This window comes from Leuresthes tenuis, unplaced genomic scaffold, assembly GCF_036924035.1.
Source record: "Leuresthes tenuis unplaced genomic scaffold, fLeuTen1.0.hap1 SCAF_6, whole genome shotgun sequence".
NCBI classification, from domain to species: Eukaryota; Metazoa; Chordata; class Actinopteri; order Atheriniformes; family Atherinopsidae; genus Leuresthes; species Leuresthes tenuis.
The window spans coordinates 9,746,022-9,818,110 of NW_027325360.1; positions in this window are offsets into that span (position 1 = coordinate 9,746,022).

Genomic DNA, 72,089 nt, shown 5'->3' on the forward strand with positions numbered 1-72,089 from the left:
ATTGTTTTGATGTGCATCCGTATACTTGGAGGCAAATTTCCTGTTCTTGTTATGAACTCCTCTGCGCTGTCTGAACAGATAAATCAAGCTGAGAAAACATTTGATGTGTTCTAATACTGGAAGCTAAATTATTTAAGCTTGTTGTCTGAAACATCAAATGATAAAACACACAAAAAAAATCTGCTGTTTTTGTATTCATTTGGCAGTAGTGCTCAGTGTTGTTGCAGTTATTTTCTGTCTCCAGTTTTTTGGCTGCATATATGTGGGTGTGTTCCAACCTGCTCAGCATGCACTATTTTGTGTGAGCGTGTGTGTGTATGATACAGGTCACAGAGTGTCAACAATGGAGAGAGATGAGTTCCACATGAACAGTTCAACACCTCACTGCCCATGTCGCTCTTTTCTCACTCACTCACTAGCTCTATCCATCCACCCATCCTCCCATCCATCCATCGTTTATTCTCTCTCCCACGACACCTTCTTCCTTAATTTTTTTTCTCTGTTCTGAATTTTTCTTTGCCAGTTTAACCTTTATCTCATTTCATTATCTTTCTCTGCCTCTCTGATCTGTTCTCTCTAAATGACTTAAACTTATCCATCACTTTTTCCCTTTGTCCACATTTCTCTTTACATTTTATCTCTGGCAGCCCCCACGTTCTTTAGCTCAGGCTCAATCTGCAGCGTCATCTTGGCTTGGTTTCACCTTCATCATCCCTCTCCCATCTTTGCTGTGCCTTTCTTTGCATGCACTGTCTTTCATCTTTTCCCTGCATGCCTTTTTTTTCCCTTAAGTAAATCATGGTCTTTGTAAATTTGATTATTGAGTACAATAATGGTTAGAATTGGTGGAATATTGAAAAGGAGTTCTAAAATTGGTCACTGACAAAGGGGCAAATGTCATCTCTCTCAAAGTGAAAGTTCTTATTTTTGCCAGTGACAGACTTTGAGCACCAATGCTGTATTTGTCTTTTGATATTGTTGCAGGTTGAAGAATAAATACTATGTCACATTATGTGCATCACATTTCCACAGTGATTCTGAAGCTGCCTTCTGTTATTCAAGTTTTTAGAACAGGTTCAGGTCCCTCTTTTCATCACGTCAGTCAAATGCCTTTTGAGAGTTGTTTGACTGCTCAGAGCCACCATTTATAAAAACATCATGTCCAAAAAGACAACTGACAAACTGAGCAACCTATTTTTCCAAGAATGCTTTCTCTAACAAACAAAGAAAAGAATACAGGGTTGACTGGTTCTCAGAAACTGGTGGTCTTTTTTTGTGAAGCTTCTACATTATCAGCAGGGTATCAAAGTCAACCACTGACATCGTGAAATACACCAGGAAGTGATGGAGAAAATCCCACAGCTCTTTTATCAGATGGTGAAACTCTCCTTGCTCTTGAGGCCAGACTGGACAGACTCTACTTACTTTTTGTCTACTGTGAAGAAGTTAGAGGCTCAACAAACACTCTTGCTTCTTTAAGGCTTAATTTTGACTCATATTGCAAAAATCTGCATGGAAAAGAATAATAAAATGCTTCACGATCATTGAGCAAACTCTCTGTGCCTAATGATTTTTGTTGGATTACTGATCTGAAAAATACCCTAAACCCCTTTAGACTGCTATCATAAATATTTGACCACATTATGAAAATAATTCTTGCAATGATAAACAGTCATGAAATAGTTTTGCTTAAAGAGAAGCCTCGCTATGAAACTCATGATTAGTGAGTTGCAGCTAGGAGACCGTATTCTGTATAATTTCTATATAATAGGCAAATTTGAGGCGTACTTTTGAAGACGGAAAAGCCAGTTGGGTACCTCTATCAGTGGGGTTGATGTGATCTAAACTGTAGTGTTGTGAGAAGGTGGTGCTTGGTTTCACATAGCTGTAATAAGAGTAGAGTAGTTGTAGTTCTCTTTTACCAGGAACAAATCTTCAGAACACACAAGCCAAACCAACTGCTTAGAGCAGGATTTTTTTTCTTCAATTTGATATGTTGGAATCACACTGGGGCTGCACGGTGGTGTGGTGGTTAGCCTCATCTGGTGGTTTCCAGGTTCAACTCCCGGCTGGGGCCTTTCTGTGTGGAGTTTGCATGTTCTCCACGTATATGTGTGGGTTCTCTCTGGGTACTCCGGCTTCCTCCAATCATCCAAAAACATGCATGTTAGGTTAATTTGCGACTCTAAAATTGTCCTTAAGAGTGAGTGTGAGCGTGTGTGTGGTTGTGTGTCTTGTTTGTCTCTGTGTGGCCCTGTGATGGACTGGCGACCTGTCCAGGGTGTACCCCGCCTCTCGCCTGATGACCGCTTTGATAGGCTCCAGCCCCCCACAGCTGTTTTTGCACAGCTATAAAATATTGAGCACATGAGGTTTCAACAAACAACCACTGGAGAACAATGAAGTTGTGTCCAGTTTTGCTACAAATAGTTGAAAATGCTGCTGTCCGTACACCTTGTTTGGAGGAAGTATTTTGGAATGAAGGCAACCACAAGTGAGAAATGCTGTTCATTCTGATGATCTGGCTCTTGAAGTACTTAACCTTTAGCAATATTTTCATATTGACTGGAAACTATGGAGAATTTGAAAATCAACAAAATGGGTCTCTTCATTTGGAATTCAACTTTTTGAAATTTCTTGATTCTAAGATGCAATGTGGTGCAAATGCGAATGCCTCTTCATCGATACAGTGATAGAACATTATCACATTAAGTGTTTACAGGCCATACAGAATTAAATATATATTCATTAACTGATAACTTACAACATCAGCAAAACAATAAGGCAACCTTCCATGAATTAGCAATGCAAGCTTAACTATGTGCTATGATACAAGTGAAACAGAACAAGCCTCTCTGTGATACTTTGATGAGAATGCCAAAATTAATACCTCAAACTGTAAACAAGCTAAATTCAAAAGTTTGCTAAAGGAGTCAAGAAAACACTAGGATTGGCTGAGAAGATCTCACTTGTTGAAGCAAATACAGTATCTAGTTTTAATAATGTGTTGGTAGGCTGTTTTTGCAGTATGCTCCACACATATTTATATGTCACGTTGACACATGGGTTAATATCCGAGGAGGAGCACAGCCAGTAAACATAGAATTAAATGCTGTAGCTGTTCTTTGTGTGTATTGAAAAACAGCTGCTTTTCAAACGCCACATCTTCATGTCTGTCACTGAGCTTATTCTGCTGGTACACTCAGGCAGCCGTCACTCAAAATGGCCCCTGTTCCAGCTACATCTGAAGTGACCACTGCAGCCCCTTGCATTTTTGGAAAGATTTTTTTCTGCCCGCTGAATAACTGATATTTTTTTCCATTTATGCTCAGTTCCGCACCTCTGCCACCACATCCTCCTATCCCCCACATCGTTTGCGTATTTGTTCGTTTTGCTCTGCTGCTCCCCTCTCTATCCGCTAATCTCTGGTTTAAATAGGAGGCATGGGCACAGCCCGAGACACACACGTATATACACACACAGGACGATGACGTACAAAGAAGCACAACGAACAAACACACAAACCGTGGAGCAGAGCTTAACCTTACCCCGTAATAAATAACGTATACATGCAAGCACACTGAAACACATGCGCACACACGCACTCACAGTGAAATACTACAAACAGCTTCCTGTACCTCTCAGGTAGGTCCCGCAGTTCTGCATTTTTCCCACTTGGGGGAAGTAGAGAGCTTTAGCTCAGCGACATTTTGATCCATAATTTGCACCAACGCACGTACACAAAGACACACACGTGCATGAATACACTCAAGCCGGAGTGATACTGGGAGGTAACAGTGTTATACATTCAAGTCCTGGCACAGTGGCGCTCCTTACTGTGTGACCAATCACTAGCCTTTTACACGCTCAGGCTACTGTAAATGCATGCGAAGGGCCCTGGCATTGTTTGGGTGTAAAATTTAGTCTTTTGAGTCAAAACACGACATGAAGCGAAAGGATGTGGATTTATTTATTTATTTTTGCTTAGTCCAATAGTCTCTTTTTCAGTTCCAAGTACAGAGAATGTGGTTTACTAAAATTAAAACAGGTCAGTTTTATTTAAAAAAAGATTACCTTGCAGAAGCGGTTAAATTTTCAACAGCGCACAGCAGAGGGTGACGGAGATTGGTGAGTGTTGGTTTTTATACCCTGTGACTCTGAAGGTATATTTTAGGCGCATTGTGGCACACACACGCACACGCACACACACACACACGCGCGCGCGCACACACACACACTGCCTAACAGCCCTTTAAATCTTGATCAAGACAGAGAGCTCCATTCCTTCCCTACTGCTTGATCCTACAGCAAACACAGCAGAAACTTGAGTGCCTGATTTACTTTAATCTCACCAGTAATGTGTTCTTGCATCTGTTCCAGTCTGCTGAAGTAAATCAAGCTCCCTGAACTACTTTGAATATTTGAAGTTAAAGTCAGATCTTAAATACAAAAAGATTAAATTTTTTTGAGAGAATAACTTGAAGATGGTCTTCATTGACTCATAAATCTGTTTTTAAAGCTGAGCCAGTTTGTTGTCTATGCAATCAAATTCAGAAATATACCATGTACTTCACTCTCCCTTTAAATATACCAGTGTTTGCAGTCTGCTCCATTTCAGTCCCAGGACAGAAAAATCTGCAATTCCAGATTAACCATACATTAGTGAATTTGATTTTATTCTTCATCACAGCTGTAATCTTTTAACATCCAATTAGAAAACACATCACAGCCTTTCCTGTTTTAATAACGGCCTTGCTTGAACAATAAAACAAGCATTGCCACGCTGCATACAGAATCAGTGTAAATTCCAGCTGACCAGCAGGGAGCTGCTACATCGCAGAAATGAGAAATTGTAATGAGGCAACAGTAACAGTCACCTACAGCATGTGATTCTGCCGTGATTTGTTTATGAAATGCTCATCCATGGGTAAGAAATATAACTTATTCGACAAGCAACCCGAGCACAAGAATCGTCTAAAAAAAGCTTCAAAGTTGAACTTTTGCTCTGTGTCTATATAATACAATATTTGTGCAAGTAAGATATACTACAGAGACAGTGATTGATTTTATTGTATCCTTTTTCACTTAATACTTTTCCATACAATGTTAATGTCCACCAGTTTAATGTTTTTTTTTAGCTGTTGTAAAATTATTATTAATATCTCCATTTTGGTTTTATTTAGCAATTGCCAAACGAATATGAATGATATTACAAGGTTCCTTGAGTAGTTTTTGAGCTTTCTGGAGATTATTTTGAGGGGTCCCTGATGGGATGTGGTATATATTTGTGCCATTTCAGTTAAGTATTCCTCTCAACTAGAGATTGCTGTGATGTGCTAAGATTTAGAGCAATAATCCAAAATTTGAAATGCTTAAAATTCTACTTTGTGAAATTCCATATGAAAACACCTGCATTTAAACATCCGAAATACTGTATTTAAGTTAGTAAAGTTTTAAACATTTATTCAGCTGCAAACCACTGCTTGCGACCTAAAGATACGGCCTGTCTTGCTCTGTGAGCCTTGTGTTTCCTGCTCATTATTTCGTAGCTCTCACTTTGCGCCTGTGTATGCAGCTCTGTTTAAGGCTGAGTACACACAAACTTTTTGAAGAAAAAAGAAAAACTCACTAAGATATAGTGGCAACAACTGCTTAATTTTCAAAACTGTTCCACCATCTATAGGTCCACTTGAGTCTTGTCCAAAACTGGGGACGTTAACTTCTGGTTCTATGTTGTACCATGTAGGAGGGACCTGTTTTTCAATATGAGCGTGCATTTATGTGCAAACATGTAAAAACTTCTGTTTAGGTTAGCACCTGCATTATCTTGCTGGCCTCTCCTCATGCCATACCAAAAAAGGGGAGATCGGTGCATATTCTGTCATAATAGCACTTAATATGATGTGACAAGCCAAAGTATCCCACAACCCTGTCCGCATAACAACACTGCAACCAACTTTTTACACATTTTCTACCTTTTTACAGGACTCATTACACGGCAACGTATTCATAACAAATAGCTAAAAGCAAATACCAAATAAGTTAAAATTCATATATATTAGAGTTTTAAAGATCTTCCACCTCAGTGTTTTGGTTTTACGTAATCCAACTTACAAATTCAAATGGCATTTAAAAAAATTGATTATCCAGTTAATCCAAGCAAAGCGCAATGTATATAAACATTTAAGCCAAACCAAAATTCTACAAAATCAAGCTTCTCATAACTGGACTATCCCACTTAGCCCTGCTATGCACTTATACAGGGACAAGGAAAGAGGTCCAATTCAGCGGCCAAGTAGCTCGACTCAATGGTGCATGTAAGTCAGCTGACTGTTTTGTTTCTCTCTCACTTCCTACGAACAAAAAAAAAAAAAAAAACGTCATTCACAACGAACAGACACACAATATTGTAAATAGATTAATATGTTGGATAATAAAATGATACAGACAGTGTCATGTAAAAGTAATTTTTGCTTTTGCAATAACACAATGATAACAACTGCAGCAACACAGAGAATTGTGTAAAAAGTCTGTTTGCACCTTCGGCTTCCACAACAATGTCAAATTTGTTGATACTTTTATCACACCTTTAAATAGACTGTGAAGATAAGCTCTTAATCCTCACATAGCTCAAAGATGTATCTGTGGGAAGGAAAAGCCGGGCCGAGGGGAAGGTGAACATTTCTACACATTTTGTTTTTACTTTTTTTTCCCATGATTGTAACCTATTTGTAATAAAAATTGCAAGTACTATGTTTCTGCCAGTCCAGTGCTGAGGTTAACCGGTCCAACACTGTATTTCATGTCTCTCGGCGGGGTGTGTGTATGTGCGCACTCTGGGTGCCTAGCGCTAAAGTGCTAATGGACAAAGGTGTGATTAACGCAACACCACATGGTCTGATGGTGATAGCCACACTGTTAACTGTGCTGCTCTGTGAGTGTGACAGAGAGGGAGAGAGAGAGAGAGAGAAAGAAAAAACAAGTAAGAGATTGTGTCACAGTGTGCGAGTCTGTTACTCAAGCTGTCACCTGGCCTCCAGACATTTCCCAGCAAAGACAGACTCCACTGAGAAAAGTCCTTGACCTAGAACGCTTCATTTATACCCAAACTTGTAAAGATAAAAATCCAAAAATCTACTTCTCAGCTCCAGTAATCAAAACCACTGCAGTATTCTTTATAATGCATTAAAAAAAATCATGGCATCATTTTTCATTTCCGCTTTTGTTGACACAAAGGTTGGCAGTTTCACCTCAGAGTTCATGTCGGATGTTTTTAACGGATAGAAAGCATTTTAAATTCATGTTTAAATGTTTGAGCGATTTAAATGGAGAAATATTTTTGCGTATACTATCTCGTGACTGATGAAGACATCACACGATATGATTGAAACATCTGGAAAAGCTGAGGGTGGGATTTCTTTGTCAGTAATGAATGTAAATGTTTATTTAGTAGTCAGAGTGTTCTGTGATGTTCTCTACTTTAAGAGTGTTTTTTGCTCTTTACCTTTTGAACTTGACCACACTTGTGTTGTTGTGCCTAAACAGAGTTCCTGATGTGGATGGTGTTACGGTCCTAGGCCTCTGGAGAAGTATTTCAACCTCCCTCCTTCCTGCAAAGGAAGTGTGTCATCACTTAATAACGATTGGCTCCCTTGACTTGTCTGCCCGCCTTCTGCACGAGCCCATTGGACTGACCTCCAGGCTCTGCTCCAGTCCTGATGGCTGACGGCACACCTCCTGAAGAGGCTCTTTTGGTGGCCACTGCAGCTTGGTGTGCAGTTTTCCCTCTGCTTTGGTTCAGCTTTGATAGAGCTGCGATCTTGTTTTTGATTGTGGTTAATCTTAAGCGATGCTGTTCTTTCGTTAAAGAACTTAGAGCTCTTTCAGAGGCTGGGCTAGAGATTGATTAGTTTTCACAACTTGTCTAAAACTTTTGTTCCTTACAGTTTAGGTTTAGAGGTTCTCTTTATGCATTTTTCTGTTTGTTTAGCCGGTGTATTTTATAAAGGCTTTTTGGTTGTTTCTTTCTTTTCTAAGTAGTTGAGTTTTTAAAATATTAAGATTCTTTTTATGTTTTGATTATTTATTGATTTGAGTTGCACCCTCCACCATTAGTTCCTCTGGTTTATCTGATCTTTTTGATCCTTTTGTTACTTCAATAAACTTTTAAAACCCAACTTACCATCTGGACATCTTTTATGTTACTTCCCTCCACCCCTAGCATAAACAGGGACATAACAGATGGCTTTTATAATTACTGAAATGTCGTTTGTTCGTTTGACTGGAACAGGGCTATTTGACTAAAGTAAGAGTAAATCAAGCTGACCTAAAGAACAAATATCAATTTGTTATTCACCCCCGAAGTATTTGAACAAACCAAAACATCCAATAAATTTGCACTAATTGCAGTCACACATCCACAGTGAAAATAATGACACAGAGTAACATTAAAGTCATAGACACACAAAAGTATGTGTTACTCACACGTAGGGTGTATTAGCTAACCAAATAAAAGCCCTTCAATCCAATCAGGATAAATTTGACCTGGTGTGTTTCCACTCCATCATCCTCTGTGTGTTTAAAGCTCACCCCTCTCAAAATTCTTCCAGTTCTTCCTGATCTCATTATTTTGTAGCAATCAAAGTGAGCAGCCCAAATATCCAGCATCCAAGTAAGATTAAGTTCTCTGAAGAAGGCCTAGAGCAAGCTGTAAGATACACAGCTAGATGCCATGGCTTGCTTGTTTGAAGCCAAAGGTTTGTAGCAGGCCAATTTGTAACATTACAGTGTTAGGGGCAGTGTTTGTTTTAGAGTATTGAATATCTACTCTGCTGCGTCATGAAGACCTGATTATAGGCTGATTAATAATCTTGGGCAGAAAATCTCCACCAGTCGGTACAATAATTCTCCATTTTTCAATGTTTTAAGAAACTATTCCCTGACGGATGCAACATATTCCAATGCAAATCTTTAAATTTGCTTTGTTTTGACTGTTAAGTAGTTTTGTGTCAGAGAAAAAGTTAGCAAAAACAGAAACTATGTGATATGTCTGTGAATCTTCCTCCAATGCCAACGTACCATTTAACAGTTTTTATCTTCTCTGACAGGTTTCACGGCTTGTTGGTTTTTGAGTATTGCGAATGAACAAACAGCAACAGAAACCAGACAAATAGGAGTTCGCCTGCATCTCCGCTCGACTTTGGTGGAGAAGAAACATAAACCTCTATGTGCCTCTATGTGTTCTCTTTCTTTTTTTCTTTTAACTCAATTCTTTGCCCCTCTTGTCTTGTGCAAACGTTTGGGAAATCTAAAAACTTTTAAAATTTAATTTAATAAGAATAAACAAGCCTTACTATTAATTTGAGAGGCTTGATTTATGACACCTGCCCGCTACAGCAGAAGTAAATACTTCATGCATTTGAAAAACAAAATGCGTAATTTGCCCATGAGTAGTCAAACTTCTACATACAGTGACTGCATGACTTTTGATTAACTGGATAGATAACACTGATGATTACATTGAAACAGATTTCATTCTAAAAGTTACCTCCTCAACCCATGCCACATCAATCTAAAACACACTGAAGGCTCCAAACTCATTAAGCTTTTGGAAAGTTCTTCCACTGAGGCAGAAAGACATCCAGCGAAGGCATAAAACAGCCGGGTAAACACAACTTTGAATCTCTCTCGCTGCATAACCAACTGTCATTTGCCCTCCATCATCATAACTGCTTACTAATTCACCATCTTCCCCCCCCCCCTTCCACTCCCTGCAGCAATGTGCAACTCGCGAGTGATTAGTTCATTTACAACTAATTTCTGTCACGGATGGGGTCATTAGGAGTATTGTGAGTGATGTCATGGTATCATGGTGCCACTGGATGCCAGGATGTTGTGAATTGCTGCTCGGCTTTGGACATTAAGCTGCTTTTGATGACGAGGACTGCTGAAGAGGCAATGATTAGTTTGTCTCTCGTTTACTGGTCGAAGCACTGATCCGCTCATTAAACCAATGGCTGATGTGAATAAAAAGACTTATATCCTCACAACTGAAAGAGTTTTTTTCCAGTTGGTCCGTCAAAATTACTCCTTTTTTGGTCAATACTATTAATACTTTCATTAATCACAGTAAAAGGAAAACTGTAATTTGTCAGAGAATAAGTTTAAAAAGAAAATACATTATTGTTGTGTATATTCACCAATCATGGAGCTAATGTCCCACATCCTGGCAACCGGGATCCAATCAGAGGGCACCATCAGTCAGTCACGGAGATGCAACACTGTGGTGACAGGTAGGAAAGGGATGTGCTTAGACGTGCGCAAACACATGAACCCCTAATCCACAAGTGTAATCTAAGCTTCACTGATTCAGGATGAGAGATCACAGTTCATAAACAGTTTATCTTAAAGTAGCACAACTTTCATTTCTCATCCGAAATTCAATCACACATTGCATCCCAAATGTGTAATCAAGTCACACTCACACAAGTCTGAGTCAATATTAAGTTTTAAGTCTTAAGAGTTTTCTTTTTGCCAGTCTTCTGGCAGGTAAAAAAACTACTGATGTTACTGTTGTCACTCTGAATGGCATTTATGTTTTACATCTAGGTGAATAATCAGACATCTGAGTAATGAGTTTATTTGATTTATTTTGGGTCTTGTGAAACATTTACTTTCAAGATCAACTGAGAAAAGTTAGAAGAAGCTAACTAAATTTGAGATATAATTGCTGACGTCACGAGAAAATGGTTGGAAGTGGGGATCGTTGATGTGCACCCGTAATCTAATCACTACTTCTGCACAATGATAATTTAATGTGATGTTTTGATCAAAAGTCACATGAGAGAGAGTGTGATTTAGTAGCTTGAGAGGGAACTTTTTGCAATGCAACGCAATGACATGAACTGTACTGTGGTTGACTTAAGACATCAATTCTGGTTGAACAAAAATCCAATACAGCAGATAACAAAGCAAAAGAATCATGGTCTATTGCCAAGGCATGTTGAAATAATAACAGTGAATAAAATAATAGGATTTGTTGGATATTGTCATTGTACACAGGTCCCTTAATGAACAAATCAAAATTAGACTATTTAAATAATGTATTAAATCAAAAAAGTTTGTGTAAAGCCAGTCTATCGAAGTCATTGTCGAATCAGTAGTCAGCACATTTACAAGACTTCAGTAAATATCTAACTTTTTGTAGTTTGACTAAAATCACGTTAACCTCTCTTTTCAACTGAAACTGCACTAAATAGAATTTTTCAAAGTTGGATCAATGCACCTGGATTATGCCACTGGAATTTTCTGATATTACAAAGAGCTATAGAGGATGCCATTAACAGCAATAAACTTTAGATACTGAAACGAATAATGACCTTTTGGCGTTTTGTGGGAAGTCTTCTTTTCCAGCAAAGCTAGAAGGAATCCCTCTTGGAAAACTGCACCTCCTCTACAGCTATAGAGTTTTGCTGTTGCCCCAGCTACTTTCACAGATAAGATGGAAATGGCATGTGGTATGATTTTTTTTAACGTCACCTTTTCTAAACGACACCACCTTTGTTTTAGCAGGTTTTAACTGCATACTACTAAGTTTCAGTTTGGACTTTTTAAAATCTTTGATGAAATTAAAAAAGACAACGGCTTTAAGTATGCTGCATTGAATCAAGGTTCATTATGTGTAGAATTCACGCTGCACATGATACTTTAAATAAAGAGAGGAAGAGGAGCTAAGCTGCTATCAAAATGCATGAAGCTTTGAAAACTCCCAACATAACAGCATTTATGGCAATCCTCCATGTCTGCAATGGGGAAAGAAGTGTGTATTTGTTGGGTATGGGAGCGCCTGATATAGAACACTTTTGTTATAGTGTGTATTTGTGTCCAAATCCAAGTGGTCTGTCTTGATGTCATACTTCTGTTTTAATATTTATTCTATTGCACTACTTCCACAGTTATAGTATATATCATTGTACAGTATTTCATTTCCATTGAGCATTTTACATATATTCTTTTTAAACTGTCACACGGTCTCTCCTTCTTCTTCTTTATTGTTTTTACCTGCAAAATAAAGGTTTGAGGTAGAAATGCTAGATGATCTATAGTGGGCTCCCAGGGCATAGTTAGGTTTGTTTATGTGACATGCCTTTTTGTATGTGTGTGTGTGTGTGTGTGTGTGTGTGAATTTGTGTTGTAGAATTAAGACTGAATTGAAAGTTTCTTTTCTAGAAGATAAAACATGTGATTGTTCATGGGATAATTAACATAGATATACTAGAACGTATTCCCAAAGGCTATAATAATCTCCCTCCATGAGTATCAGCACATTTTCTGGCAGAGTAAACAAAACAAAACAAAACAAAACAAAAAGGCTTAACTTATATGCAACATCTGAATGCACATTAAATACCTTTAAGGTAACATGCTAATAGACATACATAATGCTGCAACATGGGTGGTTCATCCATTAAAGTAGATGAGGCAAAGCTTAAAACAATGCACATGCACATCAAACAGCCTGTTTGGTATATTTATGGTTGCTTTGTGTCACTCACACAAATTAACATGAAGCTGTGTAAACGGCCAACTAAAATTAAAATGAAACGAACCATATCCAATCTGATGCCTCATGGCTGCATAGATTTCAGTTAGTCTGTTTTTCTGATTCATTAACTGAATTTTTAGGCACTGCTTCCCCCTTTCTGAATCAGCTGTGCACACCCCTGCTTGCTCATGTAAGAAATCTTACAGCACTCAATTGCTATTGTGTTTTCAGTTTCCTGATGCTCCAAAGTTGTGCAAGGTTATTGTTACACACACTCAACAGAGAGCTTGTGAAAATAAGGGGAAGATTTAGACAATGTCCTTCTCTTTAAAAAATGTTTTATTTTTTTTAATGCAATTTGAGTATCATCACTTTTTCTTAGTTATAGGAAAAAAAGTACAGTTTTAGCATGGAGATTAAACCATCAATCAGTGAGTTTTCAGCTTCACTTAGATTATATAAATTAAGTATAACAACATACAAGTGTTTTATTATAAGTGACAGTCCTGCATATCTATCTATCTATCTATCTATCTATCTATCTATCTATCTATCTATCTATCTATCTATCTATCTATCTATCTATCTATCTATCTATCTATCTATCTATCTATCTATCTATCTATCTATCTATCTATCTATCTATCTATCTATCTATCTATCTATCTATCTATCTATCTATCTATCTATCTATCTATCTATCTATCTATCTATCTATCTATCTATCTATCTCTGCAGCTACTGTAAAACTGTCACATCTCTTTAAACTTAGTAAAGGGAAGGAGGTGGTGTGTATGTGTGTTTGTGCATGTGTGTGCCTGCTGGGGCTCCCACACACCTGTCAGACAAACAAACAGTCAGACAATCCGACAAACAGAACAGACTGAAAGTCTATTGTAGCCCCATGAGGAGGGAGTGGGGGTATGTGTCATCTTTGTTTTGTGTAGTCTATCTTTTTTTTTTTTTTTTAAAGTTTTGTCTGGTCCTTAATGTTCCCAGAGGCACATTCCCAAAGTGCATTCCCAGAGGCACCATGAGAGCACATCTGCAAATTGTTTGGAGGATAAAAAAAACATTTTCATCTCAGTATAAAAGTGACAGAGTAAAACATAACTCCACAGCTGATAAACAGGGTTGTGGGAACTCCTAAATTTAACTTCACAAGCATTTTACAAACTTTACAAAAGACAGTTTTGCCCCAAGTACTCATTAAGTTATATCTCAGTGTCTGCAGATTTGTATACTTACTGCTTAGACATCTCAGTAAAATGCAACAGTGAAAGCCAAGCCTATGTAATTAAGATGAGGAAATAGTGGAAGCAGAATTCATAGACTTTATAAAGCTGGATCTGAACTGTAAACTCCAAATCTGAAACAGCAGTTTTTGTTAATAAGACAAAAAGAAAACAAACAATAGCAGGATTTTTGTTGGATGAGCTTATTTAACGATCAGCATGGATTTGGTAGTAGAAAAAGTATGATTATCTATCTGTATCATATCTCATTGAACTATTTGTGAAATTCAAACCTCATTTATATCAGGGATCATGTTCAGCTGCCAGTGAAAGTGGCCCACTGGAATATATTCATGATGTCACTAGAAATTAAAGCAGCAGGATGAATAAACAGGCTGTCCCAGACTTTTAGGCGATGTTCTGGGACCACCTAATTTATATATTATGCACTAAGAATGAACTAGTTGATGTAAGATTAAAAGTAGCTGTATAGTTGGACAGTGAATAGCAAGGAGAGAGAGGGACAGCTGCTTTTCCCAGTAGGTCACTTTAGTGCTGATTTTACAAATAATCCATGAGAAATAGAAATGAGTGGCAAAAATAGCATATTATTAATATTTTAGACACCCTGCATTAAAAAAAGAAAAACACTAATCATGTTTTCAAGGGAGCTTTTATCTTATTAGGTTAGTTAGCACCGTTGCTTCGGGGTGAAAGGTTCGTCTGCTGAGTTCATAATTAGTATATACACTTGGCTCACGAGCATGGATTTCTTTAACAGTGGGAATGAAGTGTGACATTTGGGAAAATGAATAAAGACCTTAGAATTACTTCAATATTGTGTGCTCATGGCAGCATATTCTGTGGGCAATAGTTTTGAGTCATTTTACGCAAACAGCCAAAGACCTTATCAAGAGATTATATATCCTCTACCAGTCTGTTAGCTGATCTCAATCCCACTGCGGTGCCTTTGAGTTGTTGCAGAAACCAGAACCCACAGGTGAAGAACTGGATGAACTGCAATGACTTGATATATGTCTGTCAGACACTTAAATCTGTGAGCGACTGAAAAAGAGTTTGGAACAACGTGATCATTATGTTGGCCTTCTCATGTTCAGCTCCTAAATTGTCGACACTGCGTCCCCCACACAGCTCTTTACTGAAGCTAACCTACTCAAGTTCAACTGAAATGTGGAAGTTTATTGTACATAGAATAAACAATTTAGCTTTAATGTTAAAGTGCTGGTTCAGAGTCAGGGAAAAAGATTATCAAAACACTTTCAGTCTGGACTCTTTGTGATGAAACGTTTGAGCTTAACTGGACATTATCTATAGGATTAATGGTTTTGCATGTGTCTGTGTGCTTGAAAGTTGTATGCGTAATGCTGCAAGACTGTGAATATGTGACTATGAATGTGTGAACAGGTTCATATAGCTAAATGTAGTGTCTGTTGAGTACATATCTGGTGACATGTGCGTTCATAGCATGCATGGTGTCGTGTGTGGGAAGCTGGTTAATTAGGAGAATGCTCAACGCCTGAGGACTGCATCTAAAGACTACCTGTCAGCTCAACACTTCAGGATTTAAAAGGAGGGAATGATTTTTACCCCTTCTTTCATCATTTTCAATTACTTCCTCTATTCTCACTGTTTAGCCGTCCTTTTCTCACTTCCTGTCAAACTCACAGCAACTTCTTATTCTCCCTCTCCGTGTAACTCTTGCTTTGTATTGCCGCTTTTCAAATGCAGTCACTTCTCAGCCTTTCATAATTCCGTTTCCCACACAGGCACATGTTGAGAGTGAGACACGTGGTTCTATTTCGATGTGCTCACTTAATGACAGTTTCCTCAAACACTTGAGGTATCTCGAGTTTACTTGAATGCAGATTTCTCTAAAACTGTGTTTCCAAGCGGTATGGTGCTCCCTGCTGTGCTTGGTAATTACACTCTGGTGACTTGGCAGCTGCACAGCCACAGAACACTTCATTTAAACTATGGCTCATATGCAGCACTTTCATGGCTGTAGTTAGAGAACAAATGCGAAGAAATGGCACCAAGGGAACAAAGATACAGAGAAATTTGCTACATAAACAGACCATGATGCAGTCTCTTTACATAAGATTCAGCCACTTCGTGGATGTTTACTGACTGAGGGACACCGAGGTGCAGATTATTTATGTTGTGTATAAATCACAGTAGACTCTATTACTAAAGCTGGATTTATTGTTAACACACAGGATGAAGTGTATTATCATTCTGCCGTGGAGAGCTATGACACTTCCACCTCTCTGTGTGCTGCAAAGTGATGCTGGGCTGCACAAAGACTTGTCTGATTGGAGGAAAATCAAAATTATATTATTGAATAGGAGGCTATTTTGTCTAATCACCGTGTTTACCTATATTTATCTAGCAAGTGAGGTGATAATGGTACCAAGGCTTGCAGTGAAGTTCTTTTTTTGATGATGGTAACTTTGCTGAAAAAAAAGATTAACCCCATAACATATAAAGCTAAAATGAAGCATAAATGACCTAAATGTGGGAGTTGCATTTTTTTTAATTCTCTTTCCTTAATGTTATGACAACTACTTTTTAATTGTGTCCAAAAACGTTTTTAATTAATTTCAGTGTTTTATAAAAAGGATCTGTAGTATTTTGGAATGAGACCCTTGAGGAGGCATTTTAATTCTCAAAACGTTTTCCCAGGTGACTGTCAAGAAGAAGCATCGGCTACTAAAGTCTGACTCTTTTATTTCAAACTGTCTGCCTGAAATGATGGCTCAAGTGTGCCTGTGTTTGTTTAGGCAGAAAGTTATGTGTGTGTGTGTGTGTGTGTGTAGTTTTATTTCAACAGTTATTACTTTGTGAAAAGCAGGAAGGAAAACTGAGAGTTGCTGATGCTAGTTGGGAAGGGGCAGTTGAATAAAAGTGAGGAGACCTTTTATATAAAATCTGCTAGCAAAAGTACAACAGATGCACCATCTCATTCTGTCCTCCCTGCATTTAGATTGCCTAATTTACACATGAAATGAAGAAGCATCTTATCCTTGTATAGGTACTGATAAATGGCTTTACATTGAAACATGTGGAGGTATTACTTGCTAATGATTGTATTTGTCTTGTAAGATAAGTGTTTAATACTTTAATACTGTGCAGAAAGTAGCATTCTGTTTTATTGTTAAGTACTCTGATTGTATATTTCCTTTAGGGACTACATGTTTGACTTGAAAACTGAACCATCTTATCGAAGTCACATTAGTCTTACATTTACATATCCAAGATCCATCTTAATGAGCTAAAAGAAAAGGAGATTGTTCATCTTAAAAGCTCTGCTGGGTGAACCAGAGAAGTCAGTAACTGAACCGGTGACCTTTTTAAGTGTTGCTTTGAGCAGGTTGTTCTCTTTAAGCCCAGCAACTTAGGACTTGGAGCAGTCTGTGCAGAGCTCCAAAACAAAATCAATATAGGGTTCAGGCTGTGGGTCAGTAGAGAAGAGTTACTTTGAAGAGCATCTGTGGGGCAGTGAAAAATGTAAAGGGACTACAGCATGAAACTGGTTCTAAATGAAGTTGTACCAAATACTACTTTAATATAATTCCTTATTGAATGACATTACTTTGAAAGTTGTGCTGGATGGAATAAAAACAAGTCTGTGACAGAAACAAGACATAGCTTTCTATAACGTGACTGTCACATTTTCCTGCGAGACTGGGCTGAAAAGAGTAGAACCCTTAAGAGTCTTTATTCAATATATTCACTCACACTGAACTAACCAGGTCTTCTAAAAATTGTATTTAGACTGTATATTGCCCAATTTTTCTCCCCATCATATTTTCTTGGAGAGATGCAGTCACAAGCTGGATTATGTGTAGAAACAAGTTGTTATTATTTCTTTTTAAAAGCTACAATGCATCAGGCTTGCTTACAAAGTGTCTTGAATTGATGATGGAGGTGCAAAGTGAACATCTGTTGCACCAGAGATTAGGATTTTATATCCAGTGTCATTTGTAAAGCCACCTGGTTGAAGATAGGGACAGTTCTTGTTTAAGTTGAATGTAAATAACAGCTCTCTCTCACTCTGACGGTGTTATGTTTAGCCATTTTGTCAGGACCCCTGGGATCAAAAATGGCCTTTACTGCCAGATGAAGTGTGTGAACGGTGGCGAGAAAAAAGGAAGTAAAAAAAATTGCCTCTCAAAGGTGATTTTAAACTCAAGTTTGATGTTAATTTTCCTTCAAGCTGCATTTCAAGTAAATTACAACTTAATTAACATTTTGAACTGAGTGTGTCAGGCAATAGTGGGATTTCTGGTAGAATAAAAAACAAAATCACAGATTTTTGACTTTCAAAATCGGTGAAATAACATTTCTTTGTTATAACAATAGAAATTGTGACATGTTTCTTTTAAAACACAATTCCTATTGTAAATTTGTTGAACAGCATCATATTGTACAAGACGGCAGATGTGACTTCCCTTAATATTACTTTGGTACACGTAATAAATGACAGCAATATCTCAGTATGCAGTCCAGTGTAAAATCATGGCATCATCTGCATGATAAACCTGTAAAACGCCAACTAAAATTCCAAACACATTCCAACCAGGCAGCCAGCAGTGTTTTATGCTCTTTTGAACATTATTGTTGGGAGCCTGGAGGTACACAGAGCAAATGTAAACAACATTAAAACCCAGTCAACTATATCGGTAAACACCAAAGATCTCTATAAAAAGGTAAAAAAACAAACGAAAAAAGAAAACAGCCTCAACATTAGTGTAGCAGGAGGGCAGACATGTAAATCCATAAGAACTCTCTCCAAACAAATGCTTTCAAGCAGAATAAATAGATGAAATTGGTCAGTGGGTTATTTAAAACAAAATAGCAAAATATTGACCAGCAGAATGTGTAAATTACACACAGTGCTGTCTAATTCATCCCACAGTCCCCTCTGTGTATCGCTGCATGTGCTCTCTGCGTGTGCACTACTTCAGCAGGGCGATTACATTAAGGAACACACGGACTTTCTGTCTCTCTCACGCACACATATTCAGAAATAATACCTGCTGAGGTTGTTGATATCGCCAACAAGCAAAGAATGTTGGTCACAAATCAACAAACTATGACCATTTACGTGAACACACTCCCCTGCCAACACCTCCCTTGATGTCTTCAGTGCTTCCCTGCATGTCTCCGTCTACCAGTCAGGCACATCCCACTCTAATTTAAGCTCAGCACACACACGGTCACATCTCTCCCTGCTTGACTTTCTTTCTCACTGTGACAGTATTAGCAGTCTAGGACACCCACTGCTAATTTTATGAGACCAAGTCGTACTACTCACCATGAGGAGGCAGCCTCCTAAGCCCTCTTACCTTCAACAAGCTCGAAATGCACAGCACTCATGACTGGTCTCTTCATGGCCCTTAAAACGATGAGGGGAAAGATAAGAGAGAAAGGTGGAGGGTGTAAAAAAGCAACACAGGAACAAATGATCATGTGTTGATAGAGAAAGCATTCTTCTGAACTGTTTTTCTCAAAGTGTGCTCAGAACTCTCTTAGGCGGTCCTCAGGAAATAAGAATATATTTTAGTTTTGCTATAATTTGATCAAAGAGACCCAAATGAGAGATTGAATGCCATTCAGTCTTTAAAGTTACCTTCTCACCTGCAGTAATTTTATAACATTTATTAGTATTCTGGCGCCTACTTTAGGCTTCATATAGAATTGAACAAAATTAAGATAATGAAATAATGATATTAACATAGATGTTATATTTATGCTAATTAAATGTTTGTTTTTAGAAGCTATATTTTACACAGATATCATCATCAGAGGTGGATGTCAAACCCCCAAAAGGAATATGTTCAGTTATTGATGCGTATTGGTGATGTTACTCCTCTTACTGGTGGACCCTTCCAGCCAATCACTGCTCAGAAGTGATATTTAGAAGGACTGTGGAACTGTACTTCCTGGCCTCTCAGCCACTTGTCATTACACCATTATTCTGTGTAGGCCTTGGACTTTTGGTTATGTTAGCTTAACTGTTGGATTTTGTCTGTAAATCTTTGATTATTTTGAAATATTTTTTGTTTGCCGAGATTTTTGTTTCTTGTATCCCGTCTCTTCTGTTTCTCCTTAGGATGAAGTTCAGATGTAGGTTTGTATTTTTTCTTTATTCATGTGGTTAGGGAATAAGTCCTTTTTATCTATGTCTATGGGAATTTTGTTTGTTGGGTTTCCTCGAGATGATTTCCTTATGATATACGTACTCACATAGAAAATAAAAGATAGCTAAACCACCAAGACTGTATCCTTGTATGCTATTACTAGAATTACATTGCTCCCTCTTTCCAGCACAAGGACATAACAATGTATCGGCCTTTAGATTTTCATAAATGAGGGAAAAAAAGAATAAGCAAAGAAAAGTTGTGCCATTATGAGCTAAGCTATTTAATTCAAAGCAGCTTACAAGTGAGGAGCATTGCGGAGGCAATGAGAGGTTCAGTATCTTGACATTTTGCCATGCGAACTGGGAAAGCTGGTGATTGAACCAGCAAACCTTCAAATGAACGACAAACACTATACCCTCTAAGCTACAGCCTCCCAAAACACGGCTGAAAAAAAAATTCCCAATAAATTTTCTAATTATTTCTGACTGCACTGTATATCAAAAGAGAATTGAGAATGTCATCTCCATCATGCTTTCATAAAAGCCAGACTGTGATGTAGTTCTGACAGAAAAAGCTTTCATGAATACATTTATAATTAAACCGCTTTTCATAATGGACATAAACCAATGACTCTCGGCTTTATGTGGAAAACGACAAAGAACATCTGAGAGTCAGGAAAATAAGGGAACAAATGTTCTGTGCACAGCAGAACATTGATGTTTCTTCTCTGGTGATCACAAAAGAACTTGCTGACCTGATTTTTATGAAAGCCGGTGAAATGTTCAAAATGAGTCATTTATGTGTGTTGTTTAATAAGGTCTCTTTTCTAAACAGAAAAAAAGTGTTTTCTGGAAAAAATATTTTCAGATACCTCCTCCCTTTAATAACAGCCAATCTCTGCTTCGCTGTAATGCAAGTAATCCTTTTGCTAGAGAGGATGCTGGTTGCTTACACCATGTCATTATTTCTTATAGATTTACTCAGAAAAGAGAAAGTTAAAAAATTTGTAGTCAAACCAGACTTAACTAATTTTGCAGGATAAGCTAGTGGCTCATTAAAAAAAAGAGGATGACCAAGTCATCTTCATCCTTTGACTGTTGTTTGTTGCTTCGTAGAAAATATGATGCACCAGAAGACATGAACAGGTGGTGAGCAAAAGCAAAAGAACCTGCAACGCTGACTGACAGTTCAACAGCATACCAGAGGCTGGCGAGTTACTCACGTCTCCAACTCAAGATTAGTTACAAAATGTTCACAGCATAAATAAGTAGAAGGCTGGGTCACAGAGCCTGAGTTTTCATCCTTCATGAGCAGTTGAACAACTGTAAATGGTAAAGTGCAATAACTTTCTGCACTTCTGAATATTTTCTCAATCAAGGAGCTCTCCTCCGAATTATACTGACGCTACATAATAAAGGCTGATCACCTTACTTACAGAGAGACTACAGAGGAATGTGAAGTAACTCTGACAGTATTCTTTTAAAGAGTGGGCAGTGTAATGTGAAGTTGTGCACTGCCATCCTACACAGATACTTTCCCGGTAACACATTGGTCTTGGCTGTTTGTATTACAAGTGAAATGCATCATCATCAGTATTGCTGAGAAGAGTACCAGTGTGGGAACCCTCCTTCTCTGACCTTATAGACTTAATCAGCTGTTTCAGAGCTCAGATAAGCTGAATGCAAGTTTCTATCTCCTCACCACTACCAAACATTTACTATATTGCCAAAAGTATTTGCTCATCTGCCTTTCCACACATATGAACTTGAGTGACATCCCATTCTTAATCCATAGGGTTTAATAAAATGCCGACCCACCCTTTGCAACTACAACAGCTTCAAGTCTTCTGGGCAAGCTTTCCACAAGGTTTAGAGAACACGTCTCCACTGCTCTAGAGTCCAGTAATGGGGTGCTTTACACTACTGCATCCGACTCTTTGCATTGCACTTGGTGATGTATGGCTTTGATGCAGCTGCAGCTGGAAACCCATTCCATGAAGCTCTCTGCGCACTTAAGCTAATCTAAAGGCCACATGAAGTTTGGAGGTCTGTAGCGATTGACTCTGCAGAAAGTTGGCGACCTCTGCGCACTATGCGCCTCAGCATTCGCTGACCCTGCTCTGTCATTCTATGTGGCTGAGTTGCTGTTGTTCCCAATCGCTTCCACTTTATTATAATACGACTGACAGCTGACTGTGGAATATTTAATAGCGAGGAAATTTCACGACTGGACTTGTTGCACAGGTGGCATCCCATCATGATACCATGCTGGAATTCACTGAGCTCCTGAGAGTGACCCATTCTTTCACAAATGTTTGTAGAAGCAGTCTGTATGCCAAGTGCTTGAATTTATACACCTGAGTGAATACATTTGGCAATATAATGTATGTTAGCCTGAATGCTGGGACCTGACTGCACCCTACAGGAGTACAGGAGTGGACTCCAGCAGAAGGTACAAGACTTTCCAATGATTTCTGAGTAAAAAACAATAACACAACTGAACATTTCATAAATGATTAACTTACAGCCTGTTTTTTTTAAGTTTGAATGGTTTTGTTCTTACATAAATCTGAACATCATTAATCACCTATGAGTTTGATTTACTGTCATTTCACTTGTGAAGAAAAGTCTTGTTTCAGCAATACTTTGCTCAGAGGATTTGCCTGGCAAGACATCTAATTCTCTGTAATGTCTCATCTGTTTGATTTATCTTTTTTCCCTTCTTTTAAAGAAAAATTGAGTGTTTCAAATAATGATTTGTGCAAGTCCAGTATTTCGTTGAACAAAACGACACTGGCTTGAATTTTTTTATATAGAAAAAGTTGCTCAGACAACAGGGATTTCAAATTTAGAGGGGTTTTCTATATGACCTTTCACATTCATTCTCTTCATCTACTGGGTTTTCCTTACTGTCCTCTAAAATCATCTTGCTCTCCACCACGTAACTCTCTCCATCTGTTCCTCTCTGCCACTCTCCACCGCTTACAGTATGCTGTCTTGACTGCTTCTCTCCATCTGCTGAGATCCGTCTTCTCTGAAAATATCGATGCCATCTGGCGGACACTCCATTCCAGAATGATTCACGGTACTGTAGCATAAGAGCATTGAGCTTTGGCACGAGTTGGCCCAGTAGGAGTTAAAGGCTCTGATCCCAACATTGTTTGCTCATTATGTGCCTCACTGAGGTGTTCTGATTATTGCTGTCATTACCCATTGGTGCTTGGAGAAGAAGACCATCAATCTAGCTTTTGTTTCCCTTTTTTCTTTCTTTTCCATTTCAAAAGAAATATTCAGGATCCCTTTCTTACACCTCCAAAAATTTTCATCAATATCTTTGGATGCTTTATTGCTCAGGGACACCGAGGAACAAAAAAACTTTGATAAATGGTAAACTTCAGCCATAAGTTAGCTATCCTGTACTTGAGACCTGTCTTGCCTCAAAATCAGCCGCATCTTCACTCGGTCTTTTCTAGGTTTTCACAGAGTGAACAAGGAAAACCGCATCATGTATTTGGTGAGGTATATAATGGAAACTGGGCAAAGATGTGGAGCAATCTTCTTTATTAAACTAGGCATGAGGGCTGGGCATTAAAACAGTTCATTGATGAATGAAATTTGTTTCACCTTAAAAATTTCATCTTTGCTCTGGTTTTTGTTCAGTGCTCAGGTTTAGTAATTCTTGGTTTCTTGGTTTAGTCTCTGTTCTGTGTTTTGTTGCAGTTATGTCTTAGTCCTGGTATTTTGTTTGATCCTTATTCTTTGTGTCTTCTGCTCAGATTCTGGTTACTTTTTTATTCTGTTTGTGTTTCTTTAGTTTCAAGTCGTTTTCAGTCATTAGTTTAGTTTAGTTTCCTGCTCTTTTTGTCATCACCCCTACATGTGTCTTGGTCTTGTCCTTTGGTCTTAATTTAGTTAATTAATGAAGTTAATTACTCACCTGCTGTCACTCAGCACATCAACCCTCCCAGTATGTACAACTGTCTGGTTCCCTCAGTCATTTGCCAGTTCATCATTGTCTCTTCCACCAAGGCTTTCTTGACCTGCTGCTTTTTTTTGCTTGCTTTTAGATCAGGTTTGGATTTCCTGTTGTACTGCACCCTTGATTTGATTATGAAAGACTTTTCGGTTTAACATTTAGTTTGCTCCCTGGCCAGTCTGTATTTGAGCCCACCTCCTTTTTCAGCCATGGATCGCAACAGGTTAACTTTTAAGACTCATACTTTAATAAAATTGGTTCCACCATAAAAATGTAATCTCTCACACACTATTGGCAGTGCTGTCTAATCAAATGCAAATATACTGTTAGACTGAGACATTTTGCCAATATAACCTATGCTACTGATGTAATGTTATAGTATTTTTGGTATATTATTTAATCTTTGAAAAAGTTTTATACTAAAACAACATTGCTGAACAGACTCTTTCAAGATAGTCTGTTTGTCTTGTGCCTACAGCGTAGTAAAATAATCTATAGTTTCAGCTAATTTTTTATTAGCACTTCATTGTAGTGGAATTCTAAATTTCAGGGTGGTTAAAAATTGTGTGGTAACAGGGCTAACTTTGAACTGTCACTTTATCCTCTCACTGCATGCTTATTAAAACGCTGAAACACTCAGTGAACGCTTCAATCACTGTGTAAATCATTATGATGAATTATATGCTCACACTTAAGAGGTCAGGCACACAGTAATTCATTGTCTTAATCTTTCATTGAGTTTTCCAATTTTGCACTGCTGTGTAAAAGTCAATAAAGAACTTCTTGTAGCAATCATGTCAAATGGATGTGATAAATGTTCTTGGTTGGACTACAATAAATGACGTGAGTGCCATTCAACTTACCCTCATTTAAGTAATCTTACATGTTTTCAAGCTCTGTTCATTCCTAACGTTTTAATTAGACCACACACTGCTTAGAAGTACAGCCTTTCTTATCCCTCATGACAAGGGCGAGGACACAGCTGCTCCCAAGAAGCAGACAGGGAAAATGTGCTGAAATACACATCAGATAAATCAGTCATCTAGCAGGTGTGTCCACGGTTCCTGAAAGTTTTAGTTAATTAACTTTGTAAATGGGCTTTGTTTTGTCAACCTCACATCCCATCCGAGCTGATGCAGTTGTTACGGCTGCGGGTAGCTCAGGCACGTCGATGGCCTAACGTACTTCTGAAAAGCTACTTAATCAGCCCCCTCGATTAAATTCAGATCCGCACGAAACATTTTAATTAGTGCTGTTTTTCTTAATCTGTGAGCCTTTTGATGAAGCTCATGAGAGAGATTGGGACAGATAGAGAAGCTGAGGAATTGGCCCTGCCCTCTGCTTCCTCTTCCTCCTCGTTTTGCATGTGTTTCGATGAGTCATCATCATGTGACTGTGCCAGATTCTAATCAGCTCGCTGCACCTGCTGCTGGTTTCTACAGAGTTACACTGACAAACACCAAACATAATCAAGGTTGAAAGGTAGACAACGGCTCGACTCGTCCAAAATAACAGCAACAGTGCCAAGTCCCAATATGCATTTTGGATGATGACATGTAGTCTGTGTTAATTATCAACTGTTTTGGATGAGCAAAATTAGCTCCCTGATTCCTTATTTCTCAGCTGCATTTACTTTTGATGATTTCATTACATGTACAGTTATCCACATAAGTTCTTAAGTTTAGCATGAATAAACACAGTGCATTTAACTTTAGCCAAATATTTTGTTTTTTTATAGGGAGGAGAAGACATCTTCTTAATAAGAAAAAAAAAACAATTTAGGACAAAACACACTGCATTATCCTAATACAACTTCCATATGAGAAACAACAAACTTTTGACACAAACTTAAAACAACTTTAAACTGAAGAATTGGAACCCCAAAAAGGTTAAATCAATTGATGTATATATATATTTTTCAAAGTACATTTACAATTGATAGTTGATGTAGATTTCACAAGATGTTGAGAGCATATGTATTGGAGCATATTTTCATCCACTTCTTACATTTACTTAACTGATTAACCCGAGTACTTCAGGGAGTTATATCCTGCTCATGTTAAAAGGTTTCATCTCACAGAGCAGAACAATCTCATCTCACACATTCTCATATTATTTATTATTTCCTTCCTTTTCTTTGATAAAGCAATAAAGCAAATAAACTACTAATAAATTAGGAAATATAAATCAACATCAAATACAGCAGGTGACCATCTGAAAATTTTCTAGACACTATAACATGCTTATTCATGATTTTCTCACTTTTGTTTTCTATTTATGCAGAAACGTTTGAATCTGTGAAATTATTTTCAATGATTTTTCACAGGGTAATTCACAGGTTGGTGCAGTTGGCTGAGTTCAGAGTGAAGTTGAACTAAACTGACTATGTAAGCCCAAACTCAAGAAGCAGTAATAAGCAGAAGTAGCAATTTTTCAATATAATACTTTCTCCTTTTTTAATTGAATTATTTAGTTTTTTTATGATGATGATGAGCAGGTCTTATCACAGAAGCTGCGAGTTCATTTCAATTTAACATTCAGCACAAAGAGAAACTTTCAACAAATGAAGACCGACTCTCATTCTGACTGAGAGTGGAGCTGTAATTGGAAAGCTTAATTGGGGAGATGGCATCTTGTTAATTGAATTAGTAGCAAGAGAAGTTGGGCCAATGTCACTCTGTGACATTGAGAGATTGAGAGGGTGAAGAAAGAAAGCAGGAGGCGAGAGAGACTGACAGATAAACGGTAACACAAAGGAGAAGAAAAGAAATGTGGACAGGCAGACATGAGTGTCAACAGCAGCTGAGGAGAAGAGAAGTAGACAAGAGAACCCTTCAGCGAGAGAGTGCCTCCCTTTGAGAGCAGAGAGCAGCAGAAAAGAAATGTGAGGCACTCAATGGAGACATACAAAGGAGGAGAAACACTGAAAGGAGAAGAGCTAGTGGCACTGAATATACCTATAAATAATAGGCAGGTAAAGAGGGAGACACATGTACCTACACATACAGAATACACTGTTGAATCACTTGGTATAAACCCTGCATAACAAAGGCGAAAACCCCTGGGAGAAAAGGTCATGGCTGGTTACTGGCGCTAAGTGAACTGTGTACTGTTTCAGAGACATCAATGTCAAGATTTGTGATCGTATGCCTTTACATTTGTGTGACAGAATAATTATAATATCTTCCTTGTGTAATCTCAATGTAATTGGCTGGTTAAAAAAAGGAGTTAGAAAATGATAGGCTCTCTTAGGAAGGTAGGTAAAGCACAATTAGAGTAGCAATTAAACACTGAAAAGGGGGGTTTGCACTTTGAGACAAAAAAGCGAAAAGAAAATGGAAAGAGTTTGCTAAAAAGTAATGGATTTCAGTTTCGACAGGAAACTTTTTGCAGACACCCACATACCGACCCCACACTCCCCGACCCCGCAATAACTTTTTGCTGTTTTGTGGAGCCAACTGTTATACAGAATAGAAAACGTGTCCAAGACTGACAAATGTCATAGTTTTAGTGCCCCAAAACCCTACTTGGCTATGTTAAGGAGACAAAGTCTTGCAAGAGCAATGAGATCATGTTAGAGTGTAAAAAAATGGAGAGAACTACAATAAAAAGCAAATAAAAGTGGATTTTAATACAAGAGAACAGCATTCATTTAAGGTTTGTGTCACGATCATGCTTGGCTGTGATGTTTGTTTTGGTCTCAGGCGGCACTGAGCAGATTTCCAGGAAACCTGGGGCGGAGTCTGGTTAGCTCCTGCTCTAACACTACCCTCATCAAGACACCTTCTTAAGGATCTGTAGGAGCAACCAGTCATTGCCAGATTGCATCATACACACAGCAGTAATTAGTCCAACGCCTGTGCTTCCGTAGCAATATCAAGTTCGAGTAACTTACCTTGACTTCTTGTGTTCCCAGTGTCGTTTCCTTTGTTGTTTTCCTTGCTCTGGATTCCTAAGCTAAGGTCTCAGCATTTTTTTGTGGATTCCAAGACACCAATCAGCATTACCAACCTGCCTGCTCGCCCCACCGCTGACACCTAACTGTGACAGTTTGAATCTGAAAGTTTTATTAAACATAAGAAAAGTGTGGAAAGTGTGGAATGAACATGAAGTTTTTAAGTGAATCAGTGCAGATTCTGCCTGAAAAAATATTTTTATGCTAAATGTTTTTCTCCCGCAGCTGCCTCAGCAACCAGTTTGAGGGCCATATCAAGTTGAATTATCTGGGCAGCCTTAGGAAATATCTTCCAGTGACTCATTACCAATGGAGTTGCACAGTTCACATAGAAATGTAATACATTTGTAAACTGATTGGCTATGATTTGGCATGCTCTCCAACACATTCATTTGTCTTTAAACAGTTATTTTTCATTTAGTGGAAAATCCTGGGAGCTGCATAGATGGTAGAAGGAGGTTCTACACACACAAACACACACACAAAAATCTCATCGTAGTTATTTACTTTAAGAATAAAGAAATACCTGTAACCTGAAAGTATTTTTAAAAAAATGTTTAAACATGAATTTGTTTATTTAATCTGTTTGAACAGGTTTTTCTCTTTTGAAGTGTGAACTTGTGCTGTATAAGCACAGGCAATTACTGTAAATATGATGTTATGGCTAGACCTTTTTTATGGCTAAATCTCAAACACAGCATTACCACATTGTAAAACTATATCAATCAGCAGGGATTTGTGGAAGATTTCAATGTTTCCTGGTTAATGTTAGATTACATTTCACCAGAATGGTAGGTGTGAGGAGGACAATGCCTACTGTTGTTTAATTTGTCGGTAAAGATAATTAACTAAACAGAACTGTTGCTGAATGAAACTCCCACACAGCTTAGGCATTAAACACACAAATAACTAGCTGCATGTTTAGGTTAGGAAGGTTAAAACTATCCATATCAAATTTTAAAAGTGTGTGCGTGTGCTTTCTAAAACAAATTAGCTTGTACAAGTTTCTCCAAAGTGCTTTTGTTTCTTTAAAAACATCTTCATACCACTTTTAATGAGGTGATTGATGATGAATCTAGAAATTTTCAATCGGCTTTCAATCCTACTCCTTTCTCTCAGTCTAATGGATTTTCTGTTTTCGTCTCTTTTTAAATAGCAATGACAGTCTCATTCTGAACAAGACCAATATAACACAAAACAATTTACAAGGTTACTCCAAATGTTAGGGTTAACACAGCTGATTTAAAAGAATATGAAATCCACTCCAATTGAATAGGCAGGAGGAGAGAACATTTAGAGACCTCAAAAGATGGGCAAAGCTGTCTGTTTGCTCATCTTAAACCTGACACGCAGAAGTTTTGTCTCCCTCCTCTGGCCACACATGTTTAATGTGTTTGCTTATGATGAGAAAAGCCAGAGCGGTGGCACTGGTTTGACCTCCTAATCAATGTCTCTCTTTTTTAAAAGGCCTTCCTCTGAACCCTGAGTTTTAGTTTCATCTGGAGCAACAGAGACTTTCCTTCGATGCCTCCTGTACTTCTCTTTCATTAATACTGTATGCACATGACTTGTGTCATACACAGAATTGCCTTTAAAAGCCACATCAGTACAAAAGTATACATTCTGATATAAATGGAAAAAGCGCACTGACATGTTTGTGTTGCCATAACCCAATCACAGTCTTCTTGGGTGACAAGAATCTCCTGGACATAAAAAATCAAACCCAAAGTAATTTTTTCAGCATGGAGGTTGCCTTCTGGTGTCACGTCACGTTTTGAGTTCTGTTTTGTCTTGTTTTAGGTTCCGGTCATGTTTTTTCCCCTGTCACGTTAGGCTCACTCACGTCACCTGTTTTTGTTCACAGTGTCACTAATCACCTCCCCACAATATTTAGTTTCCAGGTTTCCCTCAGTTATGGCAGAATCCTCACCTTACTTCCCATGGTTCGAGTCACGTATGTGCACGTTTTGTCAGGTCAGGTCAGGTCAGGTTTTGCCTCATAGTCAAGTCTTGTTTATTTATTTATTCATAGTCTAGTCTAGTCTTGTTTTGTTTCCACAGTTAAGCTTTTTGATATCCGGCTCAGCCGCACTTTTTTGTTCTTGCTTTTTGTAAATAGATCTTGTTTTTCCTGTTCTGCATCTGGGTCGTCCCTACCACACCACCGTTATTGACAGCTGGGAGGTTACTGTGTCCTATAGCGAAGGATTTTTTTTTCAAAACACAGACATTAGAAGGGGGAGAGACTGTTGCTTCAAAGGAACAGGCAACCTAAAAGCTTATTCCAATTGCAAATATTCCACATTATATCTCTCCCAGCCTAAGGGTTTCCCCCTTCTTCAGTAAAATACACTTATTCTTATACTACTATATATATATATAAACATTTTGATCAATTATATATAAAAATAACATAATAATTGACCAAATTTTTTAGAAATCTAAGCTCTGAAAGGCAGACTAACACACCCAGATGAAATGGTGCAGGATCTAAACATATACTTGGGTGCTTCACATCTCCACACCAGTACACAGAGGAAGAAGACAGCAACCACAAAGGATATTGTACATCTATCTACATAAAAAGGAGTACGAGTCCCAGGAGGAACTACTACTTCTGTCATCCTCTACTTCATCTCTTACTTATGCTTCTTGTAATTCTTCTTCTTCTCTCAGAGCAGAGTAGTGTCTATGATGACTCAAGTCCCATCCAGTGACACGGTACTAAGTGGTGTTACAGCAAAGAGCGTTTTACATTTTTTTTAAAAATCTCAGATGCAAAGTAAAAAGGCATTTCTGATGATAGCATATATATATATATTTTGTGTTTTAAACTTTTTTTCTACCTTTGAGCTTTAAGAAAAAGTTTTGTTCAAATTTAACATTTTGCCATTGAGTAGTTTAGATCAAAGGTGAAATGATGTTTTAATGTCAACTAACAGGCAGCAGGTTAACAGGGATATCAGACCTTTTTTGAAGTGTTTTGTTTCTGTTGAATTCTGCTTCTTTCTGAGATGAGAACTTATACCTGAGCGACTCTGACTGTTCGAAAATGGTCTTTAGTCTTTTCTCATCTTTTTATTAATCTCCTCTCTCATCTCTGACTCCTCACTTGCGTGCCTTCTCTCCTTCACACATATCTTTTTTCTTTTACCCATTTTCATAGTCTTTTACCTTTTCATATAATTTTTTCTACTTGCTTTCCTTCCTTCTTCATCCTGTCACTGTCCATGAAGAATTTTTCTTTAATAGGATGCTGCCACATGACAGTGACCTACATACAAGTCTAAATTCATTAAATAGAGAAAAAGGGTCAGAATTAATGTCTGTTCTAAAATGTCATAAGGCAAGAAAGACAGAAAAATAGGTATTGGGATAATTTCAAATGCATACAACATAAACTGTATGTCTTAATATAGCAGCATTTTATGTTGTGTTTATTTCTACCTTTGTTTTGCTGATATATTCACACCTCTGAAAGCTTTGACATTTTCCGATTATTCTGGGAAAATTGCTACACAGGAGAAGATGCATTTATGTGTCTATATCAGGAAAAATAAAAGTAAAAAGCACATGAAACCTCAAGAGATATTTTGATCTGAACACACAGTGGTTTGTGCATTATTCTAATAATTGCCACAAGGACTGTTTTTTTGTCTCTCAGTACAGCAGTCTGCTTAGAATGTAACAATGAAACACTTACAAATGCCAATCTCTCCTCTGGCTTTATCTTTGCTTGCTCTGCACTTGTTCTTGTAATATTAAAATGCCAGCTGATGGTTTGTAAATTCCATTCGATCCCAGATGAAATTGAAACATGGCTTTTCTTACTAACCAACTGTAATATCTCCAAGATCGGCTAATTTCAAACTATCTATGGCCAAAATCTTTTCTCATTGCGCTACAGAGGAAAGGTGAATTAAATATTGGTTCAGGAATTTTTGCAAATCACCGCATTCTTTTAATTTACATTTTACATCCCAACTTTTCTTGAACTGGAGTTGTACATTAGCTTTTTTCAAAAATCCTTACAACAAAATCCATTTGTTTTGCAATTAAGGAGAAGGTATGTTTGCTGCTCCTGATATGTGGGGCAGAACAGCTATTTCAATCTCAGTTCTGTACTGATGGAAATGCCTAAGACTTCCCAGCACTGCAAAACATAGTGGAGACAATTATGGTCCTAAATAAGTACAATGAACACAATAACAATGACGTACTCAGAAACTATATCATGAGAACACAACAAAGTCATTGATGGACTTTTTATTGGGATTGTTTCCATGGTAACAGCATGGGATTTCAGGATTCAGTGGATGGGATTCAGGTATGGGATTTTATCTGTCAAAGCACATAATATGTTGTTGAAGAGGTCAGACTACTTCCATCTATTTATTTGCCATGAAGTGGTTTGATTACTTTTTTGAAACTATATATTTAGTGATATACAATACATATTCATGTCATCGCTAATTATATGTTGAAACTTGCTGTATTTAGAACTGAACTAGAATTTTCTGCTGTGTTCCATTTCTGTTCTTCATATTTTCTAGATGAGGGCACTGGCTCTGCACATACTACTTACTTTTGATGATTCAAATTGTAAATGAAAGTAATGCAAAAAAAAGTGAAGCACACAGATTAATATACATGAGTTGATATACATTAGCTGTTGTTTTTGCGTTTCTTCATGTGAGGTAGGAAAATTATGCAAAAACAGACTGGAGGGAGTTGAACTGGGAGAAAGAACCAAGAGGTAAGGGGAAGGATATGAAGTTGAATAGAGGAGGCATGATGAGTTTGTTTGTCTTAAGAAAGACAATTAACCGTAGAAAATGTATGTTTCTCTGTCAGTTACAAGCTTAAAACAGAAGCACTATTGAAAACTGGGGGGAAAAACAGAAATAAGAAGATATTTTCTATCTTTTAAGGAAACTGTGGCAAACACAGATGTGCAAATTGCCCATCAGTTCACATGCATGCGTGTTCCTCTTCACTTTCTGCTCAGATCCTTCTCTCTGCTCATTTGCTACTTGTCCTGCTTCCACTTTCATTTCTGTTCTCTACCTCTTTGCCCTCCATCTTTCTTGATGCTTTTTAACTTGAATCTTCCTCTTCACCCTCCCTTTCTCTTTCTCCCCTTCCTAAATTTCCTCTCATCTTTCTGTCTACGTCACTCTTCCAGACCCATGCACGAGGTGTGTTTGCTTCCGTAAAGTATGCCTGTAAGCGTACCTTTCAGTGTATGTATGAGTGTGACAGCAGAGATGGATTGGTCAGTATTTAGAGAAGCAGAATATCAATAAACAGAGAAGGGGAAATTGCTCTTATGCTCTCTCTGTCACCCTCTTCCACACACATACACAGTTGCTGCTTTCCTGAGGCGTTGGGTGGCTGGTGGAAGGGTCATTCAGTAGTGGTATGTTGCCTTCTACTGTGTAGTGCCACAGGTTGCTAAACAAGTGGGTGAATAATGGGCTGTTCCTGTGAGCAGGCAAGGATTGATCGACCAAACACCCCTTTTAACTTTTCTACTTCTCTCTGACTTCCCTCCTGTCTTGCATTTTCTTATCTTATCCCTGTGTTTCTTTTCTTCTATCCATTGTCTTCATTCACATCTTTAACACTCCTCACCCTCTCCTTTTTCTCTTTATTTTTCTGCTCTTTGTTCTCAGATAAACTTTCACTCCCCTTTCCCACACTTTCATCCACTGATTCCTCCATTTATCTCCTTATCTTTTGTCTCCTCCTTTGTTACTCTTGCATCCTTTCCTCTCTGGCTCATTTCCCCTCTACTCTCCTTCGTCTCCCTCCTTCCTTCATGTCTCTTGTCCCATATCATGTCTCGTGTTTAAGTCACTAAGTCACCCCTTATCTTGTTTGTCCTACATAGAGGATAAGGGGTGACTTAAGCACGCCCCTCCATTCTCTCAATCTCCTCTTTTCTCTTTGCCCAGTTCTGACAGCAATAGAGGCTGTCCAATAAAACAGGCATAAAAACGCAATCCATGTCTGGGCTCAATTTTCACACACACACGCACGGCACATAAACACACCCGATGGCAACATAAATCAGACATAAAAAGCCAATCCCTGTCTGCAGTCAATTTCCATAAAGATACAAAGTGGGATGCTCCGGGAGGAGATGAGATTGAATGCATGTAATGTGTAATATAAAAATGTGCATGCATATGTGTAAGCCTGTTTTTGTTTGCTTATATTGTACACGAGGCAACTATGGGTTACTTTCCAGGTGTAAGTCTTTATGCATAATTTCCTTGCAGGTGTGTGTGTGTGTGTTTACCAGCTCCCAGGTGGTGTAGACACAGTGTGAACGCTAGTGGTTGTCGCTATGCTAATGATCCCTGTTTACATCACACATCACACCACAGGCTTCGTCACATTATCCCCATGGGAAAAATGCATGCGCACACACACTCCCTTACTTCCCCATGCCCACCTACTCGCTGACAGTGACGGGCCCTTTACACTTAAGTAATCAGGTGTAGGCATGCATACTCCAGGATTTCCTCACCTGAACACCAACACAAATATATGCCCTGGTAGATGGGCTGTCATACATAAATCTGTGCATATGCACACACATACCGATTTTACCTCTCCTAATGAGACTGACACGTTTGCAGTGCTGTCAAAAGCTACACAGTTTGATAATTTTCTAACTCCGAAATTAGGCCTTTCATGTGTAATTGCATGCGTGTGGCTCAAACAATATTTTTGACATATGATTAAATAAAGTAGTACACATGGGAACCCCCCCCCCCAAAAAAAACAAAACTATCATCTTTCTTGTAGAAATGCAGTGACATACACAGAGCATGCATGCTAGTACAAAATTAAGATATACCGTCCAGTCTGTTATCATTGTGTATGTGTGTACAGGCGAGCATACATGAACAAGTCTAGTGTATACGTGTATTTGTATGGGCTGATGTGGGATTCCCTTTCTCTTGAAAAAACATGTATGCCATGAGCAAACATGCTAAAAAAATCTTCTAATCTTCCAATACAGTTACCTTTTAGAGATTTACATCTTTGATGATTTTGATATGTTTCTCTTTATCTGAGAAGAACTTATTATTAGTTGGTCTGAAACAGAACAGAAGTGACTAGCTGAGGCTTTATCTGTGAGGCAGCGATGATGATGACAAGGCTGCAACTAAATTTCTGATGAACAACATAAGATGCATGGACCTGAATGTTCCTTTGTGTGCCAAAACTCAAATGGCCACATAAACTTAATTTGAAACCGCCTTTTTATAAAATGTATTTTAATTTTATTTTTTTTATTGCATCACTTTTATCTAAAATTGCAACTTCAAAATGTGCTTTGGAAAATGTTGAAAACTGACATGACTAACCACGGAAATCCAGCTCTCCATTTTGCACGTGTACTGAACTGCACATGTGCTGTCAAAGCAAGTGACACTTTGCCTCAAGGACGTGACGTGCAATGCACACGGCATACAGACTGCATGGGCATATACACTCACAAAAACATGTATCTCACTGTCTCCTCCTGTCTTCCACAAACGCACATCGCGTCAGAGAGGACAGTCTGACCTGCTTGAGCTAAGCGCTACACACCACTTTCCTGTAATAACTAATGCGACATCTAATCCTATTTCCATTAGGTGTATGCCCCAGAACCGTGTGTGTATGTGTATGTATCTGTAGTTTCTGCTTGCCTAAGAGTATTGCACGTATGTGTGCAGGTTCTATAATCGTGTGTCAAAGTGTGTGTGAAGACTAAGATAGCGTCCATGTAAGTGTTCATGCTTCAGGGTAACTTGGCAGTGGAAAATGTAGGCGAGTGTGTGTGAGCGTGCACATGTGGATGTGTCCAGTCCACAATTCTCTCTCTGTGCTGTGGGTTGCTGAATCAGCTCATCCCTGATAGACCTGCTTAGCCCTGGTCGGTACCTCAATTGGGCAATAACAGCTCAAACACAGATATGCGTGCATGCTGAGTCATACATAAGAACACACACCGACGCAGTTTTCCAAAGATAATCATGCAGAAACTATACTAAATTTAAACCTCTTTCACAAATATTGTTCATTAGCACTGATACAACCCTGCACACATGAAAACACATGAATTACCAGGAGCCCTGCAGAGCTCTTTTATGAATGTCTATGGTCCAAAGTCAAGTTCTATACCCCGTCCCTGTATGAAATCTCCTAATGAGAGCTAAGATAAGAATTTCACATCATAATTTTGCAATTTAAATTTCACAAGACACTGTTAAGTAATTTTGAACTGTGTGGCTAAAGCAATGACAGATCAAAGGTTCTCATGCAGAAAACCAGTTGTACATCAAATGGTCTCTGATGATTTTTTAGTTCAGTTCAACCCTAAACCAGTTAGTAATAGTGTTGTAATACCTGTTTTGGATTGCAGGGCAAAACACAATTATTTTACTTTCCTATGTGAGATTAGGCTGCAGATAATGCTTTATGGTGATATGCATAAGGTGTCTTTTGGTGGATATACCTGATTCCTGCTTGATGAAAAAGTCTACATTATGAGGCATTATGAGGTTTACATGAGTTTGTTGATAGGATATTTCATTCACATTCCTCTTTATATCATATCAAGTCCAATGCACGCCATCCAAATGATGTCCATCTACACAACAGTAATGTTTGAGCTTATTCTAAGTCTCAGTTATCTTGTCCAAAACATGGAGTATCAGACATTCAATTCCACCCTTACCCAAAAAGTGTCTTCTTTCTTTTCTTTACTTTTTCTTTTTTTTAAATCTCAGCCTTCCTGGTCAACACTAAACTCTGCCAGAGCTATTTTTTGCCAGATCTTGTGACAAAAACAAGCAACCTGATCTCTGAAAACAAGCCCAAAAACAAATAATAGTGTTCTTGGAAAAAAGGTCAAGCTAAACAGACCTTACCATATTGGGGTTAAAGCACCGACATGTTTAACATGAGCAATTATACTGCACAAAATACTCAGGTTAAGGGGATCAGAAATGCTGAGTACAGTACACGGCAGCACCTTATTCAGACAAATGTCTTAACCAGGTTAATATTAGAAAACTGCAGTACATGGAAAAGTAGCCACTGTAGAGTTGCTTTGGTTTATGTATACAAGGCACTAAAACCACTTCCTTAATTTAGGGTTTACATACAAACATTTTCACCAGCTTTTCTGAGAAAATGAACACAAGATAATTATTCAGACAGTAAGCTCATCTGGACTGCAAATTCAACTAAATTTATGAATTCATGTGTATCTAGTTCAATTACTCTAAAGAGACTGTACAGGAAACATCTCTTTTTCAGCTTTCAACTTGCAGGGAAGAAACATCCAGAAAGAGCTCTTTGTGAGCTGCAAAAACCTCAAGAAGAGGATGGATGGATATGCAGCAGTGTCTTATAAATATGGATCCAAACGAAATTTAATTGGGTAAGAATGTCATACTATGCAATTTTTCTGACGTCACAGGGCTTTTTTTTTTTTACTACACCCAATTCTCATTGTCCTTCTTTTTTTTTTTTTTTCACACCACAGGAACAATGTTGGTCAGGTCCAGTCATCCAATTATCCAATCAGCGCACTCACTGTTGGGTATATCACCTACTATGCAACGCTTCACCTCACTCAATCACCTTCACAGTCAATTTACCACACATGCCTTTCATATCCTTTTGCCTTCCCACATTTCTCCCAAGTCACATCAAGTGCAGCCTCTTTATTCTCATCCATAGTATCATTAACAGTGTTTAGCTTGTGATGCTCCACACCACTCAGATTCATTTCATCTCTCACTCCCACCAGCTCCTCTTCTTCCTCCTAATCTGAAGACAAGTGAAGTCATATGATTATTGTTGTTTACTGTAAGGCAACCCTCTCTGTTCCAAACCGTTTCATTTTTAAATCTTCAAACTTTAAAATGCAGTGCAAGAGTATACAAAGATGTATACAAAGTATACAGTGAGGGGAAATTCACTTGTATATTAGTCACTAAAATTCAGAATAAAACCACAGCTGTTTACAAAGTGCTGAAATGAATTTAATCTAATGACATGGTTAAACTTTGTGGAACTACAGAGGCCTAAAGGCATACATTTTCAACTTTTGAGAGGACAAATACTGGGAATTTGTAATGCTAATTCAGATGACTATATGTTACTGATCAATATGAATAAATAGAGTAAAAACAAGAACAGACTGAAGGATAAGTTTCATCTGTCATCTTGAATGGTTCTTTCCTTGATTCTTATTTCTTTTTTTTATATAGACCCTAGCTTATTCTGCAATCCATTTAGCCCCGACTTAAAGCTCATCTTTGTTTCCCACTGTCTTTCTGCACTGGTATATTGTGCTTTCCATTAAGTCACATGATGATGAAAAATTGATCACTGTGGACCTGACCGAGGATATGTATTTAAATGAGCTCGGCAGCCTAAAATTTCATGACTCAGTTGTCATTATAGCCTCATAGCTGTCATCCACCATGCTCAAATGCTTATCATCAGTGCTGACTATTTAAACAATGAAATCAACCATATTTTCTGATTACCATATAAAATTAATGGTGGATAAATACAGTACACTATTAGTTAGCTTGATGGAAAAATTAACTAGACACTGAGACCGCTTAAGGGACAGAGAAGGGGAAGAAAATGTAAAAAGTAAATTCTTTCCTGATGAGGAAAGAAGCTTTTTTCATTATCTGGTACAAAGTTGGATTGAATATGATTGGCAGAAACCTGCTTTAGAGTTTGATGGAGAGTATGAACAAGCAATCAAACACTACAAAAGCATTTGCAGTTGCCCCACTCGTTGTTTTAGCCCTTTGTCAGTAGAGTAAGTGTTTAGTTCGTAGTCACAAATACAGTTTTGACTTAAACTACTGTTTTTTTCATTACAGCGCTGTAATGCTGCAAAGAAAACTACCTCATAATTCCCATCTTTGCTAATTAAGACTGACCGAAAGGAGACCGTGTCAGGCCACATGATGCTTTCAAATAGCTGACAACAAATTAGGCGGACCACTTAGGGAGGTTGGGTAGATATTCCAAGCATGTGACTCAAGTTTCAGTCCAAGTTTAACTCTGCTGCTGTTCATTTAGCTTTTCTTTATTGTAACACCCATTCTTTATTTTGACTTACTTTGTTTTGATACTGTAGATACTGTTTTAGACTTGGTTAAGGTTGGAGATGACTAATACAAAAACGTTTGTGTCATATATGTTTACATCATGAATCTCATTTGACCAACATGTTTAACCTTTTTGAGTACAAATATGGCCCATTTCCTAAAAGGAAGGCCCTGTGCATACATGGGACACCCATTCAGTTCATTCTCTCAGCAACAGAGCTGCATAGATGGACAACTTACACTTTTGTGGTTCTTTTTTGGTGGCTCCAACCACTTTCCGTCAGTTTGAGGTCACAAAGAAAAACAAACATCAATCACAGACTCTAAAGTGTGGCCCTGCAATGCGTCTGTATCCTTATTTGTCTTTTTGCAGACCATTTGTGTGGGTATGTGTGTGCATGGACACCTGTAAATCAACATCAGTGCTTAGGAAGGACCTTGCGGGTACCTATTATGTGTTGTGTGTGTCTCTTCAGCCTTAATTTGATGTCTAAATAAGTGGTTTCTGCCCTGGGGGGATTCCCTGCAATACATCACTGCGGCAACAATGGAACTGCTGTTGTCATCATCCCTGGGGAGCAGCCGCTTTCCTGCTCATGCATAGCCTTGTGGGAAATGTAGACCTGTGAACAATACAGATATTTAAATGATGAGTGCCACATACACACATAACGCTCACTTTCTGATATAATGTGGTCTCACACAGATCTGCTCACATTTCATTTTCTTTCTTTCCATGTTGACCTCCATGCGCCAACTCTCTTCTTCTCTTGTCTTGGCAACACTTCCTTCTATCAGATGTGAGATGTTCGACAGTTGATTTAATTAAATTGGTTTATTGTCATACTTCAAAAACTGCCCACAGACAATCTTGAAAAAACCACTTAGGGAGGAGAAACAGAAGACCACTCCACACAGCTGTGTAACAGAAGCAAAGACCCAAGTTCAAAGCTGAGATAATTTCTTTGGATTTACAGTTTTGCAGCCAGTAAAACAAAAATGTTTGAGCATAGGGATTAGCTTGTAATGCTCAAAGGCACCAAGCTGTCAGAAACATGAATCTGAACTGCCTTTTTTTATTCTTTTTCAATTTGAATTTAATTTGCACCTTATAGATGGTGGTTTACTTCCTTCCCAGATACATAGCCATGGGGACTTATGCTGGAAACCAAATCTGCTTGAGATATGTTTTGAGATATGAGATAAACAAAACGACAATCAAAAAATGTGTGGATGTTGAGAAGATCTCGTCTCTCTCCTGTCTTACCCTTTGACCTTCGAAGACAACATTTTTATTTTAAAACAAACTCATTAAAGAACTAAATATCTATTCTTGTCAACATAATTTTGAAATTAAAATTGATATGTTTTCTTTTTTAATGTTGATTATAAGATATTTCCTGACAGTTTTCAAACTCTCATGCACCATCTTCAGGCTGACTGTGCCAAACTAATTTGCAATATGTCAGCCTGGTCTAACAAGAAAATGCGTATCAGGTGTGCTTGTTTTCACATGTCCAAAATGAACCCTCAACAAGTATGTTTTAATAACTTACTCTATGTATTTGTCATGCTTAATGAGCCATGGTTGATGAAAAAGTAGAAAAGTGAGAAGTTGCTGAATAATAACCTGTTGGACTGGGCATGACAACCCTGCCATCCACCCTCTCCTGCCCCACAACATTTTAAAGTTGTGTAAATTCAGTTACGTAACACTTTAAGGCAATGCTAAACATCGTCATGTCACAATTTGCAAATGAAAATGTAGATATGCAACATTTTTGCATTTTTCATGACCTAGTATTGAAATTAGGTCATTTTGCAAATGAGCATTTGTGGCAATTTTACGTGAATGCAAAACATTGGCATATTATTGCTTTAATTGCCAAATGTAGAAATGTAATGACATTGGAGTGAAAAGCAGTTCTAAGCCTTTATTCTGAAACTGTACTGTGGATCAGCATACCTGTTGCACATTATAGTGCAAGACTATGTTGAATATATCTGTAAATTCTCTGCAAAACTGATGTAATTCCTGCCAGATGTTCACAAAACATGATTAAAAAGAAACAGGACCAATGTTTTGTGTTTCAATTGTTTTTACTTCTTCCCTGACAATTAAAACTCATTCTCAGTTTACCAGCTCTGCTATACAGAGCTGAAGAGTCCCCGAGTGGGGATACAAACCCATGTTAAAAGCAGCTTTAAACACAGACTAGTTTTTTTTTTCACTTTGGTTAAAATGAATAACTTTCCTCTTTATCTCTGGACTGTAAAAAAAAAACGACCCAAAAAAATGTGTTTTAAATCCTTTTAAAAGCCCTACTGAGACTGCCAAGGTCTAAATACAGACTCAAATATTGGAAGTCATACTCCTCTTCATCACTATTTTAACAGGATGATTAGATTTCTAGTCAGTCATTATCAACTGAGATTCAAGTCCAGGTTGGTCTGAATGCAGATATTTGTCTTACAGATGAGCCCAGAAGAACAGGTGGTAACAGATATATGCAACATATGAACCAAAAGACTTTAAAGACCTGTTAAATATGTTCGGTTAATATTCTACAGAGCCCCTCCCCTCTAAAAGCCCTGTAATCAATTGTAGCCTGGGGTCTGACTCTCAGTTATAATTGGCTGTGTATCTAAGATGTTATTCTTTCTCTGTCTGCCTCTATCGCACTCTTTTTGTCACAGTTGCTAAACTCTCAAACAGTCATCTCAATTTACCTTCCAAAATAAATCTCCTTCCAGCCTTGCAATCAATTAGCTCAGTGAGAAATCAATTAGGCCCATTGCTAAACAAGGTATTAATAGAAAGCTGACAAACAACAGGGAACATACATCATGACACGAACAGCGGATGTTTTAAATGATCAATATTAAGCATCTTCGACTATGAGGGCATAATGCAGAGATAGGACTGAGAAGTAGCTCTGTCTGTTTCTAAGCATCCTGAAGATGTGATTTTTGGCGTTTTACAGCCAAATATTACAGCTGTACCAGCTGCATATCATGTTCCTACGTACGTCTTTGGAAAAATAAACTAGCATTCTTTCCAAAGTCCAAAGTCATTTATTCCAGCTTTTCCTGAAGTTTGTTATGTAGATGTCAAACTTTGTTTTTATCCTACTTCTTTATCTTATATTGAAGGGAAGAATTCCAAAAAATGAATGCTTTTTAAACGGTGAAAGATCTTTTAACAGGCTGGGCAGCACCTGCTAACTAAAGACAGCTGAGGAGTTGAGGATAACTCCAGCAAATGAATCCAAATGAGCAGTCAGGTATCATGAAATAGCAAATTATGTGAATGATGTCATGAGGTATTTGTGCTTTTTACATCTCATTTTCCCCCAAAAAACTCTTGATGAACATCTTGAAGGAAACTTTTAGTTTGATGCAAAAATTGACATGTGAAAATCTTCAATGTGAAAAAAATGACATGCAAAATAAGCTTGAAGCAGTGCAGTATTAGTATGCAACATCATGGCATCATATTGAACTGCGTGGAGCTCAACAGGAGAAATCAAATACACTAGGAAGGCTATGACGCTATAATCACAAGCAGGCACGAACACAATATAAATCTGAACAATTAAAAAAAAAAAAAAACACAGGACAACATCAAAATATGAAAAACACTCAGACAAAACCCCAAAATGTAAACACACACATGTAGTTATAACAATGACATGTGCAACTCTGAATGTAGGACTAAGTTAATATTTCTTTCTTTTCAGGTGTATAAAAAATGGTTGATAAATGCTGAATATATTTCAGCTCCATCAGAATGAACATGAAGATGGAGCATAAATTGTAGATTTCTTAGCTATGAGGCAAAATGCGGTGTCGTCTTAAAAGAAATGCCTGTTTATATCAAGGTGAAGATGCCTGAAAGACATTTGTCTCTATCAAAAACATTCAACTATGCGTTTCCTTCCAGTTCGGCTACATGGTTTATATGTTGCAGTGAGTGAGTGATTGAGGGAAGGGGCGACTGGTAAAGATGGAGCAACAAAGCAAGACAAACAAAACAAAAAAAAGAGCAGAGACACAGAGATGGTGGTGATAGCGTTGTAAATACGTCAATGTGGAGGAGCCCGGAAGCAGGGAAGCTGACCTTGGTCATAGTTTAAGACCTGTCTCTTACCCAGCTTGTGAACAGCACTGAGAGCCATTTTTTCTGCACACTGCCATGTTGTTCTCCTTCTTTCTCAGCCATTGTATCTTTCTTTGTGTCTCCTTTGTCCTCTTTTTATCTTTCCAATTCCTTTGCCTCTTTTTATCACTCACCTCAAAATTCAATTCACAATCCTTGTTATCAATTTGAAAGCTTTACATGGTCAAGCTTCTTTTTACATAACAGAATTGCTGCAGCCCAGAGCATGTTAGCTGTACCTTCCTAAGAACTTAAAATCAAAGGAAATTTGCTTTATGCTTTTGAAGTCATGGCTTCTAGACTTCAAAATTATTCCTATTGAAAATAATCTCTGTGGACTCTTAAAATCAGCTCAAGACCCACTTTTTAAGACCAGCCTTTGTTGTTTACTATGGTTGTTTTATGCTATTTTTTTTTAGCTTGTACCACTTTGTCAGTCCAGTCTCACAGAAGAACATACAGCACACAAGTTTGTCCAGTTGTCAAAAATCAATCATTCTTTACTATCATTCCAAATACACATAATGTAATTTTCATTTGGTATTCGTTTCACAATCCAGAGTTAGAAATTGTGAGGTGACAACATTTTTGTTGAACGAGATGGCATTACATGATGGGAGCGTCAAACAATGAGAATGAAACAGTGTGTTTTGTGACAATGTATAGTTTTCAAACCCCAACCGTGTATTTTGTAAAATCTAAACCTAACCAAGAACATTAATTTAAACATGAACTCTACTTTTAACTTCTAACCCTAATCATTTTGCAGGTGAGAGTAAAGTACAAAAGTAAGTAATGGAAAAGTAGAAAAGTGAAAGGACTGTCTTGCTTCATCATGTCGCAGCAGGAGTGGAAATCATCAGTGGCTCTATGGGAACTGAACTGCAGCAGGGAATTGAAGAAGGGAAGCAGTAATTGTACAGTTTTTGAGGCTTTATTGTGAAATTGCAACATATTGAGCAAAGAACCAAAGCAGATATTTCACAATCTGTCATGAGATTGCATTAACTTTTTTTTCATTTTGTACTTGCTGCTCTGCACGTTTTGACTATAAGAAAGTTTTAAGGCACACTCTGATTTAGACCAAAAAATAAGATATCTTAAATTGGACATGACATGATCATATTCAGTCATCTAATTATTAATATCGAATACCTCTACATTAGCTTTGTATACTCCATAACTGCAAATAGAGGGCAGTTAGTTCACATTGAGGAAGAACTTTCTCTTTGTGGAAGCCTCCTCCTGAGAATGAGAGGACCTGGCTAAATTGTCCTCTGATTGGTCACATTCCTAGGTTTGCCAAGGGGGTGGGAAAGGGATGATGAGCCAATTGCGAGCTAGGAAGCTATGACAACACATAAACAAGAAAATAATTTGAAAAACATGCTGTTTTCAAGCATGCCAAAATATGAGATCCTTTTGTGGAGAGTTGGATCCTGAATATCAAAGTGATGCAGCATGACAAACGTTTCAGCGCTTTGTCTCTATTTGGTAAATATGCTCAGTTGCTGCGATTGAGGAACTGTGTATGAGTAACTCAGTTTTTTCATTCAGTTTAACCATGTTTGTACTGAGGTCCTTTCATACCTCTAATGCCAACACAACACAGACATTTGAAAGAGCTTCAATAACCAGTTGCAGTTCAGATTTGTGTCCTTTTTATGTCGGAACAGCCATTTCTTTTAGCTTCAGTCTCGCTGCAAAGTCGGCATCGTACTGGTTTTTGTTCACTAAACTGTCATCTGTGAAGTGTTGCAAAAATTTCCAAACCATTTTCCCAACTGTATTGCTGGCTAGGAAAAACAAACCGCATCCACTGATCCAAGATTGCTGGGCCTTTGAAGAGGGTCAACTTGCCCTCAGACCAAAAAACACATTATTTTGAATCATGCTCTGAAAAGTAGTAGCATATCAATCATTCCTTGTGACATGATAACGGTGGTTAATGCGCTTGTTCTATTTGAGAATTTGACCATGAAAGGAAATCCAAAAATGGACGTTTGAGTAAAAAGTTTCAATTAACATTTTGGTCTCATTAAATCCTTGAGGGAAACACAAATATATTATTGTGGAATTATCTAACTGTTGATTGGGATCAGTGCTACATCAACAACAGAAAAACATTCATATGATACAAATGATATGTACTCTTTGTAAAGAAGCTACTCTGTTTTATGTCAACTTAGCTTTGATAAGTTTTATCAGTTTAAATATGGTTTCCTCTGTGTGGTTATATTCATGTCTCCCTGCTCTTCTGGTTGCCATCTTTAAATTAGCCTTCACAGTAAGTCACAATAAAGTCTATGTATAGGTTCTGGTCTTGTCAGCTGTAACCTGAAAAAACCTAACCTGAAAAAAGGTTATATGTGTATTTATTTGGTGGCAGAGTAACAGCAGCCCATTTGTGACCCAAAAGGCGGCCCTCACAAGCTCTGGAATTACATTAAAACACGTGGGAGCAACGACTGTGAAAGCACTCTTCCTATCTGATTATGACTTTGAGAGCTGCTACGCTCAAAAGCACAATGATACCCAGTGCAGCTTAACACCCTGCTGCTTCTCTGGTTCCAAAGTAATCCAAAGTTGGCCTAAAATTAAGCTCAGTGTAGATCATTCTGAATGATCAGCAAACTCCAAGTGTTCAAAGTTGTTGGACTTGACAGAATGTCTCCTCACCTTTGAGAAGATGCATGCTGGGATATTCGCAGTGTAACTTAGGATAGCTGAATGAATGAATGACGTGATGAAAATAACTGCTCATTTAACACTAACACAATCCGTGTTACTATAAACAGTGTACATAGCATAAAAGTTGTATAAAAATAACCCCCATTCCCTCCAAAATAATCATCATGCCATGACTTAACAACAATATCTATATTCACAGTGAGTTTTGCTGTAAAGTGATGAATAATCTGTGCAACATTAACAGTTACTGCTGTTGGTTAAATAGCAGTAAATGTACAGCCATGTCATTTTACTTTTATCAGAAATGGTAACCAGTCAGAATTGTTGTTGCGACTCAAAGAAGTTGCGGTAAAGTAATGTGTTGAATTGCAATGTTTTACTTTCTAAAATGGTCTTAGTTTTCTTTGTTTGTTTTCTTTTTCAAAATAGGGATTTATGGGAATGAAAAGGTCACAGATTTTTGGCACAAGCAATAAAACCTACAGTTACCCTGCTGTATATGTTTAGTCCAAAATGCAGTATTGTATTGAAAAATATAAGTCAAAGTAGCTGCATCATTAAATTACAGTAGAAGGCTTGTCTGCTGCATGTATGTCACAGTATTTTTCCAGTGAAAGATTTACAGGAAGGCTACATCTCATTTAGTATTAATGGTGAAGCAGACTTTTTTCAACTGGAGTCAAAACTACTTCTTTCAAAATAATGTAAGATACTTTGATATGGACTGTAGCCTTTGATTGTGGCCACATGAAACCCTGTAACTCATTGAGCTGGTTATTTGATTAATAGAACTGTCTCTGGCACTTTGCATATCTATTGACTGTGTTACCTTTCATTGCTACGCTGAAGTTTGCGTAATGTTGTAAATGTCAGGACTGTTTTTCATTTTGAATTTTTCACTCCACCTGCCGAGCTGTGTGGCAATAAAATGAACATAAAGTACTGTAACCGTGAAGAGGGATTGAATCTCTTTCCAAGTCCATCATTCGTTCCAAGGCTGTGTCCATGTGTGCCTGTGTGTTAGTGTGCGTGTTTGAGTGTTTTGTTACATGCACGCTCACACATTTGTATGTTTATATGCATCTGCACTCGTGCTAGTGAGAGGGGAGTCAGGATTAATGCCTTGCTGTCACAGGGACCCAGATGATAAAGTAGTCAAACTGCAGGAAGACGGAAACTAGAAAATCAGAATAAGTGAGAGGAAACAAGCATAACAATACCTAGAGGACATTTTGTTCCATTTAAAGAAATGCCTCTTTTCCACATAAAAAAAGAAAAGAAATGTCACCTTTTTGACCAATGATAAGTTCTGTCTTCATTTGCATTTTCATTTTCCTTTCATTAAATGTGTCTTTCATTAATAAACGAATGGTAAATGAACGCCCTGCGAGAAAGTAAACAGAATTTCGAAATTACAGCGATCATAAGTGAACAAATTCGAAGATGAGAATTATAGTTTCAGGCGCATGGCAAAACTAATAAAACTGGGTGAGCAAAGAACAAATCAAATCAAGAAACTCTATGAGCAGAGGATACAACAAAGTGTTAAGGATGAGAATGTACATTTGAAAATGCTGTCATGCATCGTTATATAAAAAAGCAGTGGCTAAGTTGGATGATATTTAGGCATATATAAGCATTTTTTTGGCTCTCTCAAACTTGTATCAGTACCACTCGCTGTCTTGTCCTAAAGTAGAGGACATGTAAGAAAACAAGACTGTTCTCCACTCAAATACGTCTTTATGAGGCGTTTCTTTTGAGGGCTGAAACCCTAACCATGATTGTTTTTAAATGTGGTTAGGGTTTGAAAACAACAAAAAAAAAAAAAGATTTTGGCCATTAGTGGCCTTTAACTGAAAGTTACGTCACAAGGAAAAAGAGAGAGGTAACATACATTAAAGGGCAAGAGTCAGTATGGAAACCCAGGCCAGCTGTGTCTAGAATCTTTAGTTTTATCATAATGTCTTGTGTTTACATGTAACCAAGGCAACCTAAAAAATAGCATCAATAAGGGTCACAATCGCATCACAAAAAGAATGTATTTTTCCCAAACATCTTTTTCTAATCCTAACCCAATAATATCATTGTCGAAGCTCAAACAGGAAGTGACAAAAGCATTTTAGTAAAGTGTTGTCAGGTTACTGGCTGAGCGTAACTCAGATGTGCTGAAAAAAGCTGTTGTCATGAACTTGTGTCATCAATACATGAATCATTGAAACCGTTACATGTTACCGCTCCACCTAAGCCCCAATCCAATCCAATGTTCTGATGAGCATCTTGTGGCTGTTTATGATATTTGCTGTGATGTGGAAACACTTATTACTCATATTTTCCTCCTGCCACCTTTAGGAGCAGTGTTTTACAGGGTGCCATTAGGGGTCGTATTTAAGGTTATAAACGAACAACATATATGATCCTATCAATTGGAGGACATGTTTAAAAAATGCATGGCTAGACATTTATATGAAAAATAAAAACATAATGAAATGCTCTGTTTGACTTAGAATTTCTCTTGAAGAGGCAATAATGACGGTGTGAGTAAAGCATCAACTTCTGGATATATACATCTCATATGACCTTGAGAAGTACTCCACATTATTATTATCAAGACTTGGAAATGTGACCCTACCTAAGTTTTAGTGCTCTGCTCAAAACAGAGTGTGATGTGAAAAGCCAAGAAGTGGTCGTTAATCTATTCACTAATGTGAGGTGAAACAGAATCTGTCTAAAGGTCTAATTCACTGCTGGGTAATGAGAGGATAAGTGTGACTGGGAGCCTGAATTCATGCCTGAGTAAATGAGTATGTGTGTTAGAGAGAGAGTTCGGGAGGAAAGGATTTTACTATTAGAGGAAGCGTATCATCAGTACAGCTGGTGAACCTCTGGGTTGCCGGCGGAAACTCCAATCAGACCAGCTGAAGCCATCCTACTTCCTGATGTGAGTCCAGATTAAAACCCCAGGAGTGACCTCAGCTGTCATTGACACACACACTTACACGCACACTTACTCTCAAAATCACATGCACAGGGATGCTAATTAAACTTAACAATGTGACAGACAAATACACTCAGTTAGGTTTTCATTATTTGAAAGGATATTATACTGATATATGTTATGTTCATTTCTTGAGGACCCATTTTAGCCCTGTCACTACTACTTCCGTAATCCTAATTTGAACTCAAATAGTATTTTATTTTATACTGAGAACCTCATGAGTTATGTGATTCAGGACTAGCTTTGTGTCTCCAAAAGGAAGGAAAAGCCTTCAATGTAAATGTGTAAAATGATAATTTCCCCACAAAATAGTCAGTGAAAGTACCCCCCCCTCACACACACACACGCAGACACGAGTACTCCAAGGTGTTAATTAAACAATGTGACAGGTGATGTCACGTCCCTGTGCCAACTCTGACAGAATATACATCCTGGTGCCCACTGTGTCAACCAGCTGCCATGTCTGCCCTGCTCCCTCTCACACACACAAACAAACACATGCATTTGCCAACTTGTGATCATGATAGAATCCATCTTACCAGGCACCAAGATATGTCTTTTTGGCGGACGTATATACTAGTTAGTGTCCTGTGCTAGCAGCTTCAGACTGGTTTCAGACCGGTGTTTCTTCGATGAGCACACAACAACACTCTGCTCATGGTGGAGCGGATAATTCACCTCTTCTTCTGACTGGCTTTGACAAGAGTTTGACTTTTATCAGCCTCATGCTGGAGAGGTTCCCCTGATGTTATTGGTTAAAGACAGCCTGTGACAGACAGATGGCTCATCCACTCCCTTGCCAAGAATTTTCTTTGAAAGCACCTGCCCTTTTCCAATCACTTTACAATGACAACCCCCCAGATGGTTCTGTGCAACAAACCATCTAACGTGTTAGGTTATGGTTTGTGTGGGATCCATAGTCTTCAAAGCAATTTTTGGTCGCCCTAGGTTTACTGTGCTATTTTCTAGGATAGCAAAGTAAGTGTGAGTCATGAATATACCTTTAGTGGAAAGTTTGCTGCGTTTATACTTTTCACCAATTTTAATAGCTCTATCTTGTTAAATAATATTCCACAGAATTGATTGCGATATACAATGTCTGTAGCCTTATTCACACATGCGTTATCAGTGCAAAAAAAGCCATATTTGTTAACCCGCTGCTTTTGCTCCTTGGAATTCATACATGCCAAACAGAGACAGAACAATTCCATGTCGCTGTGTCCTTTCACACATCAAGCCGACGTTGTGGAATCACCTGACTAACTACAGCACCGTTGGTTAGAGAAGTTCGTTTTGCGATGCACACACAAAGTGGGATCCTTTCGCTTCCGTGCCTGCAAGGAAGGTAGTAACAGTGGTGGATCAGCTTCAACTCCTTGTTCCATTTCTGTTCTTTTACACATAACATGATGCGCATGTGCTCGGCAGTTCAGTTCCGGCTTGAAAAGGCATGCGAGAAAAGGACTTTTCTTTCTTCTGCCTGACCTCTTTCTTTACCTGTTCATTTTCTCATCAGTTGGTCAATCTTACGAATAATCACCGAATCAAAATAATCTTTATACCTGTTAATAGCAGTCTTTCACAATGTCCTCCTTGACCTTTACTCAGTTTCTTATGTCTATGTGTGTGTGAGTATTGTAAATGTCTAAGAGTGCAAACACACATGGATCTGTGCCTCTCCATGTTAATAAAGCCTACAGATATAGCTGTCTGCTTGCTGTGTTGATACAGGCTTGAGGCCAAATGTTCAAATATCCTCCCTGACTTGCTGTCTCGATCCCCCTACATCTTTCCATCTGTCTCCTTCTTCTCTCATCATCCACTGCCATCAGCATCTGCCTCTCAATCTCTTTTGAGCTATACGTGCATCTTGTCATCTGTTGAAATGTCTCTCTTGTTCCATCACAAATAATTTATATTTCGAATTAATGACAAAACCCTTCAAAAAAATATATTTTGCTTTTACAAAGAGGATTAGGAGGGGAAAAATGGCAAAATCCACCGGCAGGTATTAATGCATTGTTAATTAATTTCAACAGCCCTCGCAGAATAGGTGCAAGGTTTTTGCATTCAACTATGGCTTGCAAATGGAAGGAAGGTGTGGTGACATTAACACCACTGTAGCATCAAGAGAAAGATAGTAACAAATAGGAACTGCCCAGTTGTTTCGTTGTTATGGCAAAGAAATAGGGACTCTCTCATTTTACCATGTATTCTTCCCTGGACAGTATGCAAAGATAAAAGCCACAACAGAGAAATTATTCACAATTAAATATTTTGACCAAACCTTTGCATAAACCTGTATGTTTAGTTATTGATGGCACCTGGACAAATACTCCAAGTAATACCAAGTAAGAACACTAAATTCAAGTTGTCTCTGTGACAGTTTAGCTGTGGTGCAGGGGAGTAAATTATCTTGGATACTATTACAAGCTGTGTGGGGCTAAAGATTTATTTTTACATGAATAGAAATATTACCACAATATCAATTTCTGAAATGTGAGGAAGTGGGGAAACTGCGATATAGACTTGCCACAGGCAAAGAAAATCTTTTGGTTATGGTATCTAGTCTGAGATGGAGGGAGATCAAGAACCCTGTAAATATCTCTCTCTGTCATCAGAGTGGCTCTCTGAATGATTGACTAAGGCTTAAAGCTAGACAACATTTTGGTAGGACTGGGTAAATGCTGGGTTTAGAAAACCAGTGGGGTGTTTCAACATCAGGGAAGATAACTGAACAGACCAAAGGTCAATTCACGTAAAGAGCATTATTGGAAGCAATTTTGTCCTTTACATGCTGTGGTGGAAATTTCTGTTAGCAAAGCACAGTGAGACCACATCAACATTTCCAAAATTTTATTTGTGCTTCATGAAGGAGAGTAACAGTGTTTTTTTTTGTAGCTCTGAAGGAGTCTCAGACATGGTGTTACACAAAAGTGGACAACCTGCATGGGACAGATAAGTTTTTCAGTTGCTAACTTAACCCCTAAAGCCACCTCAGTTGCAAACAACTGAAGTAACCAAGGAACCCCTTCTGTAGATAAACATGTTTTATCATATGGAAAAACACACTCTTTCTCTGAACTAGTAAAAAAAACAACACCCAGCACATGCTAAAGGATAATTAATAAATTTCCATCACAATGCCCATCTCGCTCTCATTCTAACATACAGTAAATGCATAAATCCTCACTCTTTGAATTTCTTATGCTTCAAAATAATTTTGGGGAAACACACCTCCACACATAGCTCTTATCACACAAATCATGTGCTTTTTGCATGTTCTGAATTTTTTTTCCAGCTCTCTGGTCTCATTTTTTCCCTCCAGCTGAGTAATGGGAACAGTTTTTATTCAGTAGCTGGGTAAAGATAATGTGTCAGCCAGCTATTTCTGATGGGAGGAGTGGAAGTTTGAGTCACAGTGGACTGAATCAATTGAATGCTTCAGTGCCGCTTATGCATTGCTCACATCTCTGGTCTTTATTTTAATGTGGACCTAGTAGAGGGCTGGAAGAGACTGAAGCAGATGGATTTATTCTAAGTGTTGGTGTGGAAGTTGAAGCAGGTCTAACTGAAGGGAAAACTGTCAAAAACAAAAATTCTAACTCCATTCAATCATCAAAATAATTTGTTATCATTTGATATCTGAAGCACCCTCACAAAAGGTCTTGCACTTATGAGAACAAAACATTCTTTCTATCACTTATTTTCCAAATCCGTTTTCTAAGGAGAACAGTCTCATTACAACACAGGCAGAAAGGTACGGTATTCATTGAAATTATACTGTTTGTTGCTCCATATCCTAAAAACAAGAATGCAGACTGATTAAAGAAGTCCAGAAGAGGCTCTCCTCAGTTCCCAGAAGTTCACAGACTGTAGTTAAAAAGAGAGGATGATACACTGTGGTGAACTCGGTCCTGTCCCAACTTTTTTGAGATGTATTGCTGCCATTAAATTCAAGATGAGCTCATATTTTCCACGATTTAGAAGATGTCTCATTTTCAACATTTACATTTTTCGTTGTTCAATTGAAAGTAAAATGTTATTTTATAAGATTAGCAAATCATTGAATTCTGTTTTTATTTACATTAAACACATTATCCTGACAAGATGAAAAATAGAATGAATTTACCACACAATGAGAGGCTGTCTATATGAAATTTCAGTCAAATGTAACTCTTTATACAAGCTTATTTCATTTTAAGAAAAGGTAATGACGTGCATTTACATTTATACACATAGGAGACAAGGTCTCCTACTTGCATTTCTACATGCAAGTAGAAACCTAGTAACTGTAAAATGTATGCTGACATAGAGGTCAGGGATCACGCTCACTACTTCGTCCTTTTTCTGACACTACGTTATTTTAAGTGCACTTAAAAAGTAAAAGTATGTGAGATGTCATTTTCAGAGTGCACGGCTTTTCCTCCTGTAACATCCCTAAATTTTACACATCACCAGCTTTAGAAAACAACTTATTTAACCCTATAGTATCAAGCTAGTTTGAGTTTCAGATTAGAAATGAAATAATTCTGCATCACAATGTTTTCATCCTGCTACATTGATTTGAGACCTCCAATATGTTCATTTTCATGTAAATGTGTACATGTAAATAAAGTAGAAGAAAAACATTTTTTTCTTGTTTGTTGCTTGAGATAATCAGCATTAAATGCTTGTTTCCATCAGCTCAGTCTCTATAACCTGCATGTGGCACCAGAGGATGAGGAATCTTCATAATCTCTATGTCTTCATCTGATCCAGATCTAGCTTTACCTCTTAGTGTGTGACAAACTCCATACAGACCTTAGCCTTCTTGTGTCTCTCTGCTTCCATTTTATCCCCTTTGTGTCTCTATGGATTTGTCCCTGTCTTTTTGATTGCTACTTCTTTCATCTCAACACCGGTCTTTTTCTTTTTTCATATTATACAGTAGTCCTCTCTTGACTCTGTCGCCACTTCTCTCTTTTCTATAACCCTGTCCTCATTTTTACTGCTCGTCTTTCGGTGGATGTCTCTCTGTTTTTCAATTTCACTCCCTCCCTTCTTCACTCACTGTGTAAATCCCCTCTTATCCACTCCCAGTAACAACTCTCCACATCCAGCTCTCTTGTTCTGTCACTATGGATATTTGTTCTAGATTAACCTGTCACGCTCCTTTCCACCTCTGTTCTCATATTTCACTCTTTTCTTTCTTGCTTGTGTCTTCCCATCTTGCCCACCCCTCCCCTCTCTCTCTCTCATTCATTGTTTTTTCTCTTTCACTCGTGCTGTGCTGTCTCTCTCCATCCTCCAGAGAGCTGCAACATCAGTTTAGGGGGCATCACAGCATCTAGTCCAATGAAATATAAATGTCTCTCTCTTTCTCATATCTCCTTCACCTCTCCCATTTGCACAGAAAAAGAGAAAGAAGGACCCTGATGAGCCACCAACCGCCAGCCAATTCCCTTGGATGATACGCATGTTTGTGGCGCACCGATTGTCGTTTGCTTTTCATCTGAGGGATAGATTGAGCTCTTGACCCACTCCTTTTCCTTCTCCTTTCATTTTTCTTCTCTCAACAGCTTTCTTTTTCTATTTGTCACAAAAGTCTGCAGATGGGTTTTATAAAGAGTAAGATAAGTTTTCTGTTTAATTTGCTCTGACAGTCTCTCGTGTTCTCTGCCTATATTTTCCACCTCTTTTAACTCAGTGCATGTGTTCAACATGCCGCCTGAATATTTACAGAGGCTTTAATAGGACTATTATGAGTCAATTTAGCCAAATTTAAAACTTTTCCACATACTTTTTTTCACTCTGGAGAACGAGGCGCTTGCATATGTATATGATTGGAACTTCCAAATCTTACGGTTCTGGGGGAAATCACTTATCAAGTTATAGTCACTATTACATTAGGACTGGGTCAACTTGCAGAACAAGTTTAGAGGCTCGAAAATCCAAATTATCATTTTGCTCTTGGGGACAGATATTTATCAAATATAAAAAAGTTCTGCTGAATTTGACACATTTCATGTGATACATTTTTTGTGATTTCATGTGATTTTTTTCCACCCCATCCCTCACCAAAAAAAAGGAGAAAAAAGCACACACAGAGTCATTTTAAACATCCATTGAAAGATAACTGTTAATGATATTACAGTATTACAGTAGTACTAGTCTTATATCCAGCCAGTCTCATTTCAATAAAATGATATTTGATCCCAGGGCAAGAAAACATTTTAGTGTTGCATTGAAAGCAAAAAATTATTTAAGATGGCAATGTTTTAGGTTGCCTACTTTTTTTTATATGGCAGCATTCACATAACTTGACAACAAACAGGAACTGTGTGTTTTCTAAATTTCAATGCCAAATCAGTTGATTTTTGTAACTAATTCTTGACATGAACATTTTAATATATAATCCCAGCCATTTGTTTTCAATTGCTGATTTTAACCAATCCCAAGTGACAGTAATGTATAAAAGTGAATTATTTGTAGTAAATGTTGGGTTAGTTTGGGGTTTGAGCTCAGGACTATGAAGTGATTCTAAATAATAACATCACAGACCTCCTTCCTCCTTAGACGTGTAATGCAAAACGTAGGCCTGTTACCGTTTTTGAAAAGCAAACATATGTATGTAATAGTTTTTTAGTGCCCTTATTGTAAAGCTGCAATGTGGAAAGCTCCCTTTCAGTATAATATTCTTTTAAAAAGGCAAAAAATGCTAAATAGAGCGAGTAGGAGAAGTTGAAATCTAAAGATAATAGCGTTATGAGATTATCTGTCTGTAAGTGGCTGTAACTTGGTAGATAGTATTCTAGTGGCTCTAATATTTAAGATTAGACCATCAATTTAGTAAACCTTTTAATGGCAAATAAAACCTAATTAAATTTTTTTAAAAAGGTTTAAGTCCAACATCCCTCACAGTACCTTATGCATTACAATTCGGAATCATGAACCACAGATCGTTGTTGTTACTTTTCCCTCCGTTCAATGAAGCATCATGTCTTGTTATGTGTATGCTGTGTCAAATTACATGTCTGCATATCAAATCAAATCTTGATATACGATAGACTCACACTCAAAATAATCTTACACAGTGTTCTAAGAGTGAGAGAACAACAGGCCAGAGCACAATATGTAAACGACAGATTTGTTTTAATGAGCTGTTAAAACTGAGTGTCGTTGTAGAATTGTTGCAACATGTGGCAGATATGATTTATTCAGCTGAATAACACATTATTTATATTATATTATTATGCGGCACACTTTATGGTGAAGCGTAACGCTGAACATGATAAAAAGACTTAACAAGCGATTTACGTCATTATGATTCAGTCACTCAGTCTGCTGAACAGAGAGTGCATGTGAATAATTCCAGTGTGTGTTGACTGATCTGTTCCATAAAGGCCATTAGAAAGAAGACAGACTCAATGATGATGTGCCTGTTCGAAACTTATTTTGGGCTCCAGAAGCTACTTGTAAAGAGTCACCGTAGAAAACTGATTAGCTGCCAACTTGAATCACAGTAACGTTAGATTTCAGGTATAATCGAGACTCCATAAACAGTAAAACACTGACTTTAAGAGGGTTTCCTCTGTTAGGAACTATGATGAACATGTCATTCTGAAGTTGAACTCTTGTGTCAGTGTATACTTGTATTTGCAATGCTAATGCAAGCTTGAAACTGTCTATGTGTATCTGTGTATAGGCTGCAGACACTGTGAGTATCTGTGAGTAATATTGCATGAATTTGTGTTTCAGTATGGTTGTGTATGTTTGCATAGATATGTGCATCTACAAAGTATGATATGTCTTTGTGTGTTTGCTGCACTTGGTAAGTAATTAAAGCAGTGTGTGCCAAGCCAGCGACAGTGTAATGCCTCTCTAATCATCTTAGGCTTTCCCATCTGTGTGCTCGACATGACTCTCATTCCCAAACACACACACAAAAGCACATATTAAGCCAATTCTCATATTTTTTGTGTCTCACAATACACACTGAGACACAGTGAAATAGTGCTGTCCAGTTGACAGAGACAGAAAATTACAGTTAGACTAAGACATATCTAAACAACTTTTTTTTGCCTGTTTACAATGAGAACAACGGGTCAGTATAATACCGCCCATATGAATGACCCCGGTATTTCATGGTTTACCTTTACAAAATCCTCTCTCAAAGTGCCTTTTCTATAACAGTCAATAAGTTTTCTGACCTTAAACTTCAATTCCATGTGGAGATGAGAGGTGCAAACACAGAAGAAATAGATTGTTTTAGCTAAATATCTGTAAGTGTAGACATGGCCTTAATATATCTCAGGAAGATACGCTGAATTCAGCAAAGTCTACACCACCAGCGTCATCGGATTGTTGCATTGTTAACACTCTGCTTCACTTATGATCAGGAGAACCATAACCCCCAACTTTACTGATAGAGCCCCATCATACTGTTCCAGCTGTCATGGAGAGAAATCTCTTTCTCGTCATTTACAGTATGATACCAACAGCCCCTGCTGTCTCAGGCTGTGACTACTTTACACTGCATACGTTTTAAGTGGATATTTCTCCCTCCATTTGAGGAAATATCTTTGTCCAGACCAGAATGCAGAAACACTGAAATAATCATGCCGGACCAGTAGCTGGTGATAACTTCTACATTATTGATGCATCAAAGTATAAGAGAAGAACTTTCTGAGAAAATCTAGAAAGCTGATTCTCTTTTGGGCAAAACCTCCAAAATAAAACAATAGCGAAAGCACAAGACGAATGTGATTTGATTGTGTTGGCAGTAAAAGAAGTTGTTGCTCAATTTGATGTTAGGGTACAAGGTAATGAAAGCTACAGTGGAATGAAGTAGTCTGAGATGCCTAAAACCTCCGTTTGTCGTGTGTGGATACACAGAACTGAGATTTAAAAATCTTCACTTCGTTCAAGTTTAGTTTTTCTGAGTAAAGATTGGCTGTGGATGTGAGGTGCAAATGCAGAACATAAAGGTGTTTTTGCAAAATCTTAGTGTTAGTGTTGAAATGGCCTCAGTCTGTTTGGCTCACCTGGTGATTTAAGAGAACTGGTTCTTTCTCTCAGTAGCTTCCTTTTGTCAGGGTGTCATGATACTGCATGGCAGAAACCTTAAAGAGGCTACGGTCAGTCTCCGGAACAGACCGTAGTTTCTTTACCATGCTCCCCTTCATGTTTGTTGTGTTTTTTTTTTTTTCCTTTCCCAAATCTCCCCCTGTTGTGTCCTCTGACCACGCTGCTTAGGCTCTCACTGACACTCTAACTCAATAACACCTCCCCTGTTGACTGCTCCAGAATTTCAAGCAAGCAAGATATTTGATTGGAGACTGGTATGTGTCCACGAGCCTAACAAATCACATCTTTGGAGCGCTCACATATAGTGATTGATGACTGCCACCTGAATCATATATTTACCTTAGATCTGGGTCATTTGCACTTTGAATTGCCTTGTGAACGAATTGTGCTCTACAAATAAACTTGCGTTGCCTTGCCTTGCCTCAATTGCCTGCGACCTCTAACAATTCCCTGCATTGCAAAAAGTGGCTTAAACTCTGGTAGTAAGAACTTGACTTTAGAATGTGACACTACATAAACTCGTGTAAACGTAGAGGGAAGCAGGGGTAAAGGGTGTACAGAAAATTAAATGGGGAAATATATCATCCCAGTTATTCATCTAAAAAGGCAGAGAATGTTTGTCCTTTAACTTCAAAAAGTCTCTTTGTCGAGTTATTTTGCCTTTGTGCAAGTGGCATTTTATTTAAAAGGAAACAAATGGCAAATAAAAGAGACAAGAAGTGCAGACTTTAACAAATCACTCCACTTATTTGACATTACTCCCAGCTCCTGCCCCCTTCCATCTTTTCGCACCTTCCTTCTGCTTCTTTTTCCTCTTCCTTATCTCTATGACTTGGAAATTGGATGGTCTAATTTCTTTCCGCCCACTCTTGACTGCTGTGTCCAACAGGCTGAACACCACACTGTCAGCCTGGTGGACACAGCTTGTCAGTAATAGGCCACATTTAAAAGTGGGGAAGCTTGATTTCCAGCCCTGGAGGCAAGTTTGCTTGGTGGTCCTGACCAACATAACCACGGAGTCACCGCAAATTTTAACAGAAGGATGTATGATATTTTATTACGCATCTGGACCTGAAGAATAGATCATAGGTTGATTCCTTTTGAGGTGAAAACAAAGGACAAATGATTTTGAGAGAGGGAATGATGGACTTTGAAGTTAATTTAAACTATTGTAAACTTTACAACATTATGTCTGTATTTTCCTTTTTTCCCTTTAAACCTTCCTTTTTATCAGCTATTTTTCTGTTATATTTCCAATAGCCTCCTCCTGTTCTCGTGACCAGCTTGGGATGTTAGAGCTCATTTAAGACACTAATTCACAATTACATGGGCAGAGGCTTAGATTGACACTCACTCACACATACACACACAGATTCATGCACACTAAACCCATATCTCTCTGTCTTACACACACACACACGCTTGGATACTGTGCCACTGTGTGACTTTTTTTTAAAGCGAAAGGTTAATTTGGGTTTAAGAAGACAAAGGACTTTATTAGAAACAATTGGATAGAGAGAGTGGACGATGGAGACCCTGCAAGAAAATAAGAGGAAGAGGAGTGTCAACGCAGTTCAGGAGAAGCACCCACTTTAATGAAGGCACCAGGAGAGACAGGAGTGAGACTCAAGCACTCAGAAGTGATATTTAATTAGCCTTGGATGACTAGCTTACTTGGTAGAAAAAGACCACTTTCGCTGCTCACTTCTCTTCTATCAAGTACTCTGTGAGCAAAACCTCATCTAAGGCAGATGGAGGAAAGCAGAGAAAGCAACAGATGGTGAGAGAGAAATTGAGAGATGTAGCCTAAATGATGGAAATGAACAGAAAAAGTGATAAAATGTGTAGAGAGGGGGTTACAGAGCCAAATAGAAAGTTTTCAGACCATTTAAAATGTTTCATATTTCAGACTTTACCTGAAATTGATTCATTTTATTTGGAGTTTAAGCATTAGTAATCACATCAATGAATAAAAAATTAGTTTCTGAGTTTTTTTAAATACATTCCTAAGAAATAAGGTTACAAGAATTTATTGCAATACATTATGTACAAATATTCATATAGACTATTAATACTTTTGTTCAGAGCGGTCGAAGCACCAAGAACCACCAATGTTGATAAGCAGCCCAGTCTCACAAAAAAATCTGTATTGGTATGTTTGTCCACATGCCCAAAACTATTTAATTGTTAGTAATTAAGCCTTACCATGTCTTTTTTATTCATGACATTATCCATGTATTTATCTATATCTAAGCCTACACCTACGCCTTACACCTTACTCTAACTAACTGTGCTCTGCTAAATTGGTGCTGTGGTACAAAAGTCTTTGGAGTAACGTTGCCTTCCATCCCCTTATAAACATTTTTGATCCTTTTTCAATGCAATATGACTTTTGTGGCATAATGTAAAATGAAGGAGTGGTACGATTTTAAAACAACCACTGGGTATCAGGGTTATCATTCCCATGTATGTGGCCAAAATTGCAACCAGTCTAGGGGGATGAGTTCTGTGTTGGTGGCTGAGAGGACAAAAACAGAGATAATTATGAACATTCAAAAATAAACAGGACTGCATCACTGGTAGCTCATTGCCTTTACAATAGCAGAGATATTGAACAAATTCAAGAACTTTTTGAGTAATAAATCTGAGTCTATTGTTTATTGGACAGAAAAAAACAGGTTTATGGATTCAAAAAATTCAAAAAGACCATTTTTTAAATTTTTGTGTGTGTTTGGATGTTTGCGTGAAAAATAACAGCATAGAAAAAGAGAATCAATTTTTTAATTTTTTAAAAGAAAAAAAGGAAAACCTTTCACTAAAATACTTTGCATTGAAAGTTATATAAAGTACACTAATTTCTGTTTTGTGACTATTTAAAGTTTTTCCATTTCCAATTTGCTGTGATACCAGCTGTGATGTCAGAAAAGGAACTGGCAGACTGTGGTTAGCCATATCATTTATGCCTATAAGACTATAAGACATTGCCACATCACTAACTGTAATCTTTTGACACACCAAAAATAATTAGGAATTTCTTTTTGTGCACTAGCAAGTCCATCCTTGTTGCAATGAGTCATAATTTCAGCAATATCCTGCAATATCTTTTTTTATTCATGCAAGAACCAATTTGCCAGTGTTCTTGTCAAATCATCTGCACCGTGGAAGTCTCATCTTGAAATAAGATCTCAACTTCATTTTCATTGAAATATGCCGTAAACCCCTGAAGGTTTAACGTTCTCAGAACTGTTGGAGACAGTTCTGTTGGAGACAGAAGCATAAAGAAGATTTCCAGTGAGCATTACACTCTGCCCCAAAGGAAGCATGCGCTTCACATCTTGAATGCCTTGTTCCATCAAGTAGCTTTTTTCTAGCTTCCTTCTTCTTACACAGAATTCCATGAAACTACAAGCGTTTTTACAAATCTATCAGGTTTTAGAAATTTATGGCCTAAAATATATGGCCATTGATTAGACAGGTCTGTCAGATACAGGCACAATCGCTCAGAGTGGGTGAGTGTCAACCATCCATGTGCAGACTACAGTCCCAAGTCTTTTCTCTGAAGAACAAACAAGCAGAGGTTGCATAAGAACACACAATCTTTACTCAAAGCAAAATTACATGTATGTCTGGAAAAAATAAAAGACGTATTCTCTACAAAAAGTAGAACTACTGATTGAACCTATTTCCTGAAGTAAAGCCACTCACTGTTCAATAAGCTGAAACATATAGAGTAATACTTTCAAATGCTTCCTATCCACTGACACCACACAACCACTGCATGCTTCTCATATAAACTAAACAAACTGTTGTGTAGACGTGAGAAAACTGACTCTGTAAGGACTATTATATGACACAGCACTTGATGTAGTGTCTAATCTTTTGCATTGGCAAACATCACACTCTCTTCCTGTCACTTTTACAGGCATGTCTGAATAGAGCTTGAGGAACATTAATCGGAAGTGACCAGTGCGTGAATGACTGAATACCGTTATAATAGATTCAACTTTAATAGATTTATAAGTCCCTGGCCCTTAGTATTACATATATCATATGTGAAAATCGCTTAGAACTGAAATATGCTTGTGTAGATTCTCAGTCATTCAGATCACTGTAATCCTAAGAGCTTGAATTGAAGGCAACTAGATTTCCTTTCTTAGTTGTTGTAGACGTGTTTCTCTTATCTGACAAGCTTCTTTGGTTCTAAGCGGCTGGTAGGAACTTTCAGGCTTTATCTTAAACATTAGGAGAGTCGTTGAGGTCCCATGTCGGTCATCACTCACCCACCCACTCTATGGCTCATTTAAATCAGTGTCACGTATGTAAATCGTGGTTGTTAAAGGATCCAAAGTGTAAACGGTTGTTAAACCACCTGAGGAGGAGAGTCACAGCTGTATTTTAAGTGCTGAGTAGGTCGTGCCAGAGGCTGGTCACTCTGTTTAAGGTTGTTTTATTCAATTTGACATGAACGCCTTCTTCAACTCTTTTCTCAGACTGTCTATTTTCCCTGTTCAGATTATTATTGTCCTCAAAAGAGTGTCCCTTCTGCTTGAGATGTAAGTGGACCACCTGAGTAGCTTGCAATTATGTGTTGTACTGTGAACTTGTGAACAGTATTTGGTCTATGCACTCTTCTCTGCATTAGACTATACAACACTGTACAGCTTGTGTTAAGGTGTTTAGTCTTTCAGGTGAATCAGTTTCTGTTTGAGGCTGTTGTTGTGTTTGTAGAAAATCCATTTTTTTCCCTTGCCAGATATGAAATGACAATGTTCTTGCACAAGTTTTTATTTTTCTCTCTGTTGAATGTTGTTTTTGATTTTACATATTTATTAGCTGACTTGACAAAGGCCTGTTTCAACTATCAACACATTTGAAGTGCTTCCTTTATGCGTCTGTTTTCCCTCTCTTTGATTATGACCACAGAATCAACTTAATGCATAAGTCAGCAAGTTTGGGACAAAAATGGCTCAACAAGAACCGATGACAATAATATATCTGTTCAGTCTTAACCTAATCAGCTTGATTGTATTAAGATATTCTAATTGAAGTAACTTGGCATATTCTTCACGTTACGTATGATGAAAACCATCTATATCCTATCCTCCTTTCCATTGTGAAAGTGATGGGGCCTGAAATGTAGCCACTTCAAGGGGTGAAAAGTAACCATGAAGGACACCTCCACCATCTGTTTCAGTGCAAAGCTAACTGAGCCTCACATTGTGATAGTATTTGATGAATACCTTAGCTAACTTATTCCCCCAAGAATCATTCTTACAGCTGGCAAACAACAGTTTACTTAAACAAGGCCACACTGCTCAAACTGCTGTGCTGTCTGGTTCCCTTTCATGCATGTGGTTGGTTACTTGCTCTTGTCGCCATCACTATGCTGCATTTCAGTGTATATTCAGTAATTTCCATTAAATTCACAGAAACAAATGGGATGAGATTCTTTTGAAAAAGCAAGGAGTGAAAATACAGATATTTCTTGAAAAACTTACAGTACAAATATGTACTCCAGTACAGACACCTGAAAACTGTGTATGAGTACAGTGACAAAGTACGCGTATATAATTCCTGTCAGCCTCCACAAACCAGTACAAACTGTTCTGATAATCTTATGTGTCCTCGTGTTTCTTCTTCAATTATGTCATTTTATGCTGCTCTCATATACCACGAGGCAATAAGAAGAAAAATCTCTTGACTTTCACTTTTGTGACAGTGCAGGTCAAAATTTGCATTTTCTTCTCCAATATCTACCTTTTCCCAGAAGAACATCCACATTTCTCCATTTCTACTGATGAAGATGGTGATCCTCTTTGGCAATTGCAGTTTTGAGGGAGGTTTCATTAAATAGATTGCCATTAATTACAGTAAATGCATCCATCCCCCTCTCAGATGAATGAAAACATGAATTCATTCATGTAGTATCTAATGTAGTTTCTTCTGTAATTTACTTAAACTTCCAGAACTAAATATATTCCAATTATCACAGCTGTACTTAATCTTTAATATTAATCGGTAACTTTTAGCATGCCAACCAACTTATATGAGATGGATTTAGTGCCGACTTGGGCTGCCCACTGATGTTAATTTTCCTCCCTTTTGCAGTCATGCTAGATTTAAACAACATGTTATTTTATTCATTGAATTCATATGCTGTATGATGCCTCTAACATTTTTAGTGTGATGGAACTGGAAAAGTGCAAGCTCTTGTCTCTGTAATTTGTAACAATAATAATAATAATAATAATTACAAATTATAATTTGTAATAATAATAATAATAACTGGGCTGTTACCCAACGCTAATCAAAGTATTGCAGATGTCCTGTGAAAAAAGTTACTTAAAAACTGTCCTTCCATCCAGATTTTGACTTTCAGAGTTTCTCTTTTTATCTACCTTGCAACCACGCCCTCTTCCTCTCTGACTACCTTGATAAATTGCAGGTGTTTGTGAATGCAAATCCAAGGGCAAAATGATAAATATCAATAAAGCCTAGATTTACAATCTTCAAACAGTAAACTAAAAGATAACTCTCATCCCGATGAAACACTACAGCTCCACTCCCTTTTCATTTTTCTTTGTTGCATTTTATTCCTTCTCTTTTTTCCTGCTTTTCTGTCCACACATATTTCTTACATTCACCACTCACAGGATATACAGTGCCCTCCCCTGACTTTCTTCATCAATCCTTGGTCCTAAAAGGCAATTTGGAGGTCTTGACATCCAGACCATCATGTGTCCCTAGAGTTAAGCCAGTGAAATAAATGTTCAACCTCTCCTCTGTGAGAAAGAGTGTCTTTCTAAAGACTTTTCAGAGTCTGACAGTGTGTCCATGTGCACAAGAACTTCACTTCCATTAAACATCATTTATTTGTTAGCAATTCAGGTTACTACACAAATCGTCATCTCATGTGCAACAGATCAACTTAAAAAAAAACAAGAACAGATTACCCCTCATGACCAACACGTGACTAATACAGTATATATAACTCTATAAGTATAGAAAACTCTTTCTTTTTGATGTACTTGACACGTTCTAGTCTGCAGCCAAAAGCAGATGTAAGATTAAAACACAACTCACAAAAATAAATAGTTGGTCCTTTAACAGGGCTGAGTGGTGATAGATACCACATGATTATGCAACCTGACTGTGTGAAATAAAAGCAGATTCATCTCAGATTTAATAATGCTGTATTGTCAAGCATAACTTGATCACATTTTGATGACAAATCAAACAAAAAGACAAAATGCAGCATTATTTAAATATATTTATTTATTTACTATAAATGACACTGTTTTAAAAAAAGAGGGATTGAAATAGACACACAGAAAATGTATCCAGAGGGCTATGGGAAGACATATTCCAACCAAAAATATATTAGACAGTCATATACAGGAATGATTAATGGAGTTAATATTGTGCAGGAAGAGACTGTGTAAAAAAAAAGTTATTAGTTTGGTCTAAGCCATCTTTTGACAGATATCTCTCTGAACACATCACATATTGGAACCACTCTGAATCTTTTATTCAGGTCCTCAGGTTTCTGAAGATCACATGTATTGAACCAGCAGCCACTTCATAAAGCAATAGAATAAGCAAGACAACTCTTGTTGTTTGGGATATTATGTGTGAGTCTGTCAGGGAATCGTTGAAGCATTTAATTCCAAACACTGTCGATTAATCTGGAAGGGTTGTTTTATTTCTGTTGACTTGGAAACAATTGGTCAGCAGGGTGTGGACACATCACTATGCTGTCTAATTCTACTCTAATAAAATGTTGTTAATGCATTGATTTGTAAATCATTTAGAAGCAGTGTACAATTTCAAATAACAGATACAATATATTGAGAGTTGAAAAAGTCAAATTTATTATCTTTGGTAGTGTTTGTTTTGAATCTGATCTCAGCAAAACATCTTGAAAAAGTTGGGACAGTGGCAACAAAAGGCCAGGATAGTTGAGTATTGCTAAATTAAACATCAGATTAGACATGAAGAGCAAAATTCATTAAATTAATAACAGCTCAGGAACATGAGAGAGGGAAAAGAGCATCCCGGAGAGTCTGAGTCTTTCAGAAATGAGGATGAGCATGTCTTCAAATATGAACAGTTTAAGAATAATATTTCTCAACTAATCATTTTAAAGAATTTGAGAATTTATAATTGACAGTAGAGAAGATTATTAAATAATTCACAATAAATTGTGATCTTCAGGCCCTGGCACTGCAATAAAAACTAAAGTAATCCCTAGTGGAAATCCCTGCATGAATTCAGGAATGCTTCTGAAAACCATGGCTGCCCTATCCCTTAATGGCATGATAAAACTACCCCAAGTTAATGAAAAAAAAATCTAAACATGATCTGAAAACTGGACCTCAGGGTCCTTACATAATTTAGGATAGATGGAAGTGAAGTGGAAAAGTTCCTGCAATCTAAAGCGGCATGTTATCTGCGTACTCTTCAAAGTCCTGAATATGTGATGTATAAAATGTATTAGTGCACATGGCTCTGTAAAGAATGAGTTTAAGTGCTGTGCTAAACAGACCTACATAAAATCTAGCAATGCAGCACCACCCCGCATGTTAGTGCAATTGTGAGATTGTGTTTATTGGTGCTTTAAAAAAATATCAGATGTGAAAACAAATCTGTCCATTAAACACCCAGCTGCCCCACTTCAGTCTCACATAGCCAAGTTTACACATTGTGTTTTCAAATGATGACTGAAAATAGTTTCTTATAATAACGTTAGAAGAAGAGATGATGCAACACAAACAAACATTGCTCAGTTCCAACTTGCTCCAAATGTGTCATATAAATGAATGAAAAAATCATCAGTCTCACCAATTAATGATGTATCTTAGGAATTGTTTAATTTAAATACTTAATAAAATGATTGCATTGAGTGTTTTTTTTTTTAATGGCATCCCAGTTCACAGTTGCTTCCCATATTTCAAAGACCTTTACATGACCTAAACCTAATCTTACATTCATTTTAAACGAAGATGTCAATCTAAACTTTGATAACTTGTCATATCCTCAAAAATCTAAATATACAGGTTTATGTTCCCGTAACATGAGTAATACAAGTGTACACACACACACACACACCATGGTGTCAGGATGGTGGGGGACTGACACGAATTTCCAATCATCTAAGGTAAATAGTCATTGTGTTCAGACAGGGGAAATCAGTTTGAGAACCCTTTGCACACTCTCTCCCACATGCCTCTGCCCCTGACTAAATACTCCCTCCTGGAAATATGCTCTTGTATTTGGGCAATAACAATAACTTTGACATACTGTACACACATGTATTATATGCAGTAAAACACACATTTGTTGACTTACTGACGAAAAAACCCAAAAACTTTTGGTTTTCCTTGTGCATGAATTACAATAAAATTGTTATGTTTATTCAGCAAAATCCTGATGATCCTCTGTGGTGTTGAAGGTAGCCATTATGCTCCAAAGAATCCCTAATTGGGGGGTTTGGGATGAAGGTAACGTTAACACAACATCCCACTCTCAAGCGTGTGATAAAGTCTGGGATTAACATTTCTCCTAGTAGGATTTCAAATGAAGAAATGCCTTTGTTTTATAATTTAGTGCAGAGTGCTTTGCTTTCTGGTGACACCATACTGACAATTTTAATTTAGTTATAGTGGAGAAATCAATTTCAATAAATAAAAAGAAAATAATTCTCTATTATTTTAATTACTTCCATCCAAAAATAAATTACACAAATTCTATCATTTTCTTGTTCTAGACACCTGAGCTTTTTTTCTAATGCTCACCTCACGTTGTAAATTAGATATTTTTGGATTAAATAATATAAGAAGTAAAATGAGTGGTTTTAATGAGTAAAATTTCATCTAAATGTTCACTTTAGTTCAATATAGAATTTTAGAGACAAGGTCACCTTTAGTGATAATAATAATATAAATAATGTCCACAAAATAGCATTTAAAAAAATATTTTGTGTATAATGAGCAGTAAAACCTCAGTCATGAAATTTCTTATTTGGTGGATGTGTTCGAGACAAATCTTGGAAAAAGACAAAAAAAAACTACCCTCCTGTTAGGAAAAGTATTTTGCAACAGGACTATATTTAGTTCTAAGAAGACCAGCTGGAAGAAAACGTCTATGAAACTAAATTTTATGAAATATATAAACTAAATCAAACAGTCTCAATCAGCCAGTTATCACAGCGACAATCATTTTATCCAGGAGTGAGCATATGCATGACTTTTTTTCTTTCTTTCTTTTTTTTTTTTTTTTTTCTTTCTTTCTTTTTTTTCCTTTTTCCTTCTTTTCTCTTTTTTTTCTCTTATTCTTTTTTTCCCCCTTGTCCTGTTCAGCATTATGGCAGCAGAATTGTAGTCTGAATACCTTTGATGCCAAACAGATTTGCTTTGCCAAGGGAAGTTTTATAAATGTAAAGCTCCCCTTGATGCCCATTTATTTATTTCTGTTTACAATATATGACATGTAATAGAACTGAACCGGACCGGGGGACAAGGAAAGAAGAAGAGGAAAGAAGAGGAAACAGAACAAAAATAGAAACAAAAACCAGACAACCAGCTGCTACACCTGTAAAAAACAAAACAGACAACAATCCATGGCCTCTGAGGGTAATCCAGCCTTAGCGCCACCAGGAGCACCTGAAAGCAGACAAGCAGAGAAAAAACAAACACACAAACAAACAAAAACAAGCACAAGAAGCGGTAATCGCATACAACACAGCTGTGGATATAGATGACCTGAGACGACATGATAATACACCAACTGCTTAGCGACCATGCTACTGGACTAATGAATGTGTGTGTGTGAGAACATGCAACACCCATGGCACAGGACCTACATGGTAACCGTGCTTAGTTATGAGTGTATAAGTGTACAGGGCCACAATCCACAGCTCCCCCAAGCAATCAGAAGCAGGCAGAGAGGGCCACAAGACCCAGGCCACCAGCAGCCCCCACAGAGCACAGAACCCAGGAAGCCCACCGCAGGGACAACCACGCATCCACCCAGAAGACTGCAGAGGAAGCCCCCGGACAGAGCCCCCATAAGCATAGGGCAGAGGCCCTCCGGGAGCCAGGGGCAACAGCCCACCGACCCCGCCAGGCCCCAGCCGCCCAGACACGGGCCGTGCACTGGACCCGGGCCCCAGGAGCCCGAGCGCCCCCAAACCCCCCGGCAGAGGCCCCACCCAATACCCAGGAGGGCCAAGCGCCCCAGACAGCATATGCATGACTTTAAAAGACCAATTCAGAGTCTAACTGGAATGTATGGAAGCCTGTGGAGATAAACATGTTCAATGCTCTCAGTCTACTGCTTTACATTTATTTTAGTAAAAAAATCAAAATACCATCTGCCAGTCCTATCAGCAGGTCATCAGTTATAATGTCACGTGACTTTAGTCTTTCCATGTCACTCACACGCAACCTAATACTAATCATACAACTATCCTAGTATAACGTTTTAATTTATTGATTATTATGATACGGATTATTATAGAAATTACTGGAATCATATTATAATATTATAATATTTAGAATTAAACTGATTTTATATTACAATTGATTGGCGCAAAAAATTCTTTGTCAATAAATCTTTTTATGGATCCTTTTATAGGCTGATTTCACATTTTGCTGTGGTGACGATTTTTTGTAAAATGTGAAGAGAACAAACATGTGATGTTTGTTGCAGAAGTTTACTTACTTACTGGGTAATGAGAATCCAGTCAAGGTCTGAACTCTTCAATCTGAAGACATAGTGGGTCATTTGCAATAGTCCTCAAGGTAAGCATTATATATAACATATATATATACATATATATTTATTTTGTTATATATAACAAAATAAACCTGCTAATATGTCTCTTAGAACAGAGAGGCGAGAATAAAATGCTGTCTCTCATGACTTTCATTGGTACATCACAGTTGAAACCTCCTGTTTTATGTAAAAGAATAAACGCATTTTATAATTCAGTGAAATTTTAAGAAAGATTTGAAAAGTACATCAACAAAACACTTGTAAACCAAAACCCTGTGTAATCTGCCAAAATTTCAGAGAAGACAGATAATAGTCTTCACAAAGTGGAGAGGAAGCTAGAATTGAAAAAAATATAACATAAAGACTGAGAGAAAGATAGACAAGAATAATCTAAGCCTCAACCTAAATGGGAGCCAGCAGTCAAATAATTATATTTGAGCAGCCAACTGATTTCTCTTTGAGGTGTGTGTGTGTGTCTGTACTTTGTTGTATGTGTGAATGCTCATTCTGTAATACTCATCTCTCAAGATATGAATATTAATGACCCTATTAGCAGACACAGATGCCAGGCAATGCCTGGGCTGAAGTAACTTGGGGTGATATTGAAAGAAAGTGACACAATGTGAAATATTGTCTGTGTGAGATCTGATTTTAAGTGCCATATCTGTGGGAGTCATCACTGAGGTCGCACAGCTGAGGTAGAGCTTATTATAGTACATTCCTATCAACTTGTGATCATTTAAATCAGGGCGTGTCAATCCAAGTGAGACGGTCTAATCGAATATGAAGTCTCTTAAAAAAGCCACACCACGAGAGAGGGATTTCAGCTTCAACTTTATTGAGCTTCTATGATAAGAGCCTTTGGAGACATCCCTCTTTCAAACAGAACTAGAGGATATTTTTTCTTCTGTCTTCACAACAGGGTAACAGTTTTGTGGGGGGTTTTTTTTGAGAGAGAGGCTGATTAGAACTATCTGCACTTTATTCATATGAGATACAATATAGTTGCATAAAGTCAAAATGACAGGTTTAACTTGAACATCCCCTTTGAAGAAAATTCTTTATTCCTTCTTTTGTATCAGTTTTTCAGATGCAACACCTGTCATAAACAAAATCAGCTTTAGATGTAGCAGATGGGGATTTTTTCTTTGTTTCTACAGAGTACCACCTAGATTTTGAGAAGGAAAAGTCAGACAACGCATATGAACTTTGGACTTCTTATGGGCTGGGCTGCATGCACTGTTAAGGACCTTTGAAATGAGAGCGAGTGCAAGCAATGGGGAGAATTAAGCACAAATTAGATGGAGAAGTTACTTGGTGTGTTTTTCTGTAGTTGCGAAGATGGTAGATATGACATCCTAGATAGCAGAAACATTTGGGATACTGGACTGTATCGACCAGATGTAGCCCTTATGCACTGGCTTTGACATGGGTCACTGCAAGTGTTCTGAAGTAAAAGCCAAGTTAAACTGTAGATGTGGGTGCCAAATATTCTTTGATTCTGGGATAACCTGTCTATGACTGTGATAGTACATGTCTTCCTCAGTTTTGTTGAGCTGTGACAAAAGTGTATTTTTTAAGAATACCAGGAAGAACACAGGTCTTAATTCTTCAGATGGCTGCATCACAAATTCAAACCAAAAACAGCTGAAAATGAATTGCTCTAAATTAATGATCAAGACTGAAAATGTTGCAACCGGTTATACAAGCGACACCTTTAACTTGAGTGGGCATGTCTGTCCTATAATCTCTTTAATGCTTTTTTTCTTTCGTCTTGCTTGCAAAGTCGTTCAAAATTCCTGCATTCAAGCAGTGAATGTCTTGCTACATGGAACCTTGGCTGAGTAGTGAGCTGGGAGCCACCTTGGCCGGCCAAGCAGGGAGCAGAGCATTTCTAATATTGTCAAAGAAGATAAAAAGTGAAAAGATTACCATTCTAATATTTCCACTTGCATGAGGCTGAGTATAATTTGCTTTCTCTTATTGAGAATCACTCTCTGGTTCAATGTACGGCTGAATTATCCCAGTATTAGACCTGGTCATTGCATAGAGTAGATGAGACAGGGCAGGCCATGTCATCTGTTGGTGAATTGGATATGTAGGAGGAGCTGGACACACATATTCATACATTTCAATTCACTGAATCAGGAAAATAGTGCAGTCAAATCTGAGCCACATTAAGGTCAAAAATGTATTTCATGGAAAAAACTTAAAATGTACAAATTGTATAAATGTAGTTTTTTGGAAAGAATAATTGCAGAAGTAGGAATTTAAGGATATTTCCTCTTGCTCACCATATATGGGTGAAAAAGGTAGACAATTTTTGTCTAGGGTTATTCATAAATATATGAACATAAACACAGGATACATACAGTAT